This window comes from Notolepis coatsorum (assembly GCF_963971535.1).
Source record: "Notolepis coatsorum genome assembly, chromosome: 10".
NCBI classification, from domain to species: Eukaryota; Metazoa; Chordata; class Actinopteri; order Aulopiformes; family Paralepididae; genus Notolepis; species Notolepis coatsorum.
The window spans coordinates 115,838,585-115,910,673 of NC_140174.1; the positions used below are offsets into that span (position 1 = coordinate 115,838,585).

A 72,089-nucleotide genomic window follows, 5' to 3' on the forward strand; every position below is an offset into this window, starting at 1 on the left:
CTCACAAGTGTTCAATTGGGTTGAGGTCAGGACTGTTGGCAGGCCATTCCATTCTCTCTACTCCCACATTCTGGAGGTAGTCTCTGATAAACCCGCTCTGTGGGGGCGAGCATTGTCATCTTGGAGGATGGAGTTCGGTCCCAGACTGGAGATATGGGATTGCCACTGGTAGGGGGTAGGTGTGGAAAAGTGACCATAGCTCAACGTAGGAAGGTCAGATCGAGGTCCATATCTGAGGAGGTGCCAGGCTGTTGTGGCCATGTATGGTTCTTCCACATGCTACTGAGGCTTCTGAAATTAATAAATAGTAAAATTGCCAATATGTCTAGTTTTTTCCTTGTTACTGATATACTTCAATCATCCAATCCACCAAACAAGAGTCAATAGCAACAGCAGAATAAGCTGTTTGTGTTAGGGTTTGAAACCGACCTCAAACGCACGGCACAGACAGGTAGTTCAGAGTTAGCCAAATACTAGGGCGTATTTATTTTCAGAGTCAAAAAGGAGCAAGTAACAATCTTGAAACAAAGGGAGACTGCCTTCAGCAGAGTTATCTGCGGCTCTGCAGATCCTCTTGGTGTTCGAGGTGGGGAAACGGTATTGACGCTGAAGCGGCTCTGCAGATTCAACTCGAGGTGGAAAAGAGAGAGAGAGAGAGAGGTAAATAACAGTCCACATCACACAGAGGCAGTGCGGTCTCCTCCTCCCTTAGCTGAGTCAGAACAAACAAAACGATATCTTCAGTGTTCACCACAACACACAATTTAGCTGAGGGTCAGTGCAAAACAAAAACGATAAACTTCTGTGTCTCTTCTAAACACACACCCCAGCTGAGTCCAGTGCAAGCAAATTATAATCTTCAGTGTCTCCTTTAACACACAACTTAGCTGAGTCAAGTGTAAGCAAAAATAGAACTCTTCAGTGTTCTTAAAAACACACAAAACAGAATCGTCCAAAAAAGGGTTTGGTTCAAACTCACCAAAGCGCAAGAGTAAATCGGGTAAACGAGGCGCAGCTCAAAACGGGGGACAAGGTCTTCACCAGCGGCAATCCACAGATGTCCTGGAGGGAGAGTAGACGAGGCACAGCAACGGGGAACAACAGGCAGAAACAGAAGTATTCAAAATGACCCGACATCGATTGAAGGGAAGTCCCAGTATAAAAAGCCTCTGGGGCGCTAATCAAAAACTATGACAGGTGCGCGCTGGAATTGATACTTGCTCCAAAAGCGTGTGGCGGGGAATGCACCAATCAACACAGCACCTTAAAGGAGCGGAGCGTGTGGCGGGGAATGCATCAATCAACACAGTACCTTAAAGGAGCGGAGCGTGTGGCGGGGACTGAACCAATCCTCACAGTACCCCCCCCTCCACGGGAGCCACGCGGCGACCAGCCCGACCCGGCTCGTCCGGGTGAGCACGATGGAAGTCGGCGATCAGGCCGGGGTCCATGATGAGCTGGCGGGAGACCCAGCTCCGTTCCTCCAGGCCGTATCCCTCCCAGTCCACCAGGTACTGGAACCCCCGACCCCGCCGTCGAACGCCCATCAACCGGCGGACCTGCCACTGGGGGTGTCCGTCCGTCCACCATCTCGGGAGGAGACGGGTCCAGAGCAGGAGGCATCAGGGGACTGAGAGAGACAGGCTTAACCCGGGATACATGAAAAACGGGGTGAATGCGCATGGACGCAGGAAGCTTAAGACTCACCGCCGCCGGACTGAGCACCTTCAGAACCTCAAAAGGACCGACGAACCGGGGGTTGAGCTTCTTGGCCGAGGACCGAAGCGGAAGGTCCTTTGCGGACAGCCACACCCTCTGCCCAGGGTGGTACGTCGGTGCAGGGACCCGGCGCCGGTCGGCCCCACGACTGGCGCGCTCCGATGACCGGAGCAGCGCAGTCCTGGCGATCTCCCAGACCCGACGGCACCGGTCGAGATGCTCCTGTACGGAGGGAACTGCCACTTCCGACTCCTGTGCAGGGAAAAGAGGGGGTTGGTAGACCAGGGATACTTCAAAAGGTGAGAGGCCGGTGGCGGAACTGACCATGGAGTTGATGGAGTACTCGACCCAGGGAAGGAAACGGCTCCAAGAAGCAGGCTTCTCGGCAGCCACACACCGAAGAGCAGACTCCATGCTCTGGTTCATCCTCTCCGTTTGTCCGTTAGTCTGGGGATGATAACCAGAGGAAAGACTGACCGTTGCCCCCAATCCCTTGCAGAAAGCCCGCCATACCTGGGAAGTGAACTGGGGCCCCCGGTCCGAGACGATGTCCTGGGGAAACCCATGGAGGCGGAACACGTGGCGTGTCAGGAGGTCCGCCGTCTCGGCCGCAGAGGGAAGCTTGGGAAGGGCCACGAGGTGAACCCCCTTGCTGAACCGATCCACTACGGTCAGCAGGCACGTGTTCCCCTGGGAAGAAGGAAGTCCCGTGACGAAGTCCAACGCCACATGGGACCAAGGGCGGCTCGGAATGGGAAGCAGCTGCAGAAGCCCGGAGGGCGCCTGGTGGGAGGCCTTGCTGCGGGCGCAGACTGCGCAGGCCAGTACGAACTCCTTGACGTCGTTCCTCATGGTGGGCCACCAGAATCACCGAGCCAGGAAGGAGAACGTGCGATGAATGCCTGGGTGGCAGGCGAACCGGCTGGTATGGCCCCACTGGAGGACCCGGGACCGGACTGAGTCGGGGACGAAGAGGCGATGAACCGGTACCTTGCCTGGAGCGCGATGGAAGCGTAGGGCACGCCTTACCACCCCCTCGATGCCCAAGGTGACCACTCCCACCACCCTGCCCTCTGGGAGGTTGGGAGTCGGGTCCTCAGTGGTTGGGGCTCCCTTGGAGTGTAACCGGGACAGGGAGTCGGCCTTCGTGTTGCGGGAACCAGGGCGAAACGTCAGTGAGAAGTCAAAACGACTGAGGAAACTGGCCCATCTTGCCTGCCGGCCATTGAGGCGCTTGGAAGCACGGATATACGTCAAGTTCTTGTGGTCCGTCCAAATGGTGAATGGCTCCTCGGCCCCCTCTAGCCAATGACGCCACTCCCCCAAGGCAGCCACAACCGCCAGCAGCTCCCGATTGCCGATGTCGTAGTTCCTCTCGGCAGGGAGGAAACGACGTGAGTAGAAGGCGCACGGATGTACCTTCTGGTCCGTTGCCGACCGCTGAGATAAGATAGCCCCAAGTCCGGTATCCGAGGCGTCCACCTCTACGATGAACTGTCTCTTGGGGTCTGGATGGAGCAAGACTGGGGCGGTAGTGAACCTCTTCTTGAGGGAGCGGAACGCAGCACTCACCGCTGGGGACCAGTCGAACGGCAGGGCGGGAGAGGTTAGCTTGGTCAGTGGTTCCGCCACCTGGCTGTAGTTCCGGATGAATCTTCGGTAGAAGTTGGCGAACCCGAGGAAGCTCTGTAACTCCTTCCGAGAGGTGGGTTCCGGCCACTCCTCCACGGCCCGGATCTTGCGAGGGTCAGCCCGGGTCAAGCCTCTCTCCACGATGAAGCCCAGGTAATCGACGGAGTCGGAGTGAAAACGGCACTTCTCTGCCTTGACGAAGAGCCGATTGTGGAGGAGGCGCTCCAGCACACGTCGGACATGCTGGATGTGTTCCTCGAGTGTCTTAGAGAAGATGAGGATGTCATCTAGGTATACCACCACAAACTCCTCCAGCATGTCACGAAGGACGTCGTTCATGAGCGCCTGGAATACCGCCGGAGCGTTGGTGAGGCCGAACGGCATTACCAGGTACTCGTAGTGGCCCCTGGGAGTCTTGAAGGCGGTCTTCCACTCATCGCCCTCTCGGATACGGACCAGGTGGTAAGCACTCCGGAGGTCCAGCTTGGTAAAGACGGTAGCCTGGGTGAGAGGTTCGAAGGTGGAGTTCATGAGAGGAAGAGGGTACTTGTTCTTAATGGTGATCTCGTTGAGCTGGCGATAGTCGATGCAGGGTCGAAGGTCTCCGTCCTTCTTCCCAACAAAGAAGAAACCGGCCGCCACAGGTGAGGAGGAAGGCCGAATGAGACCTGCTTCCAAGGACTCAGAGATATAACGATCCATCGCTGCCTTCTCAGGGACGGTCAGACTGTAGAGGCGGCTGCCGGGAAGGGGAACCCCTGAGCGAAGGTCGATGGCACAGTCGTAAGGCCGGTGAGGCGGAAGGGCCTGAGCCCGGGACTTACTGAAAATCTCCTCGAGGTCGTGGTACTCGGGGGGTATCGTCGAGAGGTCCGGAGGCGGCTCACAAAGAGGGCTCCGGGGCGAGGGACAGGACGCCGCCTGAAGACACTGGGCATGACAGGCGGAGCTCCACCCTCTGATGGTACCGGAGGACCAGGCGATGTGGGGCTCATGCAGTGCGAGCCAAGGCCTGCCCAGGACCACAGGGACAAGAGGAGAGCTGGTGATGAAAAACTGGAGTCTCTCAACGTGGTTACCAGCAATGGTGAGAAGGACTGGGACGGTGCGTTGAGTGATGTCAGCCAGGCGGTGTTGGTCCAACGCGAACACCTCCAAGGGTCTCACGAGGTCCTCTAGCGGAATGTTGGCCTGGGTAGCAAACTTGAAATCCAGGAAGCTCTCGTCAGCACCCGAGTCGATGAGTGCCTCCACCGTCGCCCGTTGGTCTGCCCAGGTCAGGGTGACGCTCATCAGACGACTAGGTGGTGCACGGTTCTGGGAACGAGAAAAACGGCTCACCAGGATCTCCCGGGGTCCTGGCGAGCCTGGTCTTTTGGCCGGGTGGTGCAGTTGGAGATACGGTGCCCCTCCCGGCCGCAGTAGAGGCAAAGGCCGGACCTGAACCTGGCCTCTCGTTCAGCCGGACTAAGGTGAGAGCGTCCCAGCTGCATGGGTTCCTCCTCGGGCGCCGAACGGGAGGGGAAGGGACCACCAGTCGTGGTGGAAGCAGGACGGGCCGCAGTACCGTCACGAGTGCGGGAGGTCTGGGTCACCTCTGGAGGTACCAGTCGGGCTCTCTCACGCCTTCTCTCCCGGAGGCGTCCGTCGATGCGAATGGCGAGGCTGAATAGGTCCTCGAGGGACTCCGGTTCCTCACGGGTCGCGAGCTGGTCCCTTACAGCGTCGTTGAGCCCCCTCATGAAGGTGAGACGAAGCGCTTGGTCGTTCCACCCGCTCTCCGTTGCCGCCAGTCTGAACTCCAGCACGTAGTCGGTGACCCCGCTACTGCCCTGCCGGAAGGTGCCCAACCGAGCTCCTGGGTCCTGGCCATGGGCTGGGTGGTGGAAAACCCTGGGGAGCTCTGCCACGAAGTCTGAGTAGGAAAAACAGAAATCAGCCCCCATTGCCCAGGAGGCAGTAACCCACTGTGCTGCCCGGCCTGAGAGCAGGTTAGTCATGTACGCCACTCGGGCTCCCTCTGAAGTGAATCGGCTGGATTGATGACGAAAAACCAACTCACATTGCATGATGAATGTGGCACAATCCTCGAAGTTACCGTTGAACAACCGTGGTTCGGAGAGACGGGGCTCCCGAGGTGCGGGATCGGGAGGCGCGGGGCCTGCCACGGCTGCGGGTGGTGCTCTGGCCGAGACTCCTGAAGCAGGTTGGGTTACAAGCAGGGCGTTAAATGCGTCACTCAGAGTTCGTAATTAGTGAAGAATATCAGCCTGCTGATTACCCTGGGCTGTCTGTAGGGTAGCCAGAGAGCCAAGGGACTCCTGAATAGGCAGGACCTGGGCTCGGAGCTCCTGTACAGCAGCCGCAGCCGCACCTAGCTGTAGGCTGTGGTCGTTGGTTAATTCAATCTGGACCGCCAACGCGGTTCTGACTCTGTCTGTGTCGGCTGAGGTCGACATGGTCGGGTCGTAATGTTAGGGTTTGAAACCGACCTCAAACGCACGGCACAGACAGGTAGTTCAGAGTTAGCCAAATACTAGGGCGTATTTATTTTCAGAGTCAAAAAGGAGCAAGTAACAATCTTGAAACAAAGGGAGACTGCCTTCAGCAGAGTTATCTGCGGCTCTGCAGATCCTCTTGGTGTTCGAGGTGGGGAAACGGTATTGACGCTGAAGCGGCTCTGCAGATACTCCCAGCTTCAACTCGAGGTGGAAAAGAGAGAGAGAGGTAAATAACAGTCCACATCACACAGAGGCAGTGCGGTCTCCTCCTCCCTTAGCTGAGTCAGAACAAACAAAACGATATCTTCAGTGTTCACCACAACACACAATTTAGCTGAGGGTCAGTGCAAAACAAAAACGATAAACTTCTGTGTCTCTTCTAAACACACACCCCAGCTGAGTCCAGTGCAAGCAAATTATAATCTTCAGTGTCTCCTTTAACACACAACTTAGCTGAGTCAAGTGTAAGCAAAAATAGAACTCTTCAGTGTTCTTAAAAACACACAAAACAGAATCGTCCAAAAAAGGGTTTGGTTCAAACTCACCAAAGCGCAAGAGTAAATCGGGTAAACGAGGCGCAGCTCAAAACGGGGGACAAGGTCTTCACCAGCGGCAATCCACAGATGTCCTGGAGGGAGAGTAGACGAGGCACAGCAACGGGGAACAACAGGCAGAAACAGAAGTATTCAAAATGACCCGACATCGATTGAAGGGAAGTCCCAGTATAAAAAGCCTCTGGGGCGCTAATCAAAAACTATGACAGGTGCGCGCTGGAATTGATACTTGCTCCAAAAGCGTGTGGCGGGGAATGCACCAATCAACACAGCACCTTAAAGGAGCGGAGCGTGTGGCGGGGAATGCATCAATCAACACAGTACCTTAAAGGAGCGGAGCGTGTGGCGGGGACTGAACCAATCCTCACAGTTTGAATACGATTTGTCACATCTTTCATGGGCGCAACCCACATACTCAGCTGTGCTGCTCATCCCACAAATACATGTTCCTTACGAATGGGGAACCATTTAAAAGGTAAATAAACAGGCTTTCCAACGGTATAAAATGTATTGCCAAGAAGCATTGTTACAACAGAGAAATAATCTACCAAACACAAATGTCCAAACTTTATGTTTTATGTTTATAATTTATATATATATATACAGTGGTGGAAGGTAACTAAGTATCTTTACTCAAGTACTGTACAATTTCAAGCTACTTGTACTTTACGTGAGTATTTTCATTTTAGGGAACTCTTTTTTTTTTATCCACTTTTTCTCCCATTTTCTATATTTTCCTCCCATCCCAATTTCGTATCATCCAATTCAACCCTCCCCTGTCACGAACGCTGTTTCTTGCCTCCCACAAGCCGGCTGCAATGTGGACTAAGTCATACATAGCACAAGTCCCCTCCGGTACTTGAGGTAACAGCAGTCGCATCTTTTCACCTGTGCAGCTCGATCTCTCAGTGGCGATGAGTAACGCGTGGGAGGCTCACGCTGCCCCCGACACTTCCTGATTCTATTGCGCAGGCGCACCAACCGACCTGTAGGAGTCGCTGTCCACAACGCCCGATCCCCACCCATCAGTTTCCCACCCCCTAATACGGCCAATGTGTATTAGTATGAACGACCAGCTAAACTGAAAGCAAATGTGGAGCGCTGGGCTCGAACTGACGAGCCCAGCGTCTCCAGCATTTCGTGGCGAGCGCCTTGCCCACTACGCCACGTAGCCGCCCCATTTTAGGGAACTCTATACTTTTACTCCACTACATTTCAAAGGAAATATTGAACTTTTTACTCCACTACATGTATCTGAACCCATCAGTTACTAGTTAGATTATATACTTTCACATTTAAAGCTTGTCAACTTCGAGAGGACATAATCAGAGTAGCATAACTGGACCACATACCACTTTAACATAACCTTTAATCAGAGCAGTGTAACTGGACCACATACCACTTTAACATAACCTTTAATCAGAGCAGCATAACTGGACCACATACCACTTTAACAACCTTTAATCAGAGCAGCATAACTGGACCACATACCACTTTAACATCACCTTTAATCAGAGCAGTGTAACTGGACCACATACCACTTTAACATAACCTTTAATCAGAGCAGCATAACTGGACCACATACCACTTTAACAACCTTTAATCAGAGCAGTGTAACTGGACCACATACCACTTTAACATAACCTTTAATCAGAGCAGCATAACTGGACCACATACCACTTTAACATAACCTTTAATCAGAGCAGCATAACTGGACCACATACCACTTTAACATGACCTTTAATCAGAGCAGCAGAACTGGACCACATACCACTTTAACATAACGTTTAATCAGAGCAGCGTAACTGGACCACATACCACTTTAACATAACCTTTAATCAGAGCAGCGTAACTGGACCACATACCACTTTAACATGACCTTTAGAGGTCAATGGATTGAGGAATGAATTGATTGATTGATTGATTGATTGATTGATTGATTGAAAAGTTTATTAACAGATTGCAGAATGGGTACAGTACAGCTCAATACGTACAATTGTTAAGGGGATGCAGACCAGAGAAAGACTTTCATCTTGTTTACATCAGGGTCCCCCATTTTCAATTCATCATAACATATATGACATACATGACATACAGATAGACAGTACTGCATCTATACATCTATACATTTATGACATATCAGATTTGCAAATACAGTACTGTTTGTGATACAAAAAGTGTCCAGAAAAAGAGTGTATATACATTTGACGTAGAAACTGTACATTGGAGGAGGTTGGGTGGGTGGGGTGGGGTTTGGTGGGTGGGGGCTGTACATTGGAGGTAGGGGGGGGGGGGGGGGGGTTTGGGTAGGGGGGGGGACACTGTACACTGTACATTGGAATACTGACAGAGCCATACTTGGTAATTTACTGTACAACTGGGATTGTTTTTGGCGGATACGTTGTGGCCCCTACTGAAACTCTAAATTGTGTTTTCCGTTTTTGAGCAGCGCCAAAACTCGCCGACAACAGTCGTGTAGCCTTCACGGAGCCGTTGTTGCGAAAACGCCCATGCGCAGTAGATACCATCTGCGTGCCCTTCCGGTGACAGCAGAGCTGTCCCAAATAGCTGCAGCTACCATGTGTTGTCAAGTTATTGTTATAAGGACCCCAGTCCAAGCTACAACAGTCTGCATTCCCTTAACAATTCGGCTGTCCTAACTGGGATGGGTAGTTCATTCCACCATTGTGGGGCAAGGACTGAGAATAGGCAGCTTCTCTTTGATGACCCTCCCGGAGCTTGGATAGGAATAGGTCTGAGGCGTCCAGAAGATGCAGAGCGTAGGGGTCTTGAGGGTGTGTAGTTAGAGACCATTGACCGGAGGTAGGCGGGAGCGGTTCCCTTTGCCGCACGGTATGCTAGGTCGAGGGCCTTGAAGCGGATACGTGCAGCAATGGGGAGCCAGTGCAGATCCCTAAGAAGTGGGGTGACATGGGCCGACTTTGGTAGGTTTGAGATCAGGCGGGCCGCTGCGTTTTACAAATGTAGTCATGAATGAATGAATGAATGAATACTTTATTTAACAGATTGCAGAATGGGTACAATACAGTACGGCTGAATACACACAATTGTTAAGGGGATGCAGACCAGAGAAAGACTTTCGTCTTGTTTACATCAGGGTCCCCCATTTTCAATTCATAGTGAGCATACTTTTACTTTAGATAATTAAGTACATTCAATAGCAAATGCTTCCCTACTTTTACTTCAATCAGATATATGTATTTATAATAAAACACCAGATCAAATGTAGTAGCAGACAAGCTGGTACACCGGGTACACAAACAGCAGGTGAGCCTCTGCATCCAGTGCACTGCACCGCCTCAACTACGTTACAACTATTCGGTTTGCATTGATCAATGTCTGGGTGCGAATGTTTTTAGGAACACAGTCATTCATATTGACATTTATGACATACACAACATACATGACATTTATGGCATAGGGACATACAGGTATAGTACTGATACATTTGTGACATAAACGGTATTCAAATATATAGTACTGTTACCCATAGATCCTGACAGAGTATATACATATGATGGGGAGGGGACTGTACATTTGGAGGGGGTGGGTGTGGGTGGGAGAGAAATATACATATGGTGGGGAGGAAACTGTCTATTAGGAGGGGGTGGGGGGTTTGGACATTTACGGTGGCCAGTTTCGAATTGCAGCCTCCCGTAGGTGCTCTTTGAGAGCGGTTTTGAATGTGGATAGGGATTCACATTCCTTTACAGCTTTGGGTAGGGTGTTCCACATTGATGTGGCATAATTGCGAAACGTGTTTAGTCCCTTGTTTGAGCCGAATCTGGGTTTAACATGATTTGTTGAGCTTCCTCTGGTGTTGTGGTCGTGGTATTCACTGACCTTTGGGAAGTATTTTGACTTGAATTGTATGTTGTGTATATGTCATAAATGTCACTATGAATTGAAAATGGGGGACCCTGATGTAAACAAGACGAAAGTCTTTCTCTGGTCTGCATTCCCTTAACACATTGTGTGTATTGTACTGTACTGTATTGTACCCATTCTGCAATCTGTTAATAAAAATGTCAATCTTATCAATCAATCAATGAATGGTTCCTAACTACACTGCTCCGCCCATTCGAACTGTGCTCCCCCCCCCCCTCACTAACAGCACGGTCACGTGATCCGGGAAGCTAGGAAGGGAAGAGAGAGAAAGGGACTGGGAGAAGAAATCGAGAGGAACATATGGTGGATGTCTGCAGCAGGTATGATGAAGTACCTAACTTAGTTTTGATAAACATAACTAACTATAACACTGTCACCACATTTTGTGTTCAGAAAGAGTATTTCCGACGTCGCCACGGCAGTTAGCTAACGCTAGCCCCCAACCGAGCTAAAGCTGCATTCAACCGTAACCCGGGAGGGTCGTACATTACAAACCTCTTTCTAGGAAATAATTTCTCCTTGTTTACATCAGGGTCCCCCATTTTCAATTCATCATGAAAACATCTTATAAACGTTAATATTATTAGCTGCTTTGAGAGTCCATTTGTAAGTAAGTATGTCGTTGTAAACTGTCTTTGTGAACTGTAGTCCATGACTCATGAGAGACTAATTGTAAGAAGAAAATGTCAAAAAGAAAGTGTAACGCGAGCCTCCGTATTTTTCCGGCTTTGTAGCTTAAGTTTAATTTTATTTGCAAAAGGGCAGTGCATATTAATCAACATTAAAAATGTTAAATGTTGAAATGATGTTAAAAAGGCATCAACCTGGGAAACACGTCACGTTAGCGAGATGACGTGTTTCCCACCTCCCAACTCCTCACCTCGGAGTATAAACGGAACGTAGCAGTTTGTTTCTCGCTGACGGGGAGAGAACATGTCCACAAAGCAGAGTCGTGGCGAAGCAGCTGATACTGATGTTGACACACAGACACAGTGATGCCTGGCGGGCTTAGTTCACTTCACACCCTGACAGATGTTTAGTTTCACTACCGACACTAACCCACCCCCTCCTAATGTACAGTTTCCTCCCCCTCGTATGTATATATTATCTGTTAGGATCTCTGTTTAATAGTACTGTATATTTGCATATCTTGTATGTCACAAATGTAACAGTACTGTATATCTGTATGTCATAAATGTCATGATATATATCTGTATGTTGTGCATGTCATAAATGTCACTATGAATTGAAAATGGGGGACCCTGATGTAAAGACGAAAGTCTTTCTACTGTATTGTACCCATTCTGCAATCTGTTAATAAAGTTTCAATCAACCAGGGTTAGTGATGCCCTGAAACATCCCTTACGAAAAACGATCATGGTTGAAGCAAAGAGGCTCTGATACGATGATAATGTGCGTTTTCACACGGTACCGGGCAGGCACGCGGGAAGTGAGTCAGACTTGGGGGTGCGGCGGTCGGAGTCAGAGATAAATAATAATAATAACGTCATATTAAATGCATGCGCGAAGCGCATCATTTGTGATTTTCCATTCATTTGAAAGATCAATATTATACACTACAACAGACAAACTTGAACACCAACATGTGGACAGTTCACACACGAAATGCAGCAGTGTGTGTGTGTGTGTGTGTGTGTGTGTGTGTGTCACTGAGGCCCCGTTTAGACGGAAACGCTAGCAGGTGAATCCGCAAAAATATTTTTTCGGATGTGCCTTTCGTTTATACGGAAACGGCGTTTTTACGGGGTGAAACCGTAAAAAAGTGAGACTACCTTCCAGGGTGGAATTCCTAGAAACGCAAAAGCTTTGCGCTCTCGTCTAAACTGTTAAAACGTATAAATCTGATAAAATGATGACGAAAGGGTTGTCACGGCTCTGGTCGCGCGTACTGCTTACGTCACAGGTAGCAGGTATGCGCCAGTAGCCGAGACGTAAACAAAGCAAGTATGTCTGACTTATATCAACGGAGATCACCTGAAGGCTACATTGGCAGTGCTTTTAACCCTTTCACTGCCACACGACAGAAGGTTAACCCTTTACTATCACACAACCGGCTGTCGTGTGGCAGTGAAAGGGTTAAATACACAAGAATCTGTCCCGCGGCGTGAGTGGACCCACTGTCTGTGAGTGACTCTGCTTTTGTCCAATCACATTCCCCATCCCCAGTCTGCGAATCAGAGGCAGAGTAGGGCGGGTCTTCACAGCACGTCATGTGACATATGCGCCAATCGTGTGACAGCGGGGCGCCGTCGTTACAGCGTCGTCTGCACGGAGAATTCCACCCCAAAACGCTCGTCTAAACGTAAAATTACAAGTGAAACCGCAAGATGACTTTTGCGGTTTCTGTTCACAAAACGCTCGTCTAAACGGGGCCTGACTGTCACAACAACAATCCCTGCAGGAGTGATAATAAACGCACATTACCTATTCCGAAGACGGTAGAACACCGAAGGTGGTCTTGCGTTCAGGAGTGGTGGAAATAAACTCCTTCATGACAACATGAATGTCCAGTGAGTCCAGAATATCCTGATGTATATGCAGCAAGTCCAGGTTATTATTATTAAAGAAATCAGATATTCGTTTTTGAGACATTTCTTTTCTGAGACACAAGTAAACACACTCTCCACTTCAGTCAGTCCTCCCTCTCTGCAATTCGTTCCCGCATACAACATCGCAGACAGATATATTCCTTTACTGCGAATTGTCCCAAAAACTATTCCAGGCCGCTATTTTTCCAGTTCCGCGTTGACGCTTCCAGGCCGCGTCTATTCGAATCCCAACTGGTTCATGCGTCGGCTACACGCTTGCGGCTTCTTTAATAACACTGCATTATCGAGACAGCGCCCCTATGAGGATATGGCAATGAATTCCAAGAGTAGGGTAAATCTGCAGTGCCGCTCGCTCAGTGACATTGAGTAGCCTCGGTATTACAATGGAATAAAGGCCAAAACAACCTTGCAGTTACACTCCCCGCCAGCAGGGGGTGCTGCAGCCCCCGCCGCACCCCCCCTTGCCGCGTCCTTGGTACCGGGCGGCTATTGTATACATATTTGACCATGGTACCACTTTTATACTGTAATACTAGGGATGGGTACCTTTCACATTTGAACCGGTACCGGTACCTGTGAATCGATACCGGTACCCAACGGTACCTTTTTTCTGTACTTTAGTCTCAAGACATTTAATTTACCTACCTCAGTCGTAAAAAAAAATCCAAACTTCAAATAACTACAATTTCGACAGTTTTCGGCTTGTCATTGCTCCGACTGCTTTGTTGTTGAATCAAGTCAAATCCTAGGTAAGCATATATTGTGCGTGTGAACGTTGACATGAAAATAAAAAAGTTAAACAAAAAAAAAAAAAAGTATAAAAAAAAATTTGGTTTCTCACTTGATTCGATACTCGGTAGTACCGACGTGTTTCGGTTCGGTACCCATCCCTATGTAATACCACCACGTCGTAATCTAATTGAACCCATAGGGATCCCACCATAGACCCAGTTATGGCCTTTTAGAGGGAGACGGCATCTTTAGGGGGAGATAGCAGGTCAACAGTACATGCCAAGATTAATTTTATCAAGTATTTCTAGTCATAAATCTGTAATAAACAGTGTTTTGTTTAGGCGCCTAATTGATAAACGTGGTCAATAATCCCTCCTAAAGCACACAGTACAACATCAAGACCTTGAGGAACACAATAGAAACAGTCATACTGTGAACCTTTGACATTTGGATATTTCTGTATGGATTGCATTTTTCTGTGATTGAATGGTGAGCATTTCTGTTCTGGAAGTTGCTCAGACCCCCCCCTACGTATCGTCAATAAATCTAGGAAAGCCATCCATCATCTGAATGCCCCATGTCTCTAGTCTGTGGTTGGACAGTTTCACAAGGCTTTGATTATACTAAGAGGTCACAATTGGTCATTTTATACAGTGAGGTCAAGTTTCAACAAATTGTCTCAATATAATAAAATTGCTACTATGGGGATTAACATAATTTACACATGAATACAATTGGGTTCATAGGAGTCTCAGATTTACAGTCATACCCAATTTATGCAATTCCAAGAATGTTTAGGGACACCAGTCTGCAGAAATGTTCCATGGGATTAGCATAAAGTGGGGGCGTGTCTATAAAGGGGAGATGCGTGGATACCAATAGATCCCATTCTCACTTTTACTTTTTACTTACTCTTTGTTTACAGTTTGATTATCACTGATACACATAATATAGAAATTTTTTAATGGACAGTGATAAAAGAGTAAAATAGAATTGACCGAGTAAAAGAGTGCAATGAGTTAAAAAAACATGATAACATTGTAATATCACTGAGTGCTCACCCTTTCAACTGAACTCAAACTGAACTTTTTTTCAGAGCGAGATTTCAAAGCGAGTTTTCGGTTTCACTGACACAAACTGGCACTTTTGGTGGATGTATTTGGCAGTAACCAAACACAAAATACATATATATATATTAGGGCTGACCCCTATTCGAAAGGAGCCGTAGTCGACTGCCAACATCTTAGTCGAATACAAAAAACAAAACAAAAAGGAAAATGTATCATTCTTTCCAAAAGAAAAGAGGCCTAGAAGCATGGCTAACGCTAATGGCACGCATACCAGAGGCTATCTGCCTAAGAAAACAGGCACAGAGGCACTGAAAGAGGATTTCACCCATCTAATGATTAATGAACACACTAGACTAGACAAATATCAAGATTTATCCATCAGTGGACCAATTGCATGCTTTTGCAGAGGACAAGAAGCCTTCAGTCGACTCCTTCAGACATTAAGCATCCCCCACAGCCCAAATGGAATGATAAAAAATAAATAAATAAATATTATTATTATTTTTTTTTATGGTAGACTAATAGTCGACTAACGGCAAATTTCGTCCAATCATAGTCGACTATCCAAATCCTTAGTCGGGGACAGCCCTAATATATATATATATTAGAGGTGGGCATAGATTAAATTTTTTTATCTAGATTAATCTATCTGCAATCCTGGAGTTAATCTAGATTAATCTCGATTAAAATGGCTAAAAAAAAGTCTGCCAAAGGCATTCAAAATATGTGTGTTCTACCCAAATAATGACCAGAAGTAAGTCCTTACTTTTTCTTTCCTCCTTATGTTTCTCAGGCCAGGTGGCCCATTACACCATGAGCCCATCTCCCGTTTCCAAAATGCATTACACAGACTGTTTGAAAAAGCTGTTTTGCTATGATAATTGGTAATGAAATATCAAAATAATGTTCAATAAGATGTACTTGTGTTTAATAAATTGTTTTATTCAGAAGTTAACACAAATAAATAATATTACCAGTACAGAACAGTACAGTAAAGTGTGGTACGTGCAAACTAAAATACTTTAAAATTGTATTTAATATTACATGCCGCGGTGGGTTGGTTTCAGGTTGGAATGAATATTCAGCCAGTTGGATGGTTATATGCTATGGTTGGATGGCTGGGTATCCAGCCTGAAACCAACTTAACCGTGGTAAATTAAATAAATTAAATTACATAAACGTACCCAAAGCGAACGAGTGAAGTTCCCAGCTGACATCGATGAAGTGTACAGTAACGCCTAGGTAGTTATCGTTGCTGACAGATGTCCAATGGTCCCCAGTCAGTGCTACACACGCCGCCGCGGCCAACTTCTCATCTTTCACAGCTTTCTCTGTGGCGTGTTGGTCATGGATTCTCCTCATGATGGTTCGCCTCGCAGGTAGCTTGTAACACGGGTCGCCTGTTGCCGCCCGGAGAAGAAGCTCGAGTCCATCATCGTCAACCACGCTGATAGGCCGGCAATTGATTGCAATCCACTGGGCTAGGAGGTTAGTTAGCTTGGCTGATAAAGCTGTGCTGATGGGCTTGCCTCGGTTGCACTCAAACAGTGTAGTTTGACGAGCACTTTTCCCCGGTGCAGCAGTGCTTGGTCCAGCGGCACCTTCCTTGCTAACATCAATTTGATGCTTTTTGCTCAGGTGATATTTGAGACTCGAGGAACTCCTACAGTAAGTCATTTGAGCTTTGCACAAAGTGCAAATCACCTTGGTCTTGTCGAGGTTTCCATCGGGAAGCTTTTTGTAAATGAAATAGCCCTGAAGCAAACCCGGCTTCACACTGCTCACAGCGTCCTCCATTGTCATGCAGCTGATGTTTTGATATGGTAATTATTTTCACGCATGCCCTGCTCGGACGTGATCACGCCCCCCCCCCCCCCCCCCCCACCCCCCCCCCCCCCCACACACACACAGTAGTTTGAGCAGGTATACATCAGCTAATGTCCCAGACCCAACTTTGAGAAATAGATTAACGGCGTCAATTATATTATTGCGCGATAATAGTCTCGCATTAACGCAGCACGTTAACGCCGTTGACGGCCCAGCTCTAATATATATATATATATATATATATATATATATATATATATATATATCCTGTGACAGGCTGTGAGGTGTGAGTTTGTTGCAGGAAGCTGGAAGCTATGGAGCATGGATAGTACACGTGTTACCGCAAACGGTGTGTTAGCTTAGCGTTATCCAAAAGATAAAAACAGCGGTTTGTGTTTGTGCATTTCCAAATCGTGCCAACAACATGTCGCCCACTTTGCGTAGCGTTCATAGACTGTTGTTACAGACATGCCGTTCCAAGAGCGGAGAGACCCGCTGCAGACAGAGTGGAGGTAATTATTACAAATGGTAACCGACTGTTACCAGTTAAAATCAGTAGTGTGTGTCTGTTTATGTGCAATGTTTAGTTATTGCTGCTGCCATGCGCTTTAAGACACGTTCTAAAAATAGATTTCCATAAACAATTGCCAGAGCACTACTGGAGTAATTTATGCGAGTACTCAGTCTGGGAAAACGTCCCTCGTGTCCCCTAGTATAGCGTGAGCTTTTAAAAAACAGTAAGGCTGAGACCGCTTATCGATTTATGATAATTAATTTATCGATAACTGCGTGAAATTGATAAGTGGCATACTTTATACTATACTAAAATACTAGGTCTTGTGGCATGTTTTAGTTAAAACATTCCCATTTCATGTAAATTCAGTTGAATTGCAACTCTGCACCATGTGCACTCCATCACATCCAGAGACCAACGACTCTAAAATGAGAAGGATCACTGTCGTAGTTTTGAATGCGAAAATCTGTAACACTAAAGATGGCGGCAACGACAAAGAATTGCTGCAAAATAAACATAAATTTGTTGTTTAAATAATAAAATAAAAAAAATTGTATTAATAAAAAATATATAGATATGTATCGAATCTTTTTCTGCGATTTATCGATTCTTCCAAATGGCATATCGTCTCAGCCTTAAAAAACAGGCACTTGGCTGAGGTTGCCAAGCCTACATTCAGTTCACATGGGGGTGAAAAATAGGCCCCACAGAAAAGTGATTCATTTCCACCGCAAACAGCCTCACTCAGTGTGCTGTTGTTTCACGTCTGTGGTCGACTAAATATACTCCAGTCTGCCTCAGTGCTGCAAAGTGCTGATGTGTCAGAAGCTCTCTGGATCGGTCCCTTCACGCCTCGGATCCAATCATTCATCCACATATGATTATTAGCCTGTGGGGGGGGGGGGGGGGGGGGGTCCTTCAACATGTTCCTCTTTGCCTCCCATATATCTGAAACAAGCTGTATTTCCCCTAGACACACACACACACACACACACACACACACGCAACGCAAGCCTTTCCACTGCAGCCTTTTGTAAGCCAGCCAGACGTCTTCATGGTTTGTTCCTCTATTGTCACTGCAGGCCAAATCATGAAGTGGAATTTATGACGGACTGTAAACCACCACTGTCACACCCTCCCCGCAGTCCCCTTTGGCTGCAGCAGTCAGAGAGAGAGAGAGAGGGAGAGGGAGGGGAAGAGAAGAAGATAGGACTGGAGAAGATGGAGAGATGTTGTGAGCTCTCTGAGAAGACCCCGGCCCAGCAGGCCCAAGTGATGGTGGAGAGGAGGAGCGTGAGTTGAACATGAGATAGACTGGTGAGTACAACTATGTTCTTCTCATAAATGGTGCATTTATAAACCACTTGACTAGTGATGCACCGATGTGAAAATTGTGGCCGATACCAATAACCGATATTAATATTGCTGTTCTGGCCGATACCGATATTTACCGATGTCGATATCTGTATAGAAAACACTTTTTTATGATAAACAAATAAAGAGCTATTTTCCAAAACGCATAATTTTTTTACTTTTGTAACTTATTTTCAGAAATGACTGATATTTTGAAACTATTTAAGGCCAAAACATGTAAAAAAAAATTTTTTTTTTTAATTTTAATATCGGCCCTATCTTGATATCGGTCCGATACCGATGTGTAAAAAAACGGCCATATCGGCCGATATTATATCGGCGGCCGATATATCGTGCATCACTACACTTGACGCATTTTTGATCCTCCCATTCACACACCGACGATGGCGGAGGAGACCGTGCAAGGTAGGGAGCAGTTAGGGGTTAAGTGTCTCGCTCAAGGACATGTTGACACATTGCCCGGGAGGAGTGGGAATCGAACCGGGAACCTTCCAGACGACCACTCTACCTCCTGAGGTGTTGCCCCCCCCCCCCCCCCCCCCCAAAAAAATAGGCCCCACAGAAAAGTGATTCATTTCTACCCCAACAACCTCACATAGTCTTCTAGTCTGGTTCAGTGTGGTTTACTGGGAGCTCCATCAACCTCACATAGTCTTCTAGTCTGGTTCAGTGTGGTTTACTGGGAGCTCCATCAACCTCACACAGTCTTCTAGTCTGGTTCAGTGTGGTTTACTGGGAGCTCCATCAACCTCACATAGTCTTCTAGTCTGGTTCAGTGTGTGATGGGGAACAAGATGCGCGCCGAGGCAGAGACTCACTGCATTGTTTTTACAGAACAATCTTCTCTTTTCTATCTAAAGTTGAACCTAAAATATGTTTCCGAGTCCGACAACATTTCTAACGGTAATTTTGATACGCTATTGCTGGATCTTGAGTCCTATTTGATCAGAATTTCGTTTGATGGTACAGGCTTGCACGCCACTGCTAGATGTACGGTAATTATCCTACTTGTACGATAAAAGTGTCTTAACTCATTGCAGGCACAGAAACTGCCTGTTGAGAACAGGACTGAAACAGAGAGGTATAGAGGCTGCTAGAATGAGAACAGGACTGAAACAGAGGTATAGAGGCTGCTAGAATGAGAACAGGACTGAAACAGAGAGGTATAGAGGCTGCTAGAATGAGAACAGGGCTGAAACAGAGGTATAGAGGCTGCTAGAATGAGAACAGGACTGAAACAGAGAGGTATAGAGGCTGCTAGAATGAGAACAGGGCTGAAACAGAGGTATAGAGGCTGCTAGAATGAGAACAGGACTGAAACAGAGGTATAGAGGCTGCTAGAATGAGAACAGAGCTGAAACAGAGAGGTATGGAGGCTGCTAGAATGAGAACAGGACTGAAACAGAGAGGTAGAGGCTGCTAGAATGAGAACAGGACTGAAACAGAGAGGTATAGAGGCTGCTAGAATGAGAACGGGACTGAAACGGAGAGGTATAGAGGCTGCTAGAATGAGAACAGGACTGAAACAGAGGTATAGAGGCTGCTAGAATGAGAACAGGACTGAAACAGAGGTATAGAGGCTGCTAGAATGAGAACAGGACTGAAACAGAGGTATAGAGGCTGCTAGAATGAGAACAGGACTGAAACAGAGGTATAGAGGCTGCTAGAATGAGAACAGGACTGAAACAGAGGTATAGAGGCTGCTAGAATGAGAACAGGACTGAAACAGAGGTATAGAGGCTGCTAGAATGAGAACAGGACTGAAACGGAGAGGTATGGAGGCTGCTAGAATGAGAACAGGACTGAAACAGAGAGGTATAGAGGCTGCTAGAATGAGAACAGGACTGAAACAGAGAGGTATAGAGGCTGCTAGAATGAGAACAGGACTGAAACAGAGAGGTATAGATAGAGCTGCCGCGGTATTGATGTTTTCCTTACCGCACAAATTTGCGGAATATTTCCTACCGCTGCGGTTATTACCGCACACACAGACACAAAAACAGTTTGAATGCATTTAAAAAAAAAAATTGTAGTCTACTCTTTATAGCATATAGCCTGCCTCTAGTCTAAATGTCTATCTTTAGAGGATGACTTTGCAGCATGAATATTGTTTGGGATTTGGCAAGCACGCATTCGTTATTAAAAGTGAAACACTGATTCGAAGTCTCCCCTCTGGTCGTGCGCCGTTCACTCTGTGTCGCGGGCAGGGGTGGTAGCGGCGCGCCCAGCGGTTACACCCCCGACCCTTTCTTCTTCTTCTTATTATTATAACGTTACTACTTATGATTACAAAGGCATTCGTTTTGTGGCATTAATGTTATATAGTTACACGTTCAATAACATCAGCGTATTTACCGGACCATAGCAAGGCAAGCGTTACTCAATTCATATCTCAGTTCCTTTCTTTGCTCAGAGCGTGCCGAGTTGTACCCATTCTGCGGTCTGATAATAAAGTTTTCAATCAGACAAGTATATAGAACGAAGGGCTTTTATTATAACATTCGTTGCAGTAAAATCATTATGCCTCGTTCCCTGAGGAGCGACGGTAATCCACTCCGGTCTCCGGCGGGAGCTAACGTATTAGCCGTGTTGTGAGCTCTGATCAATGGCTGACATTCAGGAAGTAAAAACCTAATACGCGCTTGCCGATTGGTGGTAACACACTGCAGGACACTCCAACGTGTGACACGTCTCTCTTCTGACCAATCAGTGGTCTGCAGTGTTTCATGTGACTTTTCTGGTACCCAATAGGGTCGCTTGGAACCTTGACAGAGGAGTAGGGTATATCTGCAGAGCCGCAAGCCCAACGAGAGCAGGGTACTTTATTATTATTATAAAAAAACAGCAGTGATGCGGTATTCAGCCTAACTCTGCGGTGGGCGTGATGTAACAGCGATACCGCGGTAATACCGATACCGCGGCAGCTCTAGGTGTAGAGGCTGCTAGAATGAGAACAGGACTGAAACAGAAGTATAGAGGCTGCTAGAATGAGAACAGGACTGAAACAGAGGTATAGAGGCTGCTAGAATGAGAACAGGACTGAAACAGAGAGGTATAGAGGCTGCTAGAATGAGAACAGGACTGAAACGGAGAGGTATGGAGGCTGCTAGAATGAGAACAGGACTGAAACAGAGAGGTATAGAGGCTGCTAGAATGAGAACAGGGCTGAAACAGAGGTATAGAGGCTGCTAGAATGAGAACAGGACTGAAACAGAGGTATAGAGGCTGCTAGAATGAGAACAGGACTGAAACAGAGGTATAGAGGCTGCTAGAATGAGAACAGGACTGAAACAGAGGTATAGAGGCTGCTAGAATGAGAACAGGACTGAAACAGAGAGGTATATAGGCTGCTAGAATGAGAACAGGACTGAAACAGAGAGGTATAGAGGCTGCTAGAATGAGAACAGGACTGAAACAGAGGTATAGAGGCCGCTAGAATGAGAACAGGACTGAAACAACTAACTAACCTTACTGTTATGCACTTGTCCTAATAAACTAACCTACACTGTAACACGCAACACTTTGATGAACATTGTTACTCAGCTGATAGAGTTGTACCCTTCCTGATGACTTGTCGTACAGAACTTGTAAGTCGCTTTGGATAAAAGCGTCAGCTAAATGACTAAATGTAAATGTAAACAGGACTGAAACAGGCATAGATGCTGCTAGAATGAGAAAAGGGCTGAAACAGAGATGAATAGAGGCTGCTAGAGTGAGAACAGGACTGAAACAGGTATAGAGGCTGCTAGAATGAGAACAGGACTGAAACAGAGAGGTATAGAGGCTGCTAGAATGAGAACAGGACTGAAACAGAGGTACAGAGGCTGCTAGAATGAGAACAGGACTGAAACAGAGAGGTATAGAGGCTGCTAGAATGAGAACAGGACTGAAACAGAGGTATATAGGCTGCTAGAATGAGAACAGGACTGAAACAGAGGTATAGAGGCTGCTAGAATGAGAACAGGACTGAAACAGGTATAGAGGCTGCTAGAATGAGAACAGGGCTGAAACGGAGGTATAGAGGCTGCTAGAATGAGAACAGGACTGAAACAGAGGTATAGAGGCTGCTAGAATGAGAACAGGACTGAAACAGGTATAGAGGCTGCTAGAATGAGAACAGGACTGAAACAGAGGTATAGAGGCTGCTAGAATGAGAACAGGACTGAAACAGAGGTATAGAGGCTGCTAGAACGAGAACAGGACTGAAACAGAGGTATAGAGGCTGCTAGAATGTGTAATTTTGAGTGGTTTTCGTTTAGTTTTTTCCCAGCAAAAGTCTTCAAAGACATGTTTATGGGACCTCAAAGACCTATATTTACTTGTTGAAAAGGATTAAATATGTTCCTTTAATGTACAATAGACATACAAACATTGGAAGGATGAGAATAATTGTTTGATTCAGTGATACATCAGTCACACAAATAGATTAATGAAAATGTATAACTCAACTCAAGCACCTCGTTGCCCTGTTCTCTAGGTCACAAGGGAAGGTTCAGAATCTGTGTATTGGTAAATTAATAGAATACTGAATATTATAGAATACAGAAAATAGAATTGGGGCGCCCGAGTGGCGAACCACGTAACGCACTGCGTCGCGGCACAGCCGACCCGGGTACGATTCCCGGACCCGCCGTTCTTTGCCGAATGTCTTCCCCTGCTCCGTCTCCCATTATTCCTCTCTCTCTCTCTCTCTCTCTCTACCGGACTGCCCAGTAGTAAAAACCAATAAAAAAAATCTACCAAAAACATAATTATAAAAAAAAAATAGAATTGGAAAGTATTATGCAAACCGAGGTTCTTTCCTCAATGCTTTACTGTTGAATATCTCAAGTGTCGGGATTAAAATACTGTAGTGGCTCTGTACACGGAAGCACTGTTTACAGTATCACACACAGCTCCACTCGCTCTAATCCCAAATCCCTCTGCGTTGCATTACATTCTGTTTGCCAGGAAGCCTGTATTGGTGGTGTGAGTTTGTTTACGTGTGAGCACAGTTTTTACTTATTGACTGAGATATATATTCTAATATTGGACCCCCCCCCCCCCCCCCCTATATATATATATTTTTTTTATTATATTAAAAATATATTGTTATTTTCTGTTTCAGTTTAAATTCAGTTAAAATGTTCAGTTTCAGTTAAATGCAGTTATTATTTTTTTAATAGAATGGATAATTAAAATCAAAGGGTATTGCACATAAATAGGCACTTCAGAATCTGAAGTTCAGATAATCCTTCAGAACGTTGATCGGCTCAGCTGACCGACAATAAATAAAAATGACACCATTCACCATCGTAGCCTATAATAATAACAGCATTGCATTGGCCTATCAACCGATTTTAATAAACAAACAAACAGTAGCATGTGCATGTGCGTGTAAATAAGAATGGTTTGCTTCAATATTAAAAAAAAAAGTATTTTATATATAACATTTTTTAATAATTTTTTTAATTATATATATAAAAAAAAATTCCACTCTGACATGAACATCGAATGTGGAGACTGGCATCGACTATTCGAAAATTAGAATATTCTATCTCATCCCTAACAGACAGACCCCAGCTTCTCTCTTTGAAGATACAGACAGACCCCAGCTTCTCTCTTTAACACTTTCAATGCCAGCAGGGGGTGCACGATTTAGTGCTTCCGTGCCACCACCCACTTCAATGATAGCGCTCTCATATTTGCGAACGCATATACTACATCTTAAATTATGGCTATGTGTCTAATCTGGCCGTCGCTTATCAATGACTTGTTTGCAGTCAACATTGTCGAAACGGATTGTTTTTTAATCGGTTCATTTCCGTTTTATACCATTTTGAAAAACGCTCGTTTTTTGAAAGTTTCAGGAAAATATAAAGATTCTGTGATAAACGCCCTTTACTGGAATATTCTGGAATACACAAACTGTAATTTTTCGGCCTATTTATGAATAGTTTTCAAATAAACGCTAGATTATCCATAGTATATGTGTACTTATGCACGCTATAGAAGCGGGCTGAAAAATCTATTATCTCATTTCCTGATCAGCACACACACACACATGCACACAGACAGGGGAGGAAACAAACTTTTTGGCTTACCAGCCAACTGGTGAGTATATGATTTTTTTACCAGCCAAATAGATTTTTTACCAGCCATAAATAAATTGCTAATTGTGATAATTACTTCTTTGTATGTCTTCGTCTAAATTGATTTTCAATCATAGTAATAATCACACCGTGTCTCTACTCTTTAAAATATTTATTACCATAAAACATTAAGTGTTAATAAGTGTCTCTACTCTTCACAATATTAGCATAAAACATAATTAATCACACCGTCTCTACTCTTCAAAATATTAGGATATCACATATTAACATGAAAGAGGGAACTATTCTCGACTGGGTTGGGCTGAACTGGGCAGTGAAAGATGCTGGGCTGGACTGGGTTGGGCAGGGAAAGTTGGGCTGGTCTAGGTTGGACTGGGTTGGGCTGGGCTGGGCAGTGAAAGGTTATGACTATAACCTAGTTATATGAGTACTGGCTGAGCGTCTTGCTCTTCGCCATACCGAGATATACCTCATCTCCAGTACCTACTGTACTTCATTAACGAAAACAATGCACCCATGCACTTGACCAGGCCCCGCCCCAGTGTCCCCTATAAGACACCGGACATGGTCATACTCGCCCTTCCTCTGGAAAAAGTTTCCATCATAGAAAACCCAACCAAGGGACCTCAGGGCACGCTAAGAGCGAGACGCTCAGCCAGTACTTGTATAACTAGGTTATAGTCATAACCTTTCGTTATATAGCGTACTGGCCAATCGCGTCTCGCTCTTCGCCATACCGAGATATGGGGCAGAGCAGACGCGTGGCCCGACAAATGTACCCCCTGAGGACCCGCAAGCCCTACCACCAGGGGGGAGGGGAGTCCCGTCCACCCGCCCTTCCTAGTGAAGAGGGGGCGGCAGTCAACTCCACCAAAGTGCAAAAAAAGAGGGAACTAGAGACTCCTAAAAACGCACAGCACAGGCGGGACCACGTGTGACACATCACCCCATGGCACACACCCACACACCCCTGCTAACCCACCGAAGGGTGGGACGCAGGGGAGGTCCCAGACCTCAGAACCGCCTGGGTAAAGGCGGTTCTGAGTGAGGTCGTGAGGTAAAACCTAATGAAGGGACCCGGGGAGGACCAAGAGGCCGCAGCACAGATGTCCTCCACCGAGGTCCCCCCTAACAAGGCGGCAGAGGCCGCCACTCCACGAGTGGAGTGCGCCCTGACACCCCCAGGGGGGGCCAGTCCAGCCAACGTGTAGCAAAGGGCAATGCCCTCGCACAACCAATGTGACAGGCGCTGTTTGGACAGTGCCTTACCAGCGCGAGAGCCACCGTAACAAACAAAGAGCTGATCGGTAGCCCTGAAGTCCTGAGTCCGACTGAGGTAAACCCCCAAAGCCCGGACGGGACACGACCGGTGAAGGCTCGCCTCTAACTCACCAGCGTGAGGAGGCGGATGAAACGCCCGAACCACAACATCCCTGGAGCGAAAAGAGCTCAGGATATTTTTTGGCACGAAGACTGGATTAGGCCTCAGAGTCGCACCGCTATTGAATAGACAAGCACTCAGGCCGCACCGAGAGAGCACACAGCTCACCACGCGCTTAGCGGAGGTGATGGCCGGCAGGAATGCAGTCTTGAAGACAGCTGTTCCAAAGACGCCTGCTCAAGAGGCTCAAACGGGGCCTCAGACAACCGGCCGAGGACCAGTTGGAGGTCCCAACTCGGAGACAGAGAACGTTCCACCGGCTTAAGATGCAGAGCGCAGAGCAGGAAACGCTTCACAAGAGGGTGGCTGAACAATGTAACGCCCTCAAACCCCACATGACAAGAGGATATAGCCGCGGCATATACCCTCACCGTCGAAGCCGACAGTCTACCCAAAATAGACTGAAGGAAGGAAAGGACAGGGGGCAGGACACCGGGTCCAAGCCCCCCACTCTACACCACTCTTGGAAAATACGCCACCTACCCGTGTAAGCCGTGGTAGAGGACGGAGCATGCGCGTGCCGGATAGCGTTAACCACAGAATAGCCAAGACACATCCCCACCAATTCACACTGACAGCAGCCAAGAGGCTGCCCCAGAACAGGAAGGCAGAACAGAGTTCCGCGTGCCTGAGAGAGGGCCCGCGGTGACCACGGAACAGGCCACAGCGGGGCCACACAGAGCTGAATCAGGGCCGGGGACCAAACAGCTGAGCCCCGGCACGACCAGGACCAAGTCCCGCACTCCCGACGTACCCGCCCCAACAGCTGAGCTATCGGGTGTAAGGGGGGGGGGAAAGCGTACAGAATCCCGGACGGCCACGGAATCGGTCCCAGACCTGCCCGACTATGTCCGGACGTAATCCCCACTCGTCAGGGTGAGGACCGCCCTGCGACATCACACCTGCACCTACATTCACCCTGCTGCGCAGATGGAGAAACGCCCATAGCCAGCCGACCGCCGCCCGGTGCAGACGGGGGGAGCGTACTCCTCCCTGTCTGTCGATATACGACGCTGACGTCGTGTTGTCCGTCCTGATCAAAACACTGTTTGAGGACCAGAAGGACTGCCTTCAATTCCAACACATTGAATGTAGCGCAGACCGGGCAGCATGGACTTGCCAACTGCCCCCTACTGCGTTGGCCCGACGCGTCCCCCCCCAGTGAGGGAGGCGTCGGTGAAGACCGTGACGTGTGACAGCCTGCTGCCCATGGGGACCCCGCTGGTGAGGGCCCCAGGCCCTCCCCAGAGGGCGAGGTGCCCCAGTACTGACATGGGAACCTTAGCCGCTTCCACTTGCCTCTCACCGGGTCTATTTCCATACTGATAAACCACCTCTGTATCCTCCTCATGAGGTGAAGAGGAGGCCAAGAGGGACCACGGAATGAGCAGATACCATCATACCGAGCAGGCGCATCACGGACAGCGCCGTAACCATCCTAAGACGGAACCTCCCGAGCGCGCCGCGAACACCCACTCGCCGCCGCTCCGAGAGGGATGCCCATATAGACCTTGAGCTTAGAATAAGCCCAAGTACTCCACCCGTTGACTGGGAAGAGGAGTACTCTACTTCCAGTCTACAGCAAAACCCAGGCTGGTGAGGAATTCCACCACCTGCCTGGTATGAGACCTGACGATCTACCTTGACCGCCAAGGACCAGAACGTCGTCCAGGGCAGAATACACTTCGTAACCCCTGAAGACGCAGAGGCCCCAGTGCGGTCTCCACGCACTTGGTGAAGATGCGGGAAGCCAGAGAATAGCCGAATGGCAGCCTCTGGTACTCCTACGCTAAACCCTGCAAAGGAAGCATAGGTAAGCCCTAGGATGGAAGATCGGGGATGCGAATACGCATCCTACAGGTCTATGGAGGAGAACCAGGCCCCCACCTGACAGTGTTCAACAGGCGGGAGACGGTCCAAAATGCTGAACCTTCCATGGGACAGGTCCAGCATGGGTCTGACACCCCCCCTCCCGATTTCTCGGGCACCAGAGAATACCGGGAGGAAACGCCACGCATTGCGTCCTCCTTTGGGACCACGACGATGGCTTGCTTCGCCCACAGAGATTAGATCTCGTTGGCCAGAGCTGTCACTGCTGGTGACCCTGACAATAGGGACATCGGACCCTGACACTACCCACGAGGCAATCGCACCCAAGGGGGGACCCCGACAGAAAGGGCCGGTTTGATACGGGAGAAGCTGACATCATACTAGGTGACAAAAGCTCCCCCACTGAACACCCCTCCAGCATGGACAGCTGAGGAATTGTTCTACAGCTGGACATGCAAGGTGTGAGGCCCCCACACTGCCCGATAGGGTGGGTTCCTACACACCGTAGCCCTGCAGTAATATTACTACCACCCAAATCACGCGCGCCTGCCAGACCACTGCCGGTCTTCCGGGAGTGGGAGGCACTAACGTGATACCCGGCCTGGCGAAGGCGAGGTCGGGGGAACCCGCACTGTTTGCCTCAAGAGGTCTCGAGCCCCCCTGCTGACAACCTTTGTATTTGACAGACGTAACACCAGGCTCAACCAAACACAGACGCAGAACGTGTGGCGTGGGAACTGCTTGACAGCACAACATTCTCACGGACAGACCCAGTTTCAACCATCAACTGGGTGTCAGCCCCTGTCCCCATGAGAAGCGAAACGTGGGGCCAATTGTGCATCATTGAAGACACGCGACCCGCAACCAAAGGAAACAAATCAGAGCCCTTATCCCGCTGGTGTTGGGGGGGGGGGGGGAGGTGACCAGAGAGCGAGCTGCACACAGCTAGACGGCGACGGTTTTATAGGGCGTGCTCATCTAATGTAGCCGATCCCTCGGCCGCCAAGGCTGTCGGCCTTGCGGTCACCTGTTGACGTTGTGCCCAGGGTACCTCAGGCGGGGGAAACATGGCCGCTGGTTGAGGGCCTCGCCACAGCCGCTGGCGAGGCCGTGCTCTCACCTCTGGCTGCGCGGTGTGGGGCCTAGGTCAAATACCGCCCGCACTCCTGCGGAAAGACAAGTCTCTCTGCGGAGAGGGGAGCCCTGAGGAGGGAAAACTTCTCACCCCCTCAAAGGGAGACTAATCCAACCAAGATGTCTGTAAACAAGCGTTGACAGCATCCTAGCCCTCCCTGCGGTTATAGCTTGCGGCTAGGTCAAAGCTAATAACGTCAAAACCTCACGCGATGTTTCGACGTCGGCTGGCCTTCAAGGCCCCGCCACCCGCCACCATTTTTGACAGAAAAAACTGCAATTCGAACAATGTTACTAATCGCTGCTAATTCTATACCGTGGCGGTATAGGCTTAACGGCCCACCAGCCACCCGCCGGGCCGACTCACCTCATGGCGTCGGCCGGGCGGGGCACTGTTCCAACATGCCAGAGGCAAAGGACTGATGCCACCTGCTTCACAAGCACGGAGCACCAGTGGTGGTTGCAACCAGCAACCTCCACTGTGGTGTGCACCCATGAAGGGGTAAATGAATAAATGAACTAAAACTCCACCGACACACTGCAGAATGGGCTAGCCCATACACACAATGTTAAGGGGATGCAGACCAGAGAAACACCAGTCCCGCACACCATTCATAGATTCACAAAAAGCACACCAGCCCTAGGCCTCAGCCTATTCACCCATGAAAAAGGTAAACAAGCCCCCGTCAAAACTCCCAACAGTAGACACTGATTGACCGTCAGCATGAATGGTTAAGAGGAGGGAAGACCTTTTTTAAAAAAAGACAGCCCTCAGCGGGGAATCAAAAGAACAGTAACCCAGCATCGTAGCATAGCATTAGCAGCGCGCTCCAGGATAGCCGGGAAAACGACAACGTTTACCCAGATATCCTGCCCCTTGCGCCAATACACAACTCGGTTGTCTCACGGGACAACGAGCAGTATCACTAACGCCAGCATTGTTATGCCTAGTGGCGCAAGCCCTACCTGGTCGCGACCTAGCCATGACAGCTAGCCGCCGCGCGACGTCCCTCGATCCGCTGTCAGAAGACGAGGAAACCCCAGGACAGGCCCGACGCGCCGTTGGAACGTGCCGAGAAGATTCCAGGGACTGGCAAATCTCCGGCGAAAACCCAACATTGTTCAAATTCTCTCTGCATTTCATAACAACTAGTTCATGGAATGCATTGCAACGTCCATGATGGAAACGAAAAAGAGGAAGGGCGAGTATGACCATGTCCAGTGTCTTATAGGGGACACTGCGGTGGGGCCTGGTCAAGTGCATGGGTGCATTGTTTTCGTTAATGAAGTACAGTAGGTACTGGAGATGAGGTATATCTCGGTATGGTGAAGAGCAAGACGCGATTGGCCAGTATGCTATATAACCAAGCATTTCACTAATGTAATAGCTAAATAAAACAGAACTTGAACTTGACTTGTTACATTTGCACTCTGGTTGGATGCCAAACGTATTCTGGTTGTACTGTACTTGTGCTGTATGATGACAATACATTGGAATCGAATCTCATGTCAACGCTAGGGGTTCAGCAGGTGTATTCTGAATGACAAGTATGACAACATCACCGTTGTGAAGGGCATATGGGCGAGTGGTGATATGGGGGGAAACCCAGTAATAATTTGGTAATAATAAAATGTCACTTGGCTGCATTTAAGCAAAGCCGCTTAGTATAGTCGTCCACAATGTTGAACGCGAAGGAGACTCATCGCGTGCTGTTGTTCGCCCCCATGTCAGACCGCACTGATATCCGAAAGCGACGACTCTACATGCAATTATTTTCATCCTGTTGTGGCTGATGGTTGTTTAACACAGCAGGAGACGATAGTTCCAATTTTAACAAGTAGGTAATTTATTTAGGAAAAGAAGTTCTTAACAGCAAAAGCTATGGATCGAGCAGAGGATCACCACAGCTTGAACAAAAAACACTCTCCCCTCAATCCCTCTGCCTGTCCCCTAAATCCCCTCTCAGTCCTGCCCCCACATGACAGATATGATGACGTGTCATATCATGTCAAATATGACATGACGTACATTAAGATGACACGTAGATTTAACATCGGAGAGAGATAAAAACATTAAGAACATGAAGAGAGATAAAGACATTAAGAAGAACATAGATTTAGATAAAAACATTAAGAACATCGAAGAGAGATAAACAAGATATGATGTACACACACGATATGATGTAAAACATTAAGAACATCGAAGAGAGAGTGAGATGTGTGTGTGTGTGTGTGTGTTTGTGTGTGTGTGTGTGTATGTGTGTGTGTGTCTGTGTGTGTGTGCGTCTGTGTACAGACGTGTGTGTATTGTATGTGTGTATTGTGTGTGTGTGTCTGTGTGTGTGTGCGTCTGTGTACAGACGTGTGTGTATTGTATGTGTGTATTGTGACACAGGGAATGTGTGTGTGTGTGTGTGTGTCGGTGTGTATGTCTGTGCGACTGTGTGTGTCTGTGTGTGTGTGTGTGTGTCTGTGTGACTGTGTGTGTCTGTGTGTGTGTGCTGTGTCTGTGTGTGTGTGCTGTGTATGTGTGTGTCTGTGTGTCTGTGTGCTGTGTCTGTGTGTGTGTGCTGTGTATGTGTGTGTCTGTGTGTCTGTGTGTGTGTGCTGTGTATGTATGAAAGAGAGAAAAGACACAAGATTAGAGCACACGATATGATGTACTGAAATGTCCATCTGCCTATCTTGAGGCTGTTTTAAGAACATCAGCCAGACTGTCGCCCTAGTGTCTTTGAGCCCTGCTAGTTGCCCTATATTAAACTAGTCAAGACTAACCCCTTTCCTACCTCCACCCCCGTATACACATTTTCCACAACAATCCACTGATGTGTTTTTGTCTAAGTTTGTCTACGTTGTCAAGCCGGTGACAGGAGTCTGTAGGTCCGCACGCAGTGGTCTATCCACTTCCCCTAGATGGGCGGCATCTTCTAGAAAACGAGTGTTCATTGGAGGAGCTTAGAGCGCAACGATGATGTTCATTGGTTATGGATTATTATGAGGCGCAAATGGGAGGAATTTTTGTTTAGTTTACTACTCGCCAGTGTGGCGAGTGCTCTTCATGAATCACTCGCCAAACATAAAGAATACTCGCATTTGGCGAGTAAAATGGCCTAATTTCCTCCCCTGCACACACACACACATAGGGCACACGTTGATATCTGTGAAAAAAAAGCTCTTGATTATCTTAAGACTGGTAAAATAGATTCCTTACCTCAGATCAGATGTTCTCCAAAAAGATTATTCCAATTCCTGATCGCCATTCCAAATATCGATCGCGTTTATTGATCCAACGCTGGGTACTGGAAATATGTATTCCACTCTGTTCTGGGGCTCTGCATTGAATCCGATCGTCTCGGGTGACTTGTCTGAGAAGTAAAATGAGGAAGCAGGATTCCCCCCCCCCCCCCATGTATTTCATTCAATCCATTCCAAAGGGGTGCAGTACCACAGGGAGAGACGATAGGGGGCGTTATTTTCCCAATGGAGCTCAGAGAGAGTTTGCAGCACTAACGTGAGGCTAAATTGATGAAATATGAATTCAAATCGTGAATAAAAAAAAATTAGATCTCTCGTCGTTGGCAATGAACGGTCGGCATGAACAAACGAGATATCTCGTCGTTGGCATTGAAAGTGTTAAGATACAGACAGACCCCAGCTTCTCTCTTTGAAGATACAGACCACAGCTTCTCTCTTTGAAGATACAGACCCCAGCTTCTCTTAAGATACAAACAGACCACATCTTCTCTCTTTGAAGATACAGACACAGACCCCAGCTTCTCTCTTTGAAGATACAGACCACATCCTCTCTCTTTAAGATACAGACAGACCCCAGCTTCTCTCTTTAAGATACAGACCCCAGCTTCTCTTTAAAGATACAGACAAACCCCAGCTTCTCTCTTTAAGATACAGACCCCAGCTTGTCTTTGAAGATACAGACATACCCCAGCTTCTCTCTTTAAGATACAGACATACCCCAGCTTCTCTCTTTAAGATACCACCTAAACTCGAACCAACTTCTCGAGAAGTTCCAGTCAGGTTTCCGCTCTGGCCACAGCACAGAAACTGCCCTGGTCAGGGTCACCAACGACCTACTGATGACGGCTGATGCTGGCTCTCCTTCCCTCCTCATCCTCCTTGATCTCACAGCAGCCTTCGACACCGTCGATCAGGCCATGTGAGCGGATCGGAGCGTGAGCGGCGCGGAGCGGGCGGTTTTGACGTGAGCGAGGAGTGGGTTTTAAAATGAGTCGGCGCGACGTCCGGAGCGAGAGTTCTCCTCCGCTCCAATCCACTCCAGGCCGCTCACAGTGGTTTAACACTGTTGATGTAATATATACATGCAGTACAATGCCAAAGCAACAGATGGCGATGTACAAACATGAAGGCCATTTTCAACCAATGAGAAGGGTTCAGGCTTCGTCACTGTAGAGACGCCCACCATAGATATCTATGACGCCCACACTCACTCCTGTTAGAAAAGGTATCGACGCCATTGTTGTTGACGTTAGCTTACATGCTAACGTTAATGGCAGCGACCATAGCATTGTGGCTCGGCTAGCCTATCATCGCTTAATAGAACTAGTGAATGGATAAACAACGTTATTTAACATTGCAGAATGGCTACAATTACAATGCGGCTCAATACAAACAATTGTTAAGGGGCCCAGGGGGTGTAGACTGTTGTAGTTTGAGCTCATTTACACCATGCTCCAAAAAAGAAAAAGAAAAACTGCCGAGCGATCTGGCGCGCTCGGCAGATCGAGCGGGGAGCGCTCGATTCAAGGTGAGTGGGGAGCGAGCGGAGAGCGACTTGGGGGCGGGGTCAACATGAGCGATTAGCGGAGCGGATCAAGCTTTAAAGAGCGAAGAGCGGATTTCTCGGCCGCGCCGATCCGCTCACGTGGCCTGCCGTCGATCATGACATCCTCCTTCACCGGCTCCAGTCCACCATCAGACTTTCAGACTCTGTCCTTGAGTGGTTCAGATCCTACCTCACCGGAAGAACGGAGTATGTCTCCTTGGGAGAGGCAGGGTCTGACACCCATCATGTCACCTGTGGTGTCCCACAAGGATCAGTCCTCGGCCCCACCCTATTCACCGTCTACATGCTCCCCCTTGGCTCTGTCATCAGCCGGCATGGAATATCATTCCACTGCTACGCTGATGACACCCAACTATACCTAAAAATAAACCCTACCCCATCCACAGTTCTGCCATCTTCCACGCTGACCACATGCCTGGAGGAGACCAAGGCATGGATGAAGCACAACTTTTTACAGCTAAACAGTTCAAAAACTGAAGCCATTATCATTGGCACCCCACACCAGGTTCGTTCATCCACCATCACCACCATCACCTTTTCCGGCCAAAACATCACCCTGTCACCAACAATAACCAACCTAGGGGTAAAAATGGACCCTCACCTGACCTTTGAGGCACACATAAATCAACTATACAAAAATTCTTTCTACCACCTTAGAAACATCGCCAAACTACGCCCCTCACTCACGCTGTCAGATGCCGAAAAGCTCATCCACGCCTTTGTTTCCTCCAGGCTGGATTACTGCAACGCACTCCTCATCGGGAGTCCTAGCAAGAACATCCAAAGGCTACAATGTATCCAAAACAGCGCTGCTAGGATCCTGATGAGAGTGCGGAAATACCACCACATCACCCCCATCCTCAAGTCCCTTCACTGGCTCCCTGTCTCACTCAGGATTGAGTTCAAAGTCTCCCTGCTCACCCACAAATGCCTCTACGGAAACGCCCCCCTATACCTCAAAGAACTCATCACCCCTCACTCCTCCTCTCGACATCTCCGCTCTGGCCAGGCAAACCTCCTCCAGCGCCCAAGGACAAATCTATGCACTATGGGAGATCGGGCTTTTTGCTCCTCCGCTCCCAGTCTGTGGAATGCTCTCCCTGACTACCTGAGAGCACCACAGACTGTGGATGTTTTTAAGAAAGGCCTCAAAACCCACCTTTTTAGTAGAGCCTTCTGTTGACCTTTTATCATTTTTTTTTTTTTTTTTTTTTTTTTGCTCCACACATTTTATGTTCTTTTACCAATTTATTTTATCAGTTTTATTATTCTATGTTTCTCTGCTATTTTATGTTTTAGTTTTGCCTATTTTTATATTCTTTCTTTCCTTTATTCTCGCTAGCTTTTAAGTCCCTTTAACTGTAGCGCTCTGAGAGTTGCCCCGCAACTGTAAAGCGCATTACAAATGAAATCTATTATTATTATTATTACAGACAGACCCCAGCTTCTCTCTTTGAAGATACAGACATACCCCAGCTTCTCTCTCTTTAAGATACAGACATACCCCAGCTTCTCTTAAGATACAGACATACCCCAGCTTCTCTCTTTGAAGATACAGACATACCCCAGCTTCTCTCTCTTTAAGATACAGACAGACCCCAGCTTCTCTCTTTGAAGATACAGACAGACCCCAGCTTCTCTCTCTTTAAGATACAGACAGACCCCAGCTTCTCTCTTTGAAGATACAGACAGACCCCAGCTTCTCTCTCTTTAAGATACAGACAGACCCCAGCTTCCCTCTTTGAAGATACAGACAGACCCCAGCTTCTCTCTCTTTAAGATACAGACCCCCAGCTTCTCTCTTTGAAGATGCAGACAGACCCCAGCTTCTCTCTCTTTAAGATACAGACAGACCCCAGCTTCTCTCTCTTTAAGATACAGACAGACCCCAGCTTCTCTCTCTTTGAAGATACAGACAGACCCCAGCTTCTCTCTTATTAAGATACAGACAGACCCCAGCTTCTCTCTCTTTAAGATACAGACAGACCCCAGCTTCCCTCTTTGAAGATACAGACAGACCCCAGCTTCTCTCTTTAAGATACAGACCCCAGCTTCTCTTTAAAGATACAGACAAACCCCAGCTTCTCTTAAGATACAGACCCCAGCTTCTGTCTTTGAAGATACAGACAGACCCCAGCTTCTCTTAAGATACAGACAGACACCAGCTTCTCTTAAGATACAGACATACCCCAGCTTCTCTGTTAAGATACAGACAGACCCCAGCTTCTCTCTTTGAAGATACAGACAGACCCCAGCTTCTCTATTTGAAGATACAGACAGACCCCAGCTTCTCTCTCTTTAAGATACAGACAGACCCCAGATTCTCTCTCTTTAAGATACAGACAGACCCCAGCTTCTCTCGTTAAGATACAGACAGACCCCAGCTTCTCTCTTTGAAGATACAGACAGACCCCAGCTTCTCTCTTTGAAGATACAGACCACATCCTCTCTCTTTAAGATACAGACAGACCCCAGCTTCTCTCTTTAAGATACAGACCCCAGCTTCTCTTTAAAGATACAGACAAACCCCAGCTTCTCTTTTTAAGATACAGACCCCAGCTTCTGTCTTTGAAGATACACTACTTTCCGAGTGGATTTATGCATTGCGCGACAAACACAACCGTGTGTCGCGCAAAATGATACAAAGAAAAGAAATGGAGATCTACCCAACAGTGAGTGATGGAGGCAAGGCGTTTGTGGCCAGTAAAGGGGTTGGCTAGAGAAGTCTCTACACCGCAATGGCCTGTCGCTGAGACGACGCACCACTATGGCACAGAAAGATCCGGATAAACTCACTGAGAAACTAGTTTCATTTGTTGACTACGTTGGCAAGGCTGTCAGCTCTAAAGGGATTTTAGAGAAGGACATCATTGCAATGGACGAGACTGCCGTTTGGTTTGATATGGTGTCTCCCACTACTATTGACGCCAGAGGCACAAAGAGTGTGTCGCTGAAAATAACAGGACATGAGAAAAGCCATCTCACCGTTATCCTGGCTGCCAAGGCTGACGGCACTAAACTCAAGCCGTATATCGTCTTCAAAGGGGCTATTCGTGAAGTGAAGGCAATGAATGAACAGATCTCCAAAGCAGTGGTCGCCACATCTCAGAATGGCTGGATGAATGATGATCTTACCACAGATTGGCTCAAGTCAGTGGTGGGAAAATTCTGTTTCACCCCACTCCTCCTGGTGTGGGATGCGTACCACTGCCACATCAGTGTCGCCACCAAAGCTGAACTGAGAGGCTACAAGATGACAACCGCAGTGATTCCGGGAGGCTGCACAAAATTAGGGATGCACGATAATTATCCGGCCGATATCAGCAATTATGACGTCATCCCGATACATCCGATAACGTTATTGATAGCTCCGATAATATATAATATATTTTTTGGTAAAAAAAAATGCGGTGTGGCGTGTGGGTGAATTGGGATGAAGGGCGTTTGTTTTTACTGTAGGCTCCTCCCGTTTTGCCAGTACAGTGGTACGACTGATAGCGTGTGGTTTAGGAAGAGGGCGTTTTACACAAATCCAGCGCTCCCTTTCTTGGCTGTGACGTAGCCACGTAAGTTTCAGAGGCAGCGCGGATGTAAACAAAGATGGCGTCAGTAGTGTGGGAATAGTTTCAGAGGAAAAAAGTTTGCTTGCTATTTGTAACAAATGCAATGCAGAAGTTCCACGAGGAGGAAAAGGGCAACAACTTATAATACATCCAACCTAACAAGTCACCTGCAACATCACCACGATGGTGTGTTAAAAGCCTACGACGACGCGCGAGCAGCTAAAGCTTATTGCTCCGTAGTAGCCAGGTTAATTTGCACCACCAAGCACTGCTTAAAAGCTGGCGGCTTGAGCCCTTGGGTCATTTCTGTCAAACTTCTTTAATTTAGCAAACGCCTCTTCAATAGGTACAAACGCTGCAGGTTCCTTTGTAGCTGGCTTTGGATTCACAGCAGCTTTAGCTGCTCGCGCGTCGTCGTAGGCTTTTAACACACCATCGTAGCAGTGGTGATGTTGCAGGTGACTTGTTAGGTTGGATGTATAAGTTGTTGACTGATTGTGAATTTTCTGATTCAAATTATATTTATTTGGAAAAATAGATATGGTCACTTTATCAGTGAAAACTGATTGTCTTGGCTTTGTTTTGTTCATAGTAGTAACGCTCATGTCATGATAAATCTGGTTAGGTCAAAACTACAGGAATATACATTTAAAAAAAACTTTTATAATACAATAGTTATCGGTATCGGCCTTGAGGAGCAGAAAGTTATCGGTATCGGGGTCAAAAAATCTATATCGTGCACCCCTACACAAAATATGTCCAAGCACCTGATGTGATGTGGAATCAGCCCTTCAAGGCGAGTCTATACGAGTCCTACGATCAGTGGATGGCTGGAGACGTAGACGAGACGTACACGACCGGAGGTAACCCAAGAGCCCCCGCCCGCCGCCTGCTTGTGGACTGGGTGCTCACTGCCTGGGACAAGTTGGACAAAGATCTGATCATAAAGTCTTTCAAAGTTTGTGGACAGACTGTGAATCCTGACGGGAGTGAAGACGACCGCATCCTCTGCTTCAGGGAGGGACAGCCCTGCGCCGCAGGTCGAGAGGCCCTGGCCCAACTCCGACAGCAAGACGAGGAGAACAGGCGCGCAGCCGAGGAAGAGGAAGATGAAGAGGAGCTGCTTAACAACGAACTTGTTGTACTGGAAGATGAGGACAATGATACTAGTAGCTCGGAGGAGGAATTCCTCTGATTTGAGTCGGATATTAGTGAGTGACTTGTAATTCTTTTAGCAAAGAATCAAGGTAAGGTGATTTCACTTTACAAACTGTTGCACTGTTTTGTTAACTACATTAAGCTGTAGGATTTTTGTTGTTGTTCAGATTGTATTTGTGGCTGAATCTGACTGTTGTTGGGCATTTAGGATTGAATAGCCCACCTCATTTATTTTGTTATATTTTGTCTGTCCCCTTCCTTCCTTTCCTTCCCCCTCCCTTTCTCTCTCTCGCTCTCTCTCTCTCTCTCTCTCTCTCTCTCTCTCTCTCTCTGTCTGTCTGTCTGTCTTATTGTGAATATAGTACCCCTCAATTGAAGTTGTAATTTGCAGAAGTTAAATTTATCACTGTTGCACTGTTTTGTTCATGTAAGCTGCATTATAGTTAATACTGTACCATATCTTTTATTTTTATTTTATTATTTGCAACTGAACTTGACTGTTATTAGCCTAACTGTATATAGGCCTATATACAGGTATTTGAATGGGCAATAAATAGGATGGACCACAGTATTGTGATAGTCTACCTCAGTTGAAGTTATATTTAAAGTTAAATTGACACTGTTGCACTGTGTTGATGTTTTTATGGTATTTACCATAGGCAATATATTTTGTTATTGTTGTTCTATGCTGGCTGTGCAGTAAATACCATATAAATGGTATGGTGTTAATGTTTACCAAGAGAGTAAGCCTACCTCAGAATTGTTTATACCAGTATTGTGATTGCACTATTTTACTCAGGTAAAGTTACTTGATTTCACTTTGAAAACGTTGAAATGACCAGTGACCACCTGTAATTGCACTGTTTACTATTTCATACAGTACTTGGTTTCAATAAATTAACCCAGTACATTTTACTGGGTTCAAACTGACACAAAATGTTGCTTTATTCATTATGATCTCTTAGAAATATAGGCCTCTCTCTTATACATGCCTTCTTTCAATAAAAGCCTGGTACCCGCTACAGTTGAAACAAATACAAGCCCGGGTCACTATTAGAGGAATTACGGTATTTCACTTATCTTATGTAACCTTCTTCTTCATCTCCTTCTTTTTCGTATACCTTTTTCTTCTTCTTCTTCTTTGTTGTCTTCTTCATCTTGTTCTTCATTGTCTTCTTATACTTTTTCTTCTTATTTTCTTCTTCCTCTTCTTCTTATACTTATTATTTTCTTCTTCCTCTTCTTATACTTCTTATTTTCTTTTTCCTCTTCTTATTTACATTTTTCTTCTTCTTCCTCTTCTTATTTAAATTTTTCTTCTTCTTCTTCCTCTTTTTCATCTTATTATTCATCGTTGTCTTCTTCATCTTCTTCTTCTTTGTTGTCTTCTTCCTCTTTTCTTATACTTCTTCATCTTCTTGTTCTTCATCTTCTTGTTCTTCATCTTCTTATTATTCGTCGTTGTCTTCCTCCTGCTCCTCCTCTCTTTTTCAGATAAGCCGACCCGCCGCCGCCCGAAGAGGAGGAAGAGGAGGAGCAGAGAGCGATGAAGCTGAACGAGCGCAGCGTGGCCCACTACGCCACCTGCGACTCGCCGCCGGACAAGACCGGCTTCCTGTTCAAGAAAGGCGAGCGCCACACGGCCTACCACCGCCGCTGGTGCGTGCTGAAGGGCAACATGCTGTTCTACTTCGAGGAGCGCGACGGCCGCGAGCCGCTGGGCGTGGTGGTGCTGGAGGGCTGCACCGTGGAGCTGTGCGAGTCGGCCGAGGAGTTCGCCTTCGCCGTCAAGTTCGCAGACTGCGCCAAGGTTCCTTTTCTCCTTCTTCTTCTTCTTCTTCATCCTCTTCTTGTACTTTTTCTCCTTATTTTTTTCTTCCTCTTCTTTTTATTCTTTCTTCTTATACTTTGTCTTTTTCTTTTTTCCTTCCTCCTCTTCTCCTTCGTCGTCGTCGTTGTCTTCTTCTTATTCGTTGTCGTCGTCTTCTTTTTTTCTTTTTCTTCTTCTTATACTTCTTATACTTCTTTTTCTTCTTCTTCTTATACTTCTTTTTTCTTTTCTTTTCTTCTTCCTCTTCTTACACTTATTTTTTTTCTTCTTCCTCTTCTTCTTATACTTATTTTTTTCTTCTTATAATAATTTTTTTCTTCTTCCTCATCTTCTCATACTTATTTTTTCCTCTTCCTTAACATCTTCTAATTTTTTTCTTTTTCTTCCTCTTCTTATACTTCTTATTTCTTTTCTTCTTCCTCTTCTCATACTTCTTTTTTCTTTTTCTTCTTCCTCTTCTTATACTTCTTTTTTTCTTCCTCCTCTTCTTAGGCCCTGTTTAGACGGAAACGCTAGCAGGTGAATCCGCAAAAATATTTTTTCGGATGTGCCTTTCGTTTATACGGAAACGGCGTTTTTACGGGGTGAAACCGCCAAAAAGTGAGACTACCTTCCAGGGTGGAATTCCTAGAAACGATAAACCTTTGCGCTATCATCTAAACTGTCAAACCGTATAAAACGATGACGAAAGGGTTGTCAAGGCTCTCGTCGCGCCTACTGCTTACATCACAGACATGAGCCAGTAGCCTAGAAGCGTAAACAAAGCATGTCTGATTCTATCCATGACGATCACCTGAAGGCTACATTGGCAGTACTTTTAAATACACAAGAATCTGTCTATCTGTGTGATGTCAGAATGTGATCTGGCTATCACAACTATTAGTACTGGACCCACTGTCTGTGAGTGACTCTGCTTTGGTCCAATCACATTCCCCACCCACAGTCTGCGAATCAGAGGCAGAGTAGGGCGGGTCTTCACAGCACATCATGTGACATATGCGCCAATCGTGTGACAGCGGGGCTCCGTTGTCTCGAGTCGTTACAGTCTCGTCTGCACGCAGAATTCCATCCCAAAACACTAGTCTAAACGCAAAATTAAAAGTGAGACTGTAAGACGACTTTTGCGGTTTCTGTTCAGACTCTCTCCGTCTAAAGGTAGCCTTATACTTATTTTTTTCTTTTCTTCTTCCTCTTCTTATACTTATTTTTTTCTTCTTCCTCTTCTTCTTATACTTTTTTCTTTTCTTCTTCTTATACTTATTTTTTCTTTTCTTCTTCCTCTTCTCATACTTCTTTTTTCTTTTTCTTCTTCCTCTTCTTATACTTATTTTTTTCTTTTCTTCTTCCTCTTCTTATACTTTTTTCTTTTCTTCTTCCTCTTCTTATACTTCTTTTTTTCTTCTTCCTCTTTTTCTTTTCTTTTCTTCTTCCTCTTCTTATACTTTTTTTCTTTTCTTTTCTTCTTCCTCTTCTTATACTTATTTTTTCTTTTCTTTTCTTCTTCCTCTTATACTTTTTTTTTCTTCTGCGCCAAGGCCCGCGTATACAAGATGGCCGCCGAGAACCAGGCGGCCATGGAGTCCTGGGTGAAGGCGCTGTCCCGGGCCAGCTTCGACTACATGCGCCTGGTGGTGCGCGAGCTGGAGAGGCAGCTGGAGGAGATCCAGGAGGCGGCGGCGGGCGGGCGGCCCAAGGCCTCCAAGAGGAACACAACGGCGGTGGCGAGGTCCCGGTCCGGGGCGTCCTCTTCCTCCTCGTCCACGTCCTCGTCGTCCTCGCTGTCGCTGTCGTCGTACAACAACGGCCCGCTCCCGGCGGCCCCCTCCCCCGCCGCGCAGGGGGGCGCGTACGCCTCCCGGAGCACCCAGGACGAGGCGCAGCTCGTCTCCAAGGAGAGCGGCGGGGCGGCGTGGAGGCTGAACGGGGAGGGCTCCTCGTCCTCATCCTGCGTGCCCTGGGAGGGGAGCGGCGGCGGGGGCAGCGGCGGGGGGGCGAGGCCTCCGCCGGTGCCCCCCAGGAGGAGGGGAGCGTCTCTGGAGAGCCCCTTCTCCCCCGGGACCGTCTGCTTCTCCAAGCTCCACGACTGGTACGGCCAGGAGGTGGAGGAGCTGAGGGCGGAGTGGCTGCAGGACCAGTAGACTGGGAGATGGAGGTTAGGTGTGGTCACCGGCCACAGTGGCACAGTCGAGCTGTGGACCCATCCACCTGGACGGCGGGGGTGGGTGGGGTGTCACAGACAGTATAACCACCCCTCTGGTCACAGTGGACTCATCCACCTGGACGGCGGGGGTGGGTGGGGTGTCACAGACAGTATAACCACCCCTCTGGTCACAGTGGACTCATCCACCTGGACGGCGGGGGGGGGGGTCACAGTATAACCACCCCTCTGGTCACAGTGGACCCACCCTCCTGTCCTCTCAGAGCCCAGACTTAGAAGTGGAGCAGTGCTCTCCAACACTATCATTCCTTTATTTTTTTTTGCATTTCTTCAGCCGTTGTCTGACCAATCCCAGGGGCTGGGGGAGGAGCTGGGGGAGGAGCTTTGGTTGAATGAACTGGATTCATTCTCTCGCTCTCTGGGATCGATTCTTGTCTGGAACAGAGAAAACAATCACATGGTCCCAGAAGGCCGGCGTCACCAGCGCCTGCCTTACAGCCCCGGGGGGGTCGGCAAGGTTAACCCTTTCACTGCCACACAACAATGTGTTAACCCTTTCACTGCCACATGACAAAGGGTTAACCCTTTCACCGCGACAATACAGAAGGTTAACCCTTTCACTGCCACACGTCAAAGGGTTAACCCTTTCACTATGACAATACAGAAGGTTAACCCTTTCACTGCCACACGACAAAGGGTTAACCCTTTCACTGCGACAATACAGAAGGTTAACCCTTTCACTGCCACACGACAAAGGGTTAACCCTTTCACTGCGACAATACAGAAGGTTAACCCTTTCACTGCCACATGACAAATGGTTAACCCTTTCACTGCGGCAATACAGAAGGTTAACCCTTTCACTGCCTCACAACAAAGGGTTAACCCTTTCACTGCGACAACACAGAAGGTTAACCCTTTCACTGCGGCAATACATAAGGTTAACCCTTTCACTGCCACACGACAAAGGGTTAACCCTTTCACTACCACACTACATAAGGTTAGTTTTCAAGTTTCAAGTTTTTTTTATTAGTTGTCATACAGAAATACAGAATACTTTTGTATGAAATGCTTCTTTCTGTTTTGCTCCTGAGAGTGTGCTAGATAAAATATATAAGTATAATAAGTATAAAATAGAAAGTCAAGTACGTAAACAACTGTAAACAAAACAAAAGTGTTCAATATACATATATACAATATACAATGTAGAGAAGGTAACTGAGTACAATTACAATATACAGTAGTACAATGCAGAAATGGATGCAGATGAGGTACAACCGTCTGTAGTGTGGTAGTGAAAGGGTTAACCTGTGGTGTGGTAGGGAAAGGGTTAATAGGTTCAGCAACTGACGTGATAAATGGACAAAAACTTTTCAAAATGATACCGCCAGCCTGTCGACGATACATCCACTTCCACTGTATGTCGTTTTAATTTTGTCAACTTGATGACCGTAGCACCGTGCGCGGCTAGCTAACCAAGATGGCCGACATTCGCCAGCTAACGGCTAGCTAGCTAACCTTAGCTTCTCCATCTAAAGGATCCGTTTAATATTTCTGAGTACAGTGGAAACAGATTGTACACACGACGATAGATCCAATCTATCTTGTTAAGATGCAGATATGAACTTTATAATATTAGTTGGTTTATGGCATTAGGGTTACAATGAATGTTACCCTCTCATTCATTTATTTATTTATTCCTTTTCTATCTTTTTCTCCCATCCCCCAATTTAGTCGTTATGCCAATTCCCCTCTGGTCGTTGCTCTGCCCTACTGTCAGTCTGGGGCGGGTGTAGACTAACACATGCTGCCCTACTGTGGGTCTGGGGAGGGTGTAGACTACCACATGCTGCCCTACTGTCGGTCTGGGGAGGGTGTAGACTACCACATGCTGCCCTACTGTCGGTCTGGGGAGGGTGTAGACTACCACATGCTGCCCTACTGTCAGTCTGGGGAGGGTCTAGACTACCACATGCTGCCCTACTGTCAGTCTGGGGAGGGTGTAGACTACCACATGCTGCCCTACTGTCGGTCTGGGTAGGGTGTAGACTACCACATGCTGCCCTACTGTCAGTCTGGGGAGGGTGTAGATTACCACATGCTGCCCTACTGTCAGTCTGGGGAGGGTGTAGACTATCACATGCTGCCCTACTGTCAGTCTGGGGAGGGTGTAGACTAGTGTTGTCACGATACTGGAATTTCGAACTTCGATACGATACCTTGAAAAGTATCGATATTCGATACCATTTTCGATACCACAGGGAAAAAGGTTCAATCTTAAAATGTAAAAAAAAAAATATAAATATTTTTTCTTTTATAAATTTTGCTTTTGTTGCTTGTTGATTCTCCTCAGCTTCTCTCTGGTACTATAAGAGAAGATAAATATAACACTTTTAAAACCCGTTGTTTATCTTTAGATCAGACATTTAAAAATAACTAAATGATATAATCTTAGAAATTAAGTAAAGTTAATAGTACTGCGTGTTAAGCACAACAGATTGATTGATTGAAAATTGTATTAACAGATTGCAGAATGGGTACAATACAGTACAGCTCAATACACACAATTGTTAACAATTTCAGTGCCAGCCAGTTAACATTGAAAACCCTGTTGAGTGCCAGCATCCACTTCAATGATGGCGTTAAAAAACGCATAATCTATGTTTTAAATTATGGCTTTAATTTTAAATTTTAATTTAATTATGTGTCTAATCTGCCTGTCGTTTATCAATGACTTGTTTGCAGTCAACATTGTCGAAACGGATTGTTTTTTTATCGGTTCATTTTCGTTTTATAGCATTTTGAAAAGCCCTCTTTTTCAAGGAAAATATAAAGATTCCGTGATAAAAGACATTTACTGGAATATTCTAGAATACACAAAAACTTTGTAATTTTTCTGCCTATTTATGAATCGTTTTCAAATAAACGCTAGATTATCGATAGTATATGTGTACTTATGCACGCTATAGAGGCGGGCTGAAAAATCGATTCTCATTTCCTCATCAGCGATCACAGCCACAGAGCCACATACATACATAGGGCAAACACTTATATCTCCGTGAAAACAGGTCTGATTATCCTAAGACTGGTAAAATAGATTTCTTACCTGAGGTCAGATGTTATCCAAAAAGATTATTCCAATTCCTGATCGCCATTCCAAATATCGATCACACTTATTGATTACAGTGTTGATACTGTAAATACATAATCCACGGGTTTTCCGGGCCGGTGAGCACAATCGATCCTTCAGATGCCTTGAGGGAAAAATTAAATGAGGAAACTGACCACTCCCCCTGCATCAGTCAGAACTGATGGGGTGCAGTTACACAGGGAGAGATGATAGGGGGCGGTATCTTCCCAATTGAGCTCAGAGAGACTCTGCAGCACTAACCCGAGGCTCGATTGATGAAATATGAATTCAAATCACCAATAAATAAAAATACGGCAAACAAACGACATTTCACGTCGTCGGCACTCAATGGGGGGTCTGATAAGACGACAATTGTCGTGGCTGGCAATCAAAGTGTTAAGGGGATGCAGACCAGAGAGACTTTCGTCTTGTTTACATCAGGGTCCCCCATTTTCAATTCATCATAACATATGACATACAGATAAACAGTACTGTTACATCCAGACATTTATGACATACAAGATATACAGTACTGTTTAAGAGACAGAGTTTCTAAAAGAGAGTATATACAGTTAATTTACTTCTGACCATTATAGTCCAAGTATTTTCCTATGAACTGAAACTCATAAGACCACATAAGGCTAGCATCATTCAGTTACAGCTACTGTATATTGGCCAACATTAGCCAGCTATAGTAGCCAGCTACTGCACCATGAACTGCCAGCTAGCCAGCTGGCCACCCCCAATCCAGCCAACCGTACAAATTACGGTCTCAGCCAATCGCATCGATATGTGTACAGTTAGTTAGCTAGCCATTCCATTGCGAATTAAAAGGTAGGCAGCTAGCTAGTAGCTAGGTAGCTAATGTTAGCCAACTGAGAAAGATAGCTAGCTAGCCAACAGCTAGCCAACAGCTGCAAGCCTGCAACGAACACCAACATTAGACAACGCCTCATGTATTAAACTAAAGTCAATCGTTTAATGGGTCATTTTGTTTAATGATTCAGTGATGTTGAAAGGAGAGCTGTCGAGGCTCTGCAGCTTGGAGCGAGTGAGAGCCCGAGGAGCTGTGTTGACACAGGTCTGTGAGGGGAGGGGGAGGGGCATGCCGCAGCAGCAGTGTGTGTGTACGTGTGTCAACAAGGAGAGAAGAGACTGCGAGAACGCCAGCTGGTATCGATAGTGCAGAAAGTATCGATATTGCGGGAAATGAGTATTGAAACTGTTTTAAATATTCAGAATTGATATGTATAGAAAAATCGATATTTTTGACAACACTAGTGTAGACTACCACATGCTGCCCTACTGTCGGTCTGGGGAGGGTGTAGACTACTGTACCACATGCTGCCCTACTGTCGGTCTGGGGAGGGTGTAGACTACCACATGCTGACCTACTGAGTGTCAGACTGTGGAGCGTGTAGACTACCACATGCTGACCTACTGTCAGTCTGGGGAGGGTGTAAACTACCACATGCTGACCTACTGTCAGTCTGGGGATTGATTGATTGATTGAAAATTTTATTAACAGATTGCAGAATGGGTACAATACAGTACAGCTCAATACACACAATTGTTAAGGGGATGCAGACCAGAGAAAGACTTTCGTCTTGTTTACATCAGGGTCCCCCATTTTCAATTCATCAGGACATATATGACATACATGACATACAGATAGACAGTACTGCTACATCTATACATTTATGACATACCAGATTTGCAAATACAGTACTGTTTGTGATACAAAAAGAGTCCAGAAAAGAGAGTATATACATTTGGTGTAAGAACTGTACATTGGAGGAGGTTGGGTAGGTGGGGTGGGGGTGGGGGGTAGCCAGGAGGGGTGGGTGGGGAACACTGTACAACTGTGCAAGCAAAACTGTACATTGGAATATTGACAACCATACTTGGTCATTTACTGTACATTGGAGGGGGTTGGGTTAGGACATTTACAGGGGCCAGTTTCGAATTGCAGTCTCCCGTAGGTGTTCTTTGAGAGTGGTTTTGAAAGTGGGTAGGGATTCACATTCCTTTACAGCTTTGGGTAGGGCATTCCACTTGGGGAGGGCGTAGACTACCACATGCTGACCTACTGTCAGTCTGGGGAGGGTGTAGACTACCACATGCTGCCCTACTGTCAGTCTGGGGAGGGTGTAGACTACCACATGCTGACCTACAGTCAGTCTGGGGAGGGTGTAGACTACCACATGCTGACCTACTGTCAGTCTGGGGAGGGTGTAGACTACCACATGCTGCCCTACTGTCTGTCTGGGGAGGGTGTAGACTACCACATGCTGCCCTACTGTCAGTCTGGGGAGGGTGTAGACTACCACATGCTGACCTACTGTCAGTCTGGGGAGGGTGTAGACTATACCACATGCTGACCTACAGTCAGTCTGGGGAGGGTGTAGACTACCACATGCTGCCCTACGGTCAGTCTGGGGAGGGTGTAGACTACCACATGCTGACCTACTGTCAGTCTGGGGAGGGTGTAGACTACCACATGCTGCCCTACTGTCAGTCTGGGGAGGGTGTAGACTACCACATGCTGACCTACTGTCAGTCTGGGGAGGGTGTAGACTACCACATGCCTCCTCCGAAACATATGGAGTCACCAGTGGCCTCTTTTCACCTGACGGTGAGGAGTTTCACTGGGAGAGCGTAACGACCACAGAGGTTCACTCCATCCATCTCCCCTAGATCCCCTCCCTGCTGAACAGGCGCCCCCGACCGACCAATAGGAGTCACTGAACAAGTGTACTGTAGCTGATGCATGGAGAGTAATCTGTGTTATAGACGCCAGTACTGAACCGGGCCAGAGGGACAGTATTAACCCCTCGGGGTGCACAGCCTCATGGGGTCAGAACCCTGATAACGGAACGCTCTGAACCATGATGTCACAACGGGTGCTGGCCACTGAACGCTACAGTTGATGATGTTTGTACATTTATGTTCCCTTTCTCCAGACATTCTCTCAAAAAGGTATTCCTAAAGACGGGGAAGGGGGGGGGGGGTTGTCTCTACAAATATTGGGCAGACAAGGAGGACAGTACAGCGGTGAACAGAATCTATTACTTAGGTGCTGAGCAGAGCGGGAGCACAGGCCACAACTGAAGAAGCCAGAGCGGGTGTATGCATTATAATTAAGGCTGAGACCATATGCCATTTGGAAGAATCGATAAATCGGGACAAAATTATCGATAAATATCGTTATTTTTTATTCTTATTTTGCATGTGAAAAAAAAATTATAATAAAGTTTTAAATACTTTTTTCTTAATGTCATTTTAATTGTATATATATATCCAGTCACAGTTGACCTATATTGATTTTAGATTCCTCTCGATATGTGCCTTGTGACCCTTGTCATTGAAAGTGTTACTGTTGCCATTGTCGTCGTAGGGACACTGTGACGGGGCCTTGTTTTGTCTTTTATCGGTACACATTTATTTGTTCTTTCTTGCCAAAGCCACACCTCAGTGCAATCACTTCATTTGTGACAAGGGTTCATTAGCCCACCTCGCTGCGCACGCCTGTCGCTAACGCTACACTGAGTTATAGATCCTGAAAGAGTCAAGCGCTTTTGGACGCCATGTTTGACGCTGTATACCTGCAGAAGGAGCATTTGGGGCGAGATGGATGTTTCCAGATCTTTTCCGTCTGGTTACAACAAGTCCTCCGTCAAAATGGTTAGATGTCAATGCGGTCGAATGGTTGCCGTAGCAATCAGCGTCACTAAGGCCTTTGACATACAACTTGATGGGACAACGAGAAGAAACAAATAATATAACATTTAAAAAAAAATTATTTCTTTCAAATGATTTGACTGGTTGTCGCATGATTCACGTCATCGTCGTCTGAACATACGGTTATATCTCCATCCTCAATGTTCCCTTCCTCAGAACTCAAAGGTATGGAGATGGCGTCCATGTTATTTTTTTTTATAATAAGACTCGTCTGGTGGCGCGGTGTAGCTAGCCGCTGGTGGGGTGGTGTAGCTCGCCGCTGGTGGCGTGGTGTAGCTCGCCGCTGGTGGTGTGGTGTAGCTAGCCGCTGGTGGTGTGGTGTAGCTAGCCGCTGGTGGCACGGTGTAGCTAGCCGCTGGTGGTGGCGCAGACCGCGCAGTGTAGCTAGCCGCTGGTGGTGCGGCGTAGCTAGCCGCTGGTGGTGCGGTGTAGCTAGCCGCTGGTGGCGCAGTGTAGCTAGCAGCTGGTGGTGCGGTGTAGCTAGCCGCTGGTGGCGCAGTGTAGCTAGCAGCTGGTGGTGCGGTGTAGCTAGCCGCTGGTGGCGCGGTGTAGCTAGCCGCTGGTGGCGCGGTGTAGCTGCTGGAGACAGTCTCTTTCACCACAACCTGCTTGCTGCTCAAACTGCAACCATCTGTCCTCAACTCAGCTGTCGGGAGACCGAACAGTCCGCTAACCAATTATTTGAAAGAAACAAGTTATCTTTTTCTTTACAATATACCAATTATGTTGTAGATGATGGGAGAAGGTATAGGATAGGATGCAGTATTGATGGTACAGGGTTGTAGATGATGGAGAAGGTGTAGGATGCATTATTGATGGTACACAGGGGTTGCACAAGGTCCTTGAAGTGCTTAAAGTGCTTGATTTTTGACAAAGAAATTCAAGCCCTGGAATTCCTTGAAAACAGCCCATTTTTTAACAATGTGCTTAAAAAGTCCTTGGAATTCAAATCAACCATTCGCATTGAACGTTTTGTTCTGAATCAAGAAATAATTTTTTTTATTTAGAGTGTAACTAATTGTCGGAAATTGGTTTTAAGCCATAAATATTGGATCAGATCTTTTGTTTCTATAAAAAACAGCATTTAAAAGTGAATTGTATCCTTTTTAAATGCCCTTTTTAAAATGAAAAATAGTGCTTGGAAAAGTTCTTGAATTTAATTTTGCAATGTCTGTGGGAACCCTGGATGGAGAAGGTATATGATGCAGTATTGATGGTACAGGGTGAGAGGTATTTTAGAGAGAGAGAGGTCCAGGAAGGTACGGTTGGAATTGTGATTTTAAACTTGAGCACTATTGTGTTAATACGCTATTGATCGTATTATAACATTGACACTTTGAGATATCAGCAGTGTTACTGATTCCACGAGACGTTACATTAAGCTGTACTTAACTGAATTATAATAACCTGTTACATTTACCTTTTGGATATATATGTATTTTTCTTTCTTTATTTTTTTATGACGATTTGATGATGTCAAATTAACTACACGGCGGTAACCCACAGTGATATTCTGACACTTGTACTAAACCCTTCTCCAAGAGGACTGCGTGCGGGCAGGCCAGCACCTCAGTGGAGCGCTCGCTGAAAGAATAGCCTTTTTTTTTTTTTTTTTACGAAGACAACTTTTGAGAACATTCTTGGGTTTTAGGAAACATACAGAATATCAGAGAGCTAAGCATGTTAAATAACTCCCAAACAGCTGTGATATGAAAACATGTTAAATAACTCTCAACCAGCTGTGATATGAAAACAGATTTGACTGTAAAGATTGTACCCGAACGGTTCATGTTTGTAAAGCATTTAAACGAATCAATAAATAATGTTACGATGGTATTTTCCTCATTGGTGTTGGTTTGCATGTTGACAGTTCAATTGCTATAGGAAAGATTTTTATTATGTTTAATGTGATGTCATATTTTTGCCACCCTGAGAGATACAAAAATGTTCCCTTATGGCATAGAAAAATTTGTCCATTTCCAGATAGTAGGCTGCCTTACACTGTAATCATAACTCATGGTCTCATGGCCAGTACAGAGACTCAGAAGGAGCTTCTATCCCCAGGCCATCAGGATGCTCAATGACGATTACACTATGTAACAAACCATCAAATACACTCACTGCTCACACATCCACATGTACACACTCACTTTAAACAAACGCTCTACTCTATTTAGACACTTTATATGTATCTATTACTTATTTTACTCTGTATTGTATATTGTATATATGTATATTATTGACTGAACATTCCTTTACTTACTTTTGTTTACTGTATGTAGCACACTCAGGGGCTCATACAGAAACAAGCATTTCATCATAAAGTATTCTGTATTTTATTATGACAAATAATAAACAAACTTGAACTTGTATTAGTGCGCGCAGCGCACTGCACATGGATCTCAGAGTATACTAGAGCATTATTTAGCTAGGGAAGCCAAGATATAATATAATAAACTTAATTTATACCTTTCATACAAGGATTGCAGCTCAACTTCCTGACGGGCAGACCCCAGGTGGTAAGAGCAGGCAACTGCACCTCCTCATCCATCACGCTCAACATAGGGGCCCCCCAGGGCTGTGTTCTGAGCCCCCTCCTCTACTCCCTGTACACACATGACTGCGTAGCACAGCGGAACAACAACACAATCATCAAATTTGCTGATGACACAGTAGTGGTGGGCCTGATCTCTGCCAACGACGAGGGCCTACCTGGAAGAGGTAGAGAATCTGTCACAGTGGTGTCAGGAGAACTGCCTCTCCCTGAACGTCAGCAAAACAAAAGAGATGATTGTGGACTTCAGGAGGTCGGGGGTCAAGGACTACAGCCCCCTCAGCATCGACGGGGCATCGGTTGAGAGAGTGAACAGTTTCAAGTACCTCGGAGCCCACATATCCGAGGATTTGACATGGACCACACACATTGACAGTGTTGTGAAGAAGGCACAACAACGCCTCTACTTCCTCAGGCGCCTAAGGAAGTTCCAAGTCAGTCAGAAGATCCTTAGGAACTTCTACTCATGTACAATAGAGAGCATCCTGACTGGCAACATCACCTCCTGGTTTGGGAATAGCACTGCACAAGACCGTAGCAGACTACAAAGAGTGACACGTTCAGCCGAACGCACAATTGGAGGGGGGCTTCCCACCCTCCAGAACATTTACAACAAGCGGTGCAGGGGGAAGGCTAAGAGAATTATTAAGGACTCGAGCCACCCGAACAACTGCCTCTTTGAACTGCTGCAGTCAGGCAAGCGATACCGGAGTCTTAAGGCGAGCACAGAAAGACTCAGAAGAAGCTTCTATCCCCAGGCCATCAGGCTGCTAAACGAACAATAAACACTATGCAACAACCATCAAATGCACACAGCACACACACCCACACGCACACACTCACTTAAACAAACAACACACTGCAGCACCCACTCTCCACACTTTAGATCACACAAACACACTTTATATTTATTGATAAAGGATTTGCACTACAACTCGTACACCTACTGTAAATTGTACCTAAATTGCACCTCATCCCATTTCTGCCTTGCACTATATAGTATTGTATATTAGTACACTGCATAGTATTGTATATTATATGGTAACTCAGTTACGTCTATTCTGCATCGAACATTGTACATATGTCTATACTGAACACTGTGACCTAATTTTTTTTACTTCTAATTTACATGCTATACTATGTTATTTTATTTCATACTTATCTTGTCTTGCACAGTCTCTGGAGCGTAACAGTAAGAAGCATTTTGTATAAAAGTATTCTGTACTTCTGTATGACAACTATTAAAGAAACTTGAACTTGAAGTGAAAGTTCATAGTAGCAAAAAAGACAGGCATAAAATTTGCAAAAAATGGACAGATCAAGAGCAATGCATAAAGTGCAGACATAAAATAAGTATAAAACAAGCATCGAAATAGAACATAGTTCTTCACATTAGGATCTAACATCCCAATAGGCCTCTTTGTTTACGGTTTGATGTACCTCAAACGCAGGGACCGCATCTATGTGCTCTAAAACTAACTTCCACTAGGTGTCGCTCTGTACTAATTTTGGGTGATGAGCTCCACCAATACCAACAGCCTATGGTACCAAGTATAGGACAAATATAGATTAGATTAGATTCCAATTTATTGTCATACAGCACAAGTACAGTACAGTGGAAATAAGTTTTGCATCCAACCAGAGTGCAAATGTAACAGTAAAGTGCAATAGTAATATACAACATACAGGTAATTAAACTGGGTATAAAATATATAAATGAGTACTACTGAGTAATAGTGCTCATCAGATGTATGTACAGAGTTGTAGTATTAATATGTACAGTGATGCAGGTATAAAAACACTATGGTTGCAAGTCATATTGGCCAGTAGCATAACTAGTAAGAGTAGGTAAGGGATATGTACAGATATATAGTATCTACAGATACTGTATGTAAAAAGGATTATATGCAGGTATGTACAGACAGATGTGGATAAATATATATTATAGTAAGTATAAATATATATATGCTATACAGAATTATCACTGAGTTATATGCAGGTGTATATAGAAAGGGTTATATGCAGGTATATTCAGACACCTGTATATATATATATATATGCTGTAAATATACTGTATATACAGCATATTGTGCACGCTATATCATACAGAGTTATATGGGTAGACTAGAGTTTAAGGTAGCAAAAGTTCCATAAATCTCCGGTTTTCCCGGAGGCTTGTGGCCTGATGCATGCATTGAATAATTCCACTTGTTTACAGTAACCTAACTCGTGCAACGAGACCTGGGATACCAAGAGATACAGTAAAATGACAAATCCCTAATATAATAATAGTAGCCTTGATTTTATTTGTGTAGAAGGGTGGATTATCCCTGCTTATGGGAGTAGTTATACACAGCCACCTGGTAGCAGGATACAGTAGAGTTTGATCTATCTGCACCCCCGTCTTTGGGCCCGGAACGTCGTTCTGGAGGGCGGGCAGCAGGAGCGGATGGGGCCCAGGGTTTACTAACCTGGGGGGTGGTACTCTGGTCTTCCTCGCCTTCCAAGGCGGTCAGCAGTAGCTCCCCACACACTCTCACTTCCCCCAGTACCTCCGTTAGCCCTCCCACACCCGGTGACTGTCAGTTCAATAGTTATATTGGGCTTCCCTTTAAGCAGTACCCTTCCTTGACCACCTGTATAGACCCTCAATGAATATGCTGCAAATGGGGGTGGAAGGGTTAAATAAATATACCACAGTCACAAGTATTTACCCGGTCAACAAGGTTAGCATATGATCAGAAATAGACACACACACCGTGCTCCCATTTACTTCTACTTTATATAAGCCTGGTCAATTATCAGTTACAAGTTGTACTTTATGTGGTTCATATGGCATGTATTCATATACGGCACCGGGTGCTCTCACTTGTATTATAGGGGAACACTATTCCCAACATAGGCACCTCGTGCTCAATACATTAATAGTAAACCCCACTTGGATTAGGGGAAGACCCAGGCACATGGTAAGTAGTTCAATGGGAATTCAAGAACGTCACAGTGATGCACAAATACAAAAGAAATCATTTACATGTGGGCCCACGTTACCAAATAAAACCTACTCTAAAGCCGGCTTATAATGTTTGGGGTACCCCTAGACACTGGTCGTTAGCGTTCGCTCGAATGGATACTGTTGTGGGCACACGAGGTACCGTTGTACTTAGCCAAGATGGCGGACCCACTCTCATCACCTCTCGTCCGGGTGACAAGATGGCGTCGGGCGATCCCGCGAGCACAGCCAGCGGGCTGGGGTAGACAGCATGGGCAGTGGTGAAACTGGAGGAGCGTGCTGTGTTGTGGCGACCTCTGCTGGTGGGGAGAGGTGTCCTCTGCGGCGTCGATGAGACGTCCACTGCGGGCTGTTGACTGGGCTGGCGCGCTCTAAACTGTTTGGCTACCTTAAACACAGCTAAACTGTAGGTCTTAGTGAACCCTCCTGCTATTGTCTGTACTACTAACGCAACGTGGCTGTATGCACCACCGGTCTTCAGCGACGCTCGCATGGTAGTATACTTGAGTCACTATAGCCGTTAGCAGCATGCTAATACACCGCACACACTGCTACTATAACACGTTATCTATGGACGTTGGTTCTTCTTTCCGTATCGCTTACTCACACACTTCACTATCGCTTGTACTTCTAGGATAACACGTTATCTAGCAAGTACTCTCTATCACCCGTCGCTCTCCAACGGGGCTCTTCAACGGGACTCTTCCAATGGGGCTCTTCCAGAGCACACGCCTGTTGCGACCGCTCATGTCCGAGTTCACTGTCAAAGAGGACTTCCTTGTGTTCCGCCCTCCAGGTAATCATCTCTTGCTCGTTGCTTCTCTCTCCTCCGCTCCACCTGCTACCACTGCCACCACTGCCCCCTGCTGGCAACCGCAACTGATCCCACTATAGGACCACTCCAGAAAGGGAGAAAGATGCTTCAATGTCATGTTAGTGATCCATATCGAAGCCGGAGAAAGAGGAGCACCTCGCATCATTAGTAGTCCGGGCGAGATATCAAAAGGAACACTGTTTATCACACTTTATACACACACAGGGGAAGTAACAAGTTAGTCAGCACTTCTGAATACTTAGCAGAATATTCAGGATGCTACATTTGATTCGATTTTATTAGGAAAATTACAAGTATCATACATAACATTGAAGTATTATGACCCTGTACTCCAGAGGATTGCACTTAAAAGCATTACTTTACATACACTATTATACAATATCCTATACAATAAACAGTTATACTATGTATACTAAACTATCCTAGTTATACTAACTCTTAACTGAATGTGTGTCCCATCAAATTTGGAATTTTATCACTGTTTATTTGATTATTATTAATATGTATTATTTATTTACTGTTATTTATTACTGTAGACAATTACAGACAGAAACAGACACTAACAGGAAAAATAGACATGCACAAGCGCTTGCACAGAGAGAGAGTGAAAACAACACATTCTCAAAGATGTAATTATTCATACAAAAATATATTAGTTGAGAGGAAACTACTTTCTCTAAAATACTGTATTTAGGTCATAGATTAGAATGACTATATGTTATGTCGTTGCACTCATTTATAATTCTGGCTGCAACAGAATGTGAATGAATGAATTAATGAAAACTTTATTTAACAGATTGCAGAATGGGTACAGAATACAGTACGGCTCAATACACACAATTGTTAAGGGGATGGAGACCAGAGAAAGACTTTTGTCTTGTTTACATCAGGGTCCCCCATTTTCAATTTATAGTGAATTCATAGTGACTATTCTAAGTTCTAACACATTAAACGCAGTAATGAAAATAAACTCTTATTTTACTGGTCACCATTTGGCATCCGACTTTCAGGTAAGAAATGTCAAAATCCTTTTACTTTGAAAGGTAAATGGGTTAAGCGGCAAAAGCGGAAACGGTATCGCGTGCCATTGCAGCGAGCTTCACGGAGCTGCTAGACTGCAGCACATTTATCTGACAGCGGAAACGATGACCGGGCTGCGTCTATGCCAAATACAACGCAGTTCGGTTTCCGGGTTCCTCTGATTGGCCACTAAGCCCACATGACCGCGCGCTAGCACGCCCCCTTATCGCCCACTGCCGCGCTGTGAAGCGGAGGCAGTGGTTTCTCCCCGGCTCCCAAGAGCCAGCAGGGCGACGCGAGGCGTTGGTTTTGCCGCTGACTCGGTCCAGCTCCAGCAGCAGCGGCCGTCTTCTCTCCGAGGCGGCTCGTTCTTATTAATCCCCCATTGTTCAGGTCGACATGGTCGCACAAACACCCGTTGGAGGAGTAGTGGGGGAGAAATGAATGAATGAATGAAAACTTTATTTAACAGATTGCAGAATGGGTACAATACAGTACGGCGCAATACACACAATTGTTAAGGGGTTGCAGACCAGAGAAAGACGTTTGTCTTGTTTACATCAGGGTCCCCCATTTTCAATTCATATCGACATTTATGACATACACAACATACATGACATTAACATGATGTGTTTGTGCGACCATGTCGACCTGAACAATGGGGGATTAATAAGAACGAGCCGCCTCGGAGAGAAGACGGCCGCTGCTGCTGGAGCTGGACCGAGTCAGCGGCGAAACCACCGCCTCGCGTCGCCCCGCTGGCTCTTCCGCTTCACAGCGCGGCAGTGGATGATAAGGGGGGCGTGCTAGCGTGCGGTCACGTGGGCTTAGTGGCCAATCAGAGGAACCCGGAAACCGAACTGCGTTGTATTTGGCATAGACGCGACCGGGCTGTGTGTATATTCTCCCTAACGGAGTTGCACTTCCGCGTTCGGTTTGCGCGATCTGATTGGCCACTGACGTTTTTTTCAGCGCCAATCGCGTTACTCCTAACAATCGCGCCAGCAGGCTGTTACCCTAACCCTAACCCTAACCTTAACCAACTAACCCTAACCCTAACCTTAACCAACTTCGAAAGAGAGCAACTTCGAAAGAGTCGCCAAGCTTAACCAGTTTGTTAGGAGTAACGCGATTGGCGCTGAGAAAAACGTCAGTGGCCAATCAGATCGCGCAAACCGAACGCGGAAGTGCAACTCCCCAACGGATTTTCACTTCCGCGTTCGGTTTGCGCGATCTGATTGGCCACTGACGTTTCGCTCAGCGCCAATCGCGTTACTCCTAACAAACTGGTTAAGCTTGGCGACTCTTTCGAAGTCGTTCTCTTTCGAAGTTGGTTAAGGTTAGGGTTAAGGTTAGGGTTAGTTGGTTAAGGTTAGGGTTAGGTTAGGGTTAGGGTTAGTTGGTTAAGGTTAGGGTTAGGGTAACAGCCTGCTGGCGCCATTGTTAGGAGTAACGCGATTGGCGCTGGAAAAAACGTCAGTGGCCAATCAGATCGTGCAAGCCGAATGCGGAAGTGAAACTCTGTTGGGGAAAATATACACGCGACCGGCCGACCTCTGTTACATAACTCGGAAATTTCTATTTCCTACTAGGAAATAATGTAAAAACGGTGCATCAACTCGGGAATTCCTAGTCACATGGCTCATTATGAATTGAAAATGGGGGACCCTTATGTAAACAAGACGAAAGTCTTTCTCTGGTCTGCATCCCCTTAACAATTGTGTGTATTGAGCCGTACTGTATTGTACTCATTCTGCAATCTGTTAACCCTTTAATCGCTGTTGACACTTTTCAGCGTCATTCCCCGCCATGCTTATTCTGCCGATGACGCTGTACAGCGTCATTGATATCAATATTTCAAAAATCTGTGATCGAAATCATATTTCTCCCCCGGAGACATTATATGTACTGGTGAACCCCTGTCAACTCTCTAACGGTTCAAGAGCGCCATCTGGTGGCCGATCTGCAGATCGCCCAGGGCATAAACAGGGAAGTGACGCTGGTGCTCATTTCAATTTGGTCCGATCACTCGGTATAGGTCCCGGGACTCGATCTCGACACAATGGATATCGATCCGTTGCCAATAACTCGATAAACAACATGATTTGGACGTATATACTATTATACAACCTGGAAATGGATCGGGTATTTCTATATCCCATAATAGAAAAAATTCTGTTCCACGCTCATCTCCCAACGGCGCGAGGAAGCTACGGTGAGTTTCAGCGTTATTTTGTAATGTCTTCTATACTAACTGCTCCAATGATCATATCACCCACACTAGATGAATGATATAACATTGCCCACGGAATTATAAACGACCCCCCGCCCATCCGGTCAACATCAGATGATACGTAGTAACTTCTAGAACCACGTCCAGTTGAAATGTTTTATCTCGCGCCGATTGCTATCAAACTGTATTTCATCATCAATATAATGCATTTGGAGCTATAAATCACGTTCTGGAGAAAGCTGCAGAAAACGATAAAAACATACTTATACTTTAGACCGTATTTTAGTATGAATATGTGAATGAAAAAGTATAACGTTGCTACACCCTGAACAATAGATATAGGACTTTGAATGGGCCATGGTAATGTCAATTTAGCAATACAATTTAAAAAGTTATAGCCCTGCAAAGAAGGGGAACTTCTCCATGTTAAATAGGGCTGGCGAGGGATGGTAAATTATGAATTTAACCCCGGCGATCAAAGGGTTAATAAAGTTTTCAATCAATCAATCAATCAGACGTCACACTTGATGATGCCATTTCAACACGGCCACTCCCACATCGTATACACGTTAATGTTGTTGTTAGTAGTAGTAGTTTATTCAGTCATCATCTCACACAATACAATATACTGTACACAATCATTTAACAACATTTGATTTTACAGTGACTGAAAAGTTACAGTCTGAAGCATAATGCTTATATATGCCTGTCCTATATTCTTAACAAAAATTAAGTCTCCAAAACAGTATTCTAAAAGAAAATAGCAAAGGAAAAACAGTATTATTCACCCTTGTAGTTTTCAAAAATAGCTTTACCAAAAGCAAATGACTCATTCTTAACTTTATATCCGCATTGTTGCACAAGTTAACCCCAATAATAGAAATACACCTCCTTTAGCTGTTTTTAAAAGTAAACAGTCTTTGTGAGTTGTAGTTAACTGTAGTTCTGTAGTTCACGCGAGACCTTATTGTCAGGGGAAAAAACTACAAAAATAATGGCGTGAGCATCCGTGTTTTCTCCCCCACTTCCCACCTCCGAGTGTAAACGGAACGCGACATTTGGTCTCCGCATCTCTTTGAGTTCCTCCTTCCTGAAAGTTTCCTCACCACCATGAGAGAGAGGAGGACGCTACTACACAACACCTCCGGTACTACAGATAATCACAATAATAATACTAATAATAATAATAATAATAATAATAATAATAATAATAATAATAATAATAATAATAATAATAATAATAATAATAATAATAATAATAATAATAATAATAATAATACTAATAATAATAATAATAATAATAATAATAATAATAATAATAATAACGTGTTTTAGTTTGGTTTTCACACCGGGGAGTCCGTTTGAGTTGAGTTACTTACTTTATTTAGAAGCACCACCACGCCAACGTATAGTTTCCGTTATGAGAAGGAGAAGAAGCCCAACCGTCTGGTTTGTCGTCGACGTGCTGCGGAGGAGGAGGTCCCCACCGGTCCCAGAAAACGGAGAACCGTGAGTCAAACTATAACGTTATGTTTGTTTGATTGATTGATTGATTGATTGAACATTTTATTAACAGATTGCAGAATGGGTACAATACAGTACAGCTCAATACACACAATTGTTAAGGGGATGCAGACCAGAGAAAGACTTTCGTCTTGTTTACATCAGGGTCCCCCATTTTCAATTCATCACATAATGACATACACGACATACAGATAGACAGTTACATCTGATACATTTATGACATACCAGATCTACAAATACAATACTGTTTTGACAAAAATAGTATAAAAAAAGATTTGAGGGGGAAGAAACTGTACATTGGAGAGAGAGAGAGAAAGAGAGAGAGAAGCCCCCCTGTCAAACTGTTGTCACTCTCCCCCCGTTTCCCCCCCAACCAAGTGCTTAGAGAGACAGAAACACGTTGAATTGTATAGAAAACCGACTACGGGGGGAACCACACTGTTCAGGATTGTTTTCCCACCCCCAAAAAAACTATTTTTATATTCTAATAAATGTCGAATCGCAAATTTTACGAATGGTTGTGTTGTGTGTGTGTGGCGGGGGGAGATGCAATTTAAAGGGCTACACACGCGTGTCCAACCGTTTGATGCTGAGAAAAAAAGTTTTCTACCAAAAATAAAACATTTATTTAAGCACCTTTTCTACTTGTTTTCACCAAGTCTTTGGCGGGTTGGTTTGCTCGGACTGACAACAAGAGTAGAGAGTTCCTGTAACAACAAGTCGGGTTGGTCCAGACTAGACCACCACAGGGTCGCCCAGCCTCATCGATAATAATAACGTTATAATGACCGCTTAATAACCCTTTCACTGCCACACTACAGAAGGTTAACCCTTTACGTAGTGTGATAGTAAAGGGCTAACCTTCTGTAGTGTGGCAGTGAAAGGGTTAACCTGCTGTTGTGTCGCAGTGAAAGGGTTAACCTGTGTACTATTGTCGCAGTGAAAGGGTTAACCTGCTGTAGTTTGGCAGTGAAAGGGTTAACCTGCTGTAGTGTGGCAGTGAAAGGGTTAACCGGCTGTCGTGTGTCGCAGTGAAAGGGTTAACCTTCTGTGTGTTGTCACAGTGAAAGGGTTAACCGTTTGGTAGTGTGGCAGTGAAACGGTTAACCGGCTATTGTGTGGTAGTGAAAGGGTTAACATTCTGTGTGTTGTCACAGTGAAAGAGTTAACCTGCTGTTGTGTCACAGTGAAAGGGTTAACCTGCTGTTGTGTGGCAGTGAAAGGGTTAACCTGCTGTTGTGTGGCAGTGAAAGGGTTAACCTGCTGTAGTGTGGCAGTGAAAGGGTTAACTGGCTGTTTGTGTGGCAGTGAAAGGCTTAACCTTCTGTGTGTTGTCACAGTGAAAGGGTTAACCTGCTGTTGTGTGGCAGTGAAAGGGTAAACAGGAACGCGGGATGAGAGATAAACCTTAGCAGTGGTGCTGCTGCCAGTGAGCACCATGTGGCTGTAAGGTTTTGATATACAGCCTGCCTAAACCCTACCTGAAATGTGGATTTCAGTGTAGGTGGTTATTGCTGTAATTTTGCTCTTGTTTTGTGTGCTCTTGTGCTCTTGTTTCTTGTGCTCTTGTTTCTTGTGCTCTTGTTTCGTGTGCTCGCATGCTCTTGTTTCTTTTTTTTATCCTCTTTTTCTCCGCCTGATTTTCGATGCTTTTCCTCCCATCCCAATTTAGTCGTTATGCCAATTCCCCCCTCCCCTACCTGGTCGTTGTGCGCATGTTCCCCCTACTGGTCGGTACAAGGGAACCCTGAAGTCCACCACATGCTTCCTCCGACACATGCGGAGACAGCCAGCGGCTCTCTTTTCACCTGGCAGCGAGGACTCTCATTGGTGAAGTGTAACGTGTGGGAGGTCACGCTGCCTTCACCACTTCCTGCCTTTCGCTGAGCAGGCGCCCAGACCTGACCTGTAGGTGTCGCTGTCCACAACACCAGATTACCACCCACGACTTCCCTCCCGCTAACTCAGCCAAACGAGTTAGTATGACGATCGGCCCAAGCCGCAGGCAATGCTGACTCCGGGAGTCGAGACCGCAGCCTCTTGCATTGGTGACGAGCGCAATCTCCGCTACGCCACCCGACCGCCCAACGTGCTCTTGTTTCTTGTGCTCTTGTTTCTTGTGCTCTTGTTTTGTGTGCTCGCATGCTCTTGTTTCTTGTGCTCTTGTTTTGTGTGCTCGCTAGGGGTGTAACGGTACGTGTATTCGTCCCGCGAATTTACGGTACGGCCGTCACGGTGCGGTACATCCAGCCATACGCCGAATACCTCTCAGATGACAAGCAGACAGAATTAACAACAGCGCGCACTGACATCTGCACTCGGCTCTCCCCTCCTCCTCTCCAATTTTGCAGTTTTCTTTAGTTTTCTTGTTTGCCCAATAATGTTAACCAAAAGACACACACGCGCGCGCGAACACACACGTCAACCTTTTCCGGCGGACCGCGGAGTCTCACAGCTGATCGGAGAAAAAATAAAAGCACAACATACCACCAGATCATCGGAGCTCCTCTCCAGTTGCTGCTGCCTGCTACTGTTTAAATCCAAAACATTGATAATCCTCTGCCATTGTTGTGTAACATGTCATCTGTTCTCTAGTATTCTTCAGTCTCGGCTTCACGTGAAGTTGAAACTGAAACTAAGTTGTTGTTAAAGGTGCAGTAGGCATCGCTCGCCACGAATGCGGAGACGCTGGGATCGCCTGTTCGATCCCAGCGCTCCACATTGCTTTCAGTTTAGCTGGTCGTCCGTACTAATACACATTGGCCGTATTAGGGGGTGGGAAACTGATGGGTGGGGATCGGGCGTTGTGGACAGCGACTCCTACAGGTCGGTTGGTGCGCCTGCGCAGTAGAATCAGGAAGTGTTGGGGGCAGCGTGAGCCTCCCACGCGTTACTCCTCGCCACTGAGAGATCGAGCTGCGCAGGTGAAAAGATGCGACTGCTGTTACCTCAAGTACCGGAGGGGACTTGTGCTATGTATGACTTAGTCCACATTGCAGCCGGCTTGTGGGAGGCAAGAAACAGCGTTCGTGACAGGGGAGGGTTGAATTGGATGATACGAAAATTGGGATGGGAGAAAATATAGAAAAAATGGGAGAAAAAGTGGATAAAAAAAAAAAAAATGCAGTAGGCAATTAATTTACTCTGTGGATGCCTGAACACAGAATTATACCAGTATCACTGACTACTACGGCAAGCCTATAGAATATTATTATATTTAATAATAATAATTATAATAATTATTATAAATATATAATAATAATTATAAATAAGTTTTTCCTGTTGTACCGAAATCGTACCGAACAGTGACCGCAATACCGAGGTACGTACCGAACCGTGGCTTCTGTGTACCGTTACACCCCAAGTGCTCGCATGCTCTTGTTTCTTGTGCCCTTGTTTTGTGTGCTCGCGTGCTCTTGTTTCTTGTGCCCTTGTTTTGTGTGCTCTTGTTTCTTGTGCTCTTGTTTTGTGTGCTCGCATGCTCTTGTTTCTTGTGCTCTTGTTTTGTGTGCTCTTGTTTTGTGTGCTCGCGTGCTCTTGTTTTGTGTGCTCGCATGCTCTTGTTTCTTGTGCTCTTGTTTTGTGTGCTCGCATGCTCTTGTTTCTTGTGTTCTTGTTTCGTGTGATCGCGTGCTCTTTTTTTGTGTGCTCTTGTTTTGTGTGCTCGCATGCTCTTGTTTTGTGTGCTCGCATGCTCTTGTTTCTTGTGCTCTTGTTTTGTGTGCTCGCATGCTTTTGTTTCTTGTGCTCTTGTTTCGTGTGATCGCGTGCTCTTTTTGTGTGTGCTCGCATGCTCTTGTTTCATGTGATCGCTAGGGATGGGTACCGAATTCGGTACTTTTGAGGTACCGAACCGAAACACGTCGGTACTACCGAGTATCGAATCAAGTGAGAAACCGAAAAAAAAATAAAAAAAATAAATGTTATTCATTTTCTTTTTTTTACTTTATTTTTTTTTTTACTTTTTTTTCTTCTTCATGTCAACGTTCACACGCACAATATATGCTTACCTAGGATTTGACTTGATTCAACAACAAAGCAGTCGGAGCAATGACAAGCCGAAAACTGTCGAAATTGTAGTTATTTGAAGTTTGGATTTTCTTTTTTACGACTGAGGTAGGTAAATTAAATTTCTTGAGACTAAGGGGGCTTTCACACTCAGCCTTTTGTACCGAATCACCGTCCCGGAGCACGGGGGGCAGTGTTCTCACTCACCACTTTTGGGGTGCGAAACGGCGCTGAATCGTTTCACCCCCCGCTGAACGGGACCAGCTGGCAGAGGTGGTCTCGGGGTCGGTCCCGGGAGAACGGGGGGTGTGGCTTTGCGAGCTTGTACCTTTTCACGGGCGTGGCGCCTGGTGCTGACATAACGTCATAAATTTTGTTTGCCATTGCTATGTCTATAACATTGTTCGAATGCATTTATTTCTATTAGACCAGTGGTGCCCAACAAGTCGGCCGTGGTCGACCAGTAGATCGCTCAAAAGCGGACTCTACAACACCATCCATTCGTGATAAAATATAACTTCATATTTATTGGCAATTTGTTCATTTTATATCAACATCCAGAGTCCGCAGTCGTGTTAAGACATTCCCGTTTACATTTTCGGTCGACCAGTAGATCAATGACATTCAATATAATCGATGCAAGTTACTAGTATGTTGCAGTAACGTTAGCGTTAGCCGTTAGCTTAGCGTTATTGTTAACGCTGCAAAACGATCAAAAGCGGACTCTACAACAGAGTTCCATTCGTGAGAAAATGGGGGTGGGTTATATTGACAAGGCTTGACAACAGAGGTTCAAATATAACTTCATATTTATTAGTTATTTGTATCTTTATATCAACATCCATTCTCCAGTCTCCGTGTGAACACTTCCTGTGTTTACATTTCGAGCGTGACATCATCGACTACGGCAAGCTTACAAGCTCAAAACGCAAACCGTAAACAAAACCCAGAGCGCACCCAGAATGAAGTGTGTACACAAACTAGAGGGGGGAGAGGGGGGGGGGGAGAGTTCGGATCAGATCTCGGTACGGGAAGAACGGAACGAAATAGAAACGAATAGAGTGAGTGAGAAAGGGCCCTTAAGTACCGAAAAAAGGTACCGTTGGGTACCGGTATCGATTCACAGGTACCGGTACCGGTACCGGTATCGGTTCAAATGTGAAAGGTACCCATCCCTAGTGATCGCATGCTCTTTTTTTGTGTGCTCGCGTGCTCTTGTTTCGTGCGCTCGCATGCTCTTGTTTCGTGCGCTTGCATGCTCTTGTTTCGTGTGCTCTTGTTTCGTGTGCTCTTGTTTCGTGTGCTCTTGTTTCGTGTGCTCTTGTTTCGTGTGCTTGTGTGCTCTTGTTTCGTGTGCTCTTGTTTCGTGTGCTTGCGTGCTCTTGTTTCGTGCGCTCGCGTGCTCTTGTTTTTCGTGTGCTCTCGTTTCGTGTGCTCTTGTTTCGTGTGCTCTCGTTTCGTGTGCTCTTGTTTCGTGTGCTCTTGTTTCATGTGCTCTTGTTTCGCGTGCTCTTGTTTCGTGTGCTCGTGTGCTCTTGTTTCGTGTGCTTGCATGCTCTTGTTTTGTGTGCTCGCATGCTCTTGTTTCGTGTGCTCGCATGCTCTTGTTTTGTGTGCTCGCATGCTCTTTTTTTGTGTGCTCACGTGCTCTTGTTTCGTGCGCTCGCATGCTCTTGTTTCGTGTGCTCTTGTTTCGTGTGCTCGTGTGCTCTTGTTTCGTGTGCTCTTGTTTCGTGTGCTCGCATGCTCTTGTTTCGTGTGCTCGCATGCTCTTGTTTTGTGTGCTCGCATGCTCTTTTTTTGTGTGCTCACGTGCTCTTGTTTCGTGCGCTCGCATGCTCTTGTTTTGTGTGCTCTTGTTTCGTGTGCTCGTGTGCTCTTGTTTCGTGTGCTCTTGTTTCGTGTGCTCGTGTGCTCTTGTTTCGTGTGCTCGCATGCTCTTGTTTCGTGTGCTCGCATGCTCTTGTTTTGTGTGCTCGCATGCTCTTTTTTTGTGTGCTCATGTGCTCTTGTTTCGTGCGCTCGCATGCTCTTGTTTTGTGTGCTCGCATGCTCTTGTTTCGTGTGCTCGCATGCTCTTGTTTTGTGTGATCGCATGCTCTTTTTTTGTGTGCTCGCGTGCTCTTGTTTCGTGCGCTCGCGTGCTCTTGTTTCGTGTGCTCTTGTTTCGTGTGCTCTTGTTTTGTGTGCTCTTGTTTTGTGTGCTCGCATGCTCTTGTTTCGTGTGCTTGCGTGCTCTTGTTTCGTGTGCTTGCGTGCTCTTGTTTCGTGTGCTCTTGTTTCGTGTGCTCTTGTTTTGTGTGCTCGCATGCTCTTGTTTTGTGTGCTCGCATGCTCTTGTTTCGTGTGCTTGCGTGCTCTTGTTTCGTGTGCTCTTGTTTCGTGTGCTCTTGTTTCGTGTGCTCTTGTTTCGTGTGCTCTTGTTTCGTGCGCTCGCGTGCTCTTGTTTCGTGTGCTCTTGTTTCGTGTGCTCTTGTTTCGTGTGCTCTTGTTTCGTGTGCTCGTGTGCTCTTGTTTCGCGTGCTCTTGTTTCGTGTGCTCGTGTGCTCTTGTTTCGTGTGCTCGCATGCTCTTGTTTTGTGTGCTCGCATGCTCTTGTTTCGTGTGCTCGCATGCTCTTGTTTTGTGTGCTCGCATGCTCTTTTTTTGTGTGCTCACATGCTCTTGTTTCGTGCGCTCGCATGCTCTTGTTTCGTGTGCTCTTGTTTCGTGTGCTCGTGTGCTCTTGTTTCGTGTGCTCTTGTTTCGTGTGCTCGTGTGCTCTTGTTTCGTGTGCTCTTGTTTCGTGTGCTTGTGTGCTCTTGTTTCGTGTGCTCTTGTTTCGTGTGCTCGTGTGCTCTTGTTTCGTGTGCTTGCATGCTCTTGTTTTGTGTGCTCTTGTTTTGTGTGCTTGCATGCTCTTGTTTCGTGTGCTCTTGTTTTGTGCGCTCGCATGCTCTTGTTTCGTGTGCTCTTGTTTCGTGTGCTCGCGTGCTCTTGTTTCGTGCGCTCGCATGCTCTTGTTTCGTGCGCTCGCATGCTCTTGTTTCGTGCGCTCGCGGGCTCTTGTTTCGTGCGCTCGCGTGCATGCGTGTGTGTGTGTTTGCCTCACACACATGGCAGCCACTCGCCTCCCTCATGGTTGTGGTGGGATGGAGAGCAGAGACAAATAGGGAAGCAGCAAACTCTTCTTGCACAATTCACTACTCATTGTTTGTTATGGAGCTGTACATCAAAACAATACTTATATTTCTATATGTGAGTGAGAGAGAGAGAGCATGTTTACATGGATATGTCTAGTATGAGAGAGAGAGTTGATTGATTGATTGATTGATTGAAAACTTTATTAACAGATTGCAGAATGGGTACAATACAGTACAGCGCAATACAAACAACTACTAAGAGGATGAAGACCGGAAAAAGACTTTCGTCTTGTTTACAGAGGGAGTATGATGCACGATATATCGGCCGCCGATATAATATCGGCCGATATGGCAGTTTTTTTTACACATCGGTATTATCGGTCCGATATCAAGATAGGGCCGATATTAAAAAAATATATAATTATTATTATTTATTTTTTAATCTTTTATTTATATATATATTTTTTTACATGTTTTGGCCTTAAATAGTTAAAAAATATCAGTCATTTCTGAAAATAAGTTACAAAAGTAAAAAGAAAATGCGTTTTGGAAAATAGCTCTTTATTTGATTATCATAAAAAAAAACTATACAGCGATATCGGCATTGGTAAATATCGGTATCGGCCAGAACAGCAATATTAATATCGGTTATCGGTATCGGCCACAATTTTCACATCGGTGCATCACTAGATATGTCTAGTATCTGTGTGTGAGAGAGAGGGGGAGAGAGTTTACATGCGTAAATGGTAAATAAATGGTAAATGGTGCATTTCTATAGTGTTTTTATCCAAAGCGCTTTAAATTTGTTCCTCACATTCACCCATTCACTCACACATTCACACACAGATGGCGGAGGTGACCATGTAAGGTGCCAACCTGCTCATCGGAAGCAGTTAGGGGTTAAGTGTCTTGCTCAAGGACACTTCGACACGCTGCCCGGGAGGAGTGGGAATCAAACCGGGAACCTTCTGATTACCAGATGGCCGCTCTACCTCCTGAGCCACTGTTGGCCCCACTGTCGAGAGAACATGCGTCCACTATGCACATGTCTACTATTTGTGTGTGTGTACACAAGATTTTGAGCATAAGTGTGTGTATGTGTGTACACATGCAAAACATTTGCTCCTAAATACTTTTTCTGGTTCAGTATTGTCGAGTCTTAGCGCACATTTACACATATAACGTAGGAGCGCATATGCGCACATTGCGGCGATTATTAAGAGTACCGACTACGTACTGGTCACGGGAGGCTTCAATAACGTTTGGATGATAATCCATTTTGTGGATACATTTGTTGAAACAACATCTTTGTTGGCCGACGGCAAGCTAAAGGACTGCGAGCTGCATAGCTTAATTAACGTGCATAACATACCTGTGTAACGTTAAGTAACTTGTGTCCCGCTGGGAAAGTTCAGCATCACTGCATACACTTGGTTTAATCCAAACGTCCGTTCGGAAACGTTGTATTATGAAATAAGACGGGTGAGTGCGAGTCACTCAACTCTCTCTTTTTTGCATGTGATTCATTTCCTGATATGACGGTGACCCCTCCCCATCTCACTAGACTGTGTTGTTGTTGTGTCTGTGTTCACGCTTGACTTTCGAATGATTGTAAACACAACATAGTACTGTCAGATATTCTGATATATATATCATATTCTGATATATATATTTTTAGTAGGGCTGTCAGTTTATTGCGTTAATTAGATTAATGAATTACACCGCAAATTATCGCGTTATGAAAATTAACTAAAAATGTATAATTTTTTGTATTTTTTATTTTTTTTATATTTTTTTATCTCATTAATTCCATAAGAACGTAGAATAATAATAATAATAATAATAATAATAATAATAATAATAATAATAATAATAATAATAATAATAATAATAATAATAATAATAATAATAATAATAATAATACATCTATCTTATATAGCGCTTTTCCAGGTGCTCAAAGACGCTTTACATTTGCAGACTTTTTTTTAATATGGTCCATTTGCATGTTTTTGGTATCTGATTCTAGGGACATCTATGGATCTGAGGGAATGTATTCCCAGTGTCAGAAATACTGTGTCTGTTACTAGGCTTGAGTAAATTGTAATGAACCAAATGAGAATATCAATAAATGTTATTTTTTTTATCTTTGACTGTGAATAACACCATGCTAAAATTGACCAGAAAAAAAAACTAAGCAAATGAATAAAGGGAAGATGATTAAACAGAAGGTTTTGTAGATACAGTACTGAATTCTGCCATCCGGACACATGCCATTTGAAATATGATTATAGAATATAGAATATCAGGCCTAAAATGGTTATGCGATAAAAATTTGATTAATTCGATTAATTAATTACAAATCCTGTAATTAATTAGATACATTTTTTAATCGCCTGACAGCACACATTTTTGTGTAAACTAAGGATTTGGATAGTCGACTTTGATTGGCCGAAATTTGCCGATAGTCGACTGGTAGTCGACTACCCCCCCGAATGCAAATAAATCAAAATAAAGTATAGATTTAAATATATATATATATTTTTTGTTATCATTCCATTTGGGCTGTGGGGGGTGCTTAATGTCTGAAGGAGTCAACGGAAGGCTTCTTGTCCTCTGCGAAAGCATGCAATTGGTCCACTGATGGACACATCTTGATATTTGTCTAGTCTAGTGTGTTCATTAGATGGTTGAAATCCTCTTTCAGTGCCTCTGTGCCCGTTTTCTTAGGCAGTTAGCCTTGCTGGTATGTGTGCCATTAGCGCTAGGCACGCTTCTAGGCCTCTTTGCTTTTGGAAAGAATAAATTAAAAAAAGATAGACTTTGCATTAGACTAAGAGGTTGGCAGTCGACTACGGCTCCTTTCGATCGATTAGTCGAGTAATCGGGGTCAGCCCTAGTGTGTACACGTGATTTTGAGCATACGTGTGTGTGTGTGTGTGTGTGTGTGTGTGTGTGTGTGTGTGTGTGTGTGTGTGTGTGTGTGTGTGTGGTAGTAGTGGGTTGGGAGAGGGAGCATGTTTTTTTCTGCATGAACTCCGGCTTAGTCATTCCGAGGTAAATCACAGACTAGACTGTTCTTCAAAGCCTCCTCCTCCTCCTCCTCCTCCTCCTCCTCCTCCTCCTCCTCCTCCTCCTCTTCCTCCTCTGTGATGAAAGGCTAGAGCAGCAGGGCACCAAACACAAACCCTTTGTCTCATCTTTATATTTTTAACCCCTCAGTGGCCCCAGGGTTCCGTCCATCGAGCTGGTAAGAGTTCCGTTCTGTTCCCAGTAGCTCCTATGTCACGCGGCCACACGGTTCTGTTCTGTTCTGTTCCCAGTAGCTCCTGTGTCACGCGGCCACACGGTTCTGTTCTGTTCTGACCCAGTAGCTCCTGTGTCACGCGGCCACACGGTTCTGTTCTGTTCTGTTCCCAGTAGCTCCTGTGTCACGCGGCCACACGGTTCTGTTCTGTTCTGACCCAGTAGCTTCTGCGTCACGCGGCCGTACGGTTCTGTTCTGTTCTGACCCAGTAGCTTCTGCGTCACAAGGACGTACGGTTCTGTTCTGTTCTGACCCAGTAGCTTCTGCGTCACGAGGACGTACGGTTCTGTTCTGTTCTGACCCAGTAGCTTCTGCGTCACGAGGACGTACGGTTCTGTTCTGTTCTGACCCAGTAGCTTCTGCGTCACGCGGACGTTCTGTTCTGTTCTGACCCAGTAGCTTCTGCGTCACACAGACGTTCTGTTCTGTTCTGACCCAGTAGCTTCGGCGTCACGAGGACGTACGGTTCTGTTCTGTTCTGACCCAGTAGCTTCTGCGTCACGAGGACGTACGGTTCTGTTCTGTTCTGACCCAGTAGCTTCTGCGTCACGAGGACGTACTGTTCTGTTCTGACCCAGTAGCTTCTGCTTCACGAGGACGTACGGTTCTGTTCTGTTCTGACCCAGTAGCTCCTGCGTCACGCGGCCGTACGGTTCTGTTCTGTTCTGACCCAGTAGCTTCTGCGTCATGCGGACGTACGGTTCTGTTCTGTTCTGAGCCAGTAGCTTCTGCGTCACGAGGACGTACGGTTCTGTTCTGTTCTGACCCAGTAGCTTCTGCGTCATGCGGACGTACGGTTCTGTTCTGTTCTGAGCCAGTAGCTTCTGCGTCACGAGGACGTACGGTTCTGTTCTGTTCTGACCCAGTAGCTTCTGCGTCACGCGGACGTTCTGTTCTGTTCTGACCCAGTAGCTTCTGCGTCACGCGGACGTTCTGTTCTGTTCTGACCCAGTAGCTTCTGCGTCACGCGGACGTTCTGTTCTGTTCTGACCCAGTAGCTTCTGCTTCACGAGGACGTACGGTTCTGTTCTGTTCTGACCCAGTAGCTTCTGCGTCGCGCGGACGTACGGTTCCCACATGCCGGGCAGCCCCGGCGCAACCGCAGCCGTCTTGTTTGGTTGACTGGTTAAATGCCTTGCTCAAGGGCACTTTCCAAGGGGCGTCGAGTTAGGGGAGAGTC

The 72,089-nt window shown here is 46.0% G+C and overlaps 2 protein-coding genes across 2 annotated transcripts in view; both read left to right on the plus strand.

Annotated features, from left to right (window-relative positions):
* Positions 1-10,558: 10,558 nt before the first annotated feature.
* LOC311236142 (sesquipedalian-2-like) lies at positions 10,559-42,411 on the plus strand (the record flags this gene model as incomplete). The annotated part of the gene is made up of 4 exons (XM_084323764.1): positions 10,559-10,635; positions 18,111-18,345; positions 39,937-40,252; positions 41,809-42,411. The coding sequence occupies exons 3-4, from the start codon at positions 39,989-39,991 to the stop codon at positions 42,409-42,411; spliced, it is 867 nt and encodes a 288-aa protein (XP_084179890.1). The 5' UTR covers positions 10,559-10,635; positions 18,111-18,345; positions 39,937-39,988.
* A 17,939-nt stretch (positions 42,412-60,350) lies between these two features.
* The window catches only part of sh2b3 (SH2B adaptor protein 3), a 327,691-nt gene continuing 315,952 nt past the window's right edge, over positions 60,351-72,089 (plus strand). The window contains exon 1 of the mRNA XM_084323763.1: positions 60,351-60,460. The gene's annotated coding sequence lies outside the window, so the exon portion shown is untranslated. The remainder of the gene's footprint in view (positions 60,461-72,089) is intronic.